This window comes from Hemicordylus capensis, chromosome 1 (assembly GCF_027244095.1).
Source record: "Hemicordylus capensis ecotype Gifberg chromosome 1, rHemCap1.1.pri, whole genome shotgun sequence".
NCBI classification, from domain to species: domain Eukaryota; kingdom Metazoa; phylum Chordata; class Lepidosauria; order Squamata; family Cordylidae; genus Hemicordylus; species Hemicordylus capensis.
Window position 1 is genome coordinate 446,603,272 of NC_069657.1, and position 72,089 is coordinate 446,675,360.

General features: G+C 46.2%; 1 long non-coding RNA gene across 1 annotated transcript; it reads left to right on the plus strand.

Annotated features, from left to right (window-relative positions):
• The first annotated feature begins 26,032 nt into the window (after nucleotides 1–26,032).
• LOC128326232 (uncharacterized) lies at nucleotides 26,033–39,624 on the plus strand. Its single transcript, XR_008307902.1, has 3 exons — nucleotides 26,033–26,155; nucleotides 38,378–38,436; nucleotides 39,519–39,624. It is a non-coding gene; the product is annotated as an uncharacterized LOC128326232 (long non-coding RNA).
• Nucleotides 39,625–72,089: the final 32,465 nt, after the last annotated feature.

The window sequence follows — 72,089 nt, forward strand, 5'->3', positions numbered from 1 at the left end:
CACCTGAGATGGAAGGGTCTTATCCTTTATGTTATGTTTCTAGCCTGTCTTCAAGGACATGATATGGTCACAATCTCTGTAGTCCTCAGGAGCATCCAGAAATTCCAGAGGCTTGGAAGGTGTCACAGAGGATGTTCCTTCATTGATCTCCAATCCAAGTGCAACAGAATATGACAGATTAGACTAAGGTTTATCTGGGAGAGACTCCAGCAAATGCATCAAGTCATCGCCCAATAGCCTACTCAGTGTGTTAGGACCTGTCAGTGCAAAGCAGAAACAGTCTGGAATGGAAGAGGGTCCACAAATGGAGGTCACTGGAATTCATGCAACCTTTTATATACATACACTTCTGATATGGTGGAAGCCACCACACATCCATTTCTGCTGCCCTGATTGCTCCAGTGTATCAAGACCACAATCCTGAATGATTTTAGGAACATGGGAGGCCACCTTATACCGAGTCCATCTAGCTGAGCATTATCTACACAGACTGGCAGCAGCATCTCCAAGGTTACAGGCAGAAGCCTCTCTCAGCCCTATCTGGAGATGCCAGGGAGGGGACTTGGAACCTTCTGCATGCACGCATGAAGATGTTCTTCCCAGAATGGCCACATCTCCTAAGGGAACATAGGAAGCTGCCATATACTGAGTCAGACCATTGGTCTAGCTAGCTCAGTATTGTCTTCACAGACTGGCAGCGGGATGCCGCCAGGGAGGGAACTTGGAACCTTCTGCTCTTCCCAGAGTGGCTCCATTCCCTGGAGCATTTTCCCCACAGTTGAAATGCATGGGACACCCTCTGTTGGGGCAGACATCTGTGTATGTAAGGGAACCACACACACCAACGTCAGGCTGCATGCCTGAGCCCAAAGGAGCTGGCAGGCTTTGAGAAAAGAAAAGAAAAACACCAATCCAAATAAATAAATGACAAAAGTAAATGCATATTGAATGTACTAATCTGTTGCTTGAGATTGTTGCTGAAATGTAGGTTTGCTTGTTTTAATTTCGCCCCTTCAGTTCTTTTGTTATGTATTATGGTGGGCCCTCATTAATTCACTCGGGGTTTTTTTGTGGTGAATTAGAGAACCTTATGAATTACTGCAGAAAATATTAAAGGATAGCGTCTTGCAGCCGCCGCCTTCCTTGTCTCTCCCATGTAGCTCATACAGCTTCAATGACAACAATATTTCGTCCTCTGCATTATAACCACCGTACCGTGTACATAATGTACATCATTTTTGTGATAAGTGCCATGTATAAAAAGGGGGGGAAATCACCCAGAGTCTAATTATAGTGTAACAACAGTGCAGCATTTCCCTCTATGAGGATGGCGAACCCCAGGGTGAATCGGAATTTCAGCCTATTTGAGTGGGTTCAAAATTAAGTAAAATGAGTTTAGCCATTGCTGTTTCTCTCATAATACTTGGCACTTAGCAGTTTTCATCTTCAAAGCACTTTACAAACATTAACTAATTAACTATTAATTGGCAAATTCGAAAAGGTCCGTAGGTGAGGGGAGAGCCAGAGAAGCCCCAGAAGTAAGGATGTTTCATTTATCTGCAAATTGCCTAATCATCAGAGAATCGTCGAAATTAGAAATGGAAGAGACCCAGAGGTCATCCTGTCCACCCTGTTTCCATGACAGGATTTTCCCCCTACAATATATTTTTCAAGTGCTTTGTGTAGTTTAATTATGCATCATCCACGTGGCTGGATTTTCATTGCCTCCCAAGGGAGACAAGACTAGACGCGCCTGAATGTAACGCGCAGGGCCTAACCAGACGTTTTAGAGGGATGTGTGGCTGTCAGTGACTCACCTTTCCCCATGCAACTCCTGGCAATGTCGACCAAACAAAATGTGTGGTGTGACCAGAGGAGGGCCAAGACATTGTGGCACCTGAAGTAAAAGGGGCGAAATGCTGCCTTGCTCCACACCCCAAGTGGAGACCAGCCCTAATTTTCAAGCTGACCCTTGGAAGCTCAGAAAGTGGAGAGGAGAGAAGGTTGCTGGCAGCCTCGTCTGGTGCTTCTTGCCAGCTTTGCAAAGAGCGTGAGGTGAGAAGGCAGTTCTCTGTCTTCTCCTCACATGGCTTGTGAAGCTTGTGATGGGTATGATTGGCCCTGAAGGGCTGATAGTGACATCAGGGGGCCTCTTTCCCGCCCTACTGACACCTCTATAATCTGCTGATAATTGGGCTGCTAGTATTCACCCCAATAATGTGTCCACCATAATGCCGAGTTAGGATGAAGTTTCCTTTCCCCCATGCTTCAGCTTCCTGGCTCAACACCAATTCTAAACAATTTGTCAGTTTGAAGTTGTGGGATTCTGTGACAGCAGAATTGTCAGTTTCACAACTGTCACAACTTATACCTATATTCCACCCTTTTACAAGGCAAAAAATATATATGGGATTGCACGACAAAACAGCAGCAAAATGGGTGAAACCGTGCAAAAATAATGGCAATAATAGCAAAAGGAATTGATAACACTCCCAAAACATACAGCACTATCAAACCACAGGGCTCTGTGGGCGCCAGGAGTCAAAATCGACTCAACGGCACACTTTACCTTCACCTTTCATCACAATATGGTTTTCCCTCTTGCTGCATTTATCCTCACAACAATTCAAAACAGTTAGTTAAGCTAGGGTCCAAGTTTATTTATTTATTTACTGATTTATACATTTATATCCTGTTCTTCTTCCAAGAGTGGTGTATATGGTTATTTTTATCCTCACAACAACCCTGAGAGGTAGGTTAGGCTAAGAGTTAAGTGACTGGCCCAGAGTCACCCAGCTAGTTTTATGGCTGAATGGGGATTTGAACTTAGGTCTCCCCGGTCCTAGTCCAGCACTCTAACCACTACTCTACACTGGCCCAGAAATCTCCTTTCCAGGCAGTGATCAGACCTGGACAACAACCCAACATCGTATCGGCATTGCATTGAACCAATCAGAGGATCGGGGGGCGTACCTTTCCTGAAGATGTGGCAGTCCCTAAAGGAAGTTGAAAGGCTGCAAATATGAATTACTGCCACTGCAGCTGCCTTTTGGCAGCCACTTCCTTCAGGGAACGACAGAAAGGTAAGCCCCCGCCCTGCCCTGATGCATCAATCCAATACCAATGCATTAATTTTCTGCAATCCTCAGTGCCCCCAATATACAATGCATAATTTGATCATTACCAGGATTGGGTCAAAACCGATACAGATCCTGAGCACTGTGCACAGTCCTAAAAACCAGCCCTGTGGCCTGCACACAGAAAGTGACTGGGAGCCAATTGCTTCTTTCCTTGGCCTAGCTTCCTTCCATGCATCGCTCCGAAGAGCATCAAAGCCATCGTGCTCTCACTTTGCATTGGCACCATCCCATTCTGTGGATTTGGTTCTCTGCTTGGAAAGCTCCCCTGTGGGATCCAGACAAAGCCAAATGGGAGGGCTGGGGTAAGGAAAGGCTCTCCGATTCCGATGGAATCTGTCTCGCAGTAGAGCACTTGGCCTCGTCCATCCCTGGATGTAGCCAAACTGTCAGACTGTTTATGTTTCAGCAGTGATTTAATAGTGCAGTGACAGGGGCAAGAGAACATGATAGGTTGTCCAGCCTCATCCAAACATGGAGAGGTAGGTTGGGGTTTTGGACAGTTCTCCACTCTAATCCAAGAGCTTTATAGCTTTGACGTTTAAATAAGCCCCAGCAACCTAATGTATAAAAGAACCCAGCTGGCAAAGACATGACCCAACGTGAATCTAAGATAACAGCTCACTTCTGGCCAGTTTTTATTGGGATGAGCAGACAGCTGAGTATTTAAAATCTTAAATTCACGTAGACAGAAGTAAATACACTTGACCCAAGGCACTCCTCAGAGAGGTCAGGTCAGGTCACTTTAATTACATTATGACCCAATAAAACCTAATGAAAGGTTTTACAAGATTCCATTAAAAGGTCTTGTCTATGATTGTGTCTGGTGCAGGCCGTGAGTCCGAAGAGCTGTTCAAAAATCTCAAGTCAAGGAAGTGGAAAATAAGATTAGTGAAAAGGTGCTGGGTTCTTGGTTCGAAACATTCCACTTCTAAATAGCTGTTATACTGAAAGGATCCCAAATGTCATTTCAATGGCTTTTAAGCCTCACTAGCTGACCTCCTTGAGTGTAAGTGATTCTTATTGCATGATTTATTTGACTTTGGAATGTTTTGGATTTTTGAAAAAAAAAGTTATTTAGTATCCTTAAAAGAAAGAACTTTTAGGCTGAAGCCTTCAGAATTTGTACTTGGAAGTAAGTCGCATTGGAATTAGGGGGGCCAATTAATTTTCAGGGCGGGCCAGAGATGTGCCTTGCACATCCTAGAAAAAGATCCCAAAGATCCCAAACCATTTGCTGTCTGAAACTGCACTTTGGAAACTTTTGAGGCGTTTTGTGGCATGATTAGCCAACTGGAAAGAACTGTGGTGAGGGTGTTGGACTAGGACCAGAAAGATCTGAGTTCAAATCCCCAATCAATCATGAAGCTCACTGGGTGGCTCTGGCTAGTCATTTATCTCTCAACCTAACCCACCTCGCAGGGTTGTTGTGGAGATAAACATAACCATGTAGCTGCTCAGGGCTCCTTGGAGCAAGAGAGGGTTATAAATTTGTTTATTACATTTCTATTCAGTAGGACCTCGTTATTCGCAGAACAGAACTGCTATTCATGGTTCTGCGTAGCCACTGGGTGTCTAATAGACACCTGTTTCCAGTATCTGTGGATACAGAAGGGTTAAAACCTATGTATCCATGGTTACTAAAGGGCTGGAACTGACCATGGAGGTCACTTCCAGCTGCCATTTGGTCTAAAATAACCCAAAAGGAGACAGGCAGAGCCATTTTGTGGCTCGTTTCTCCAGAAAAAAACCCCAGACTTTCCCCCATGATTTTTCACAGTGGGGGGGGGCATTTACTCATTTGAGGGGCATTCCTGGACACATGAGGGGGATTCCTGGACATAGGCATACCCCACGGAGCATGCCACAGTAGGTTTCGTAGCGGGTTTTTTGCCATTTTGTCGCCGTTCTCACAATTGTTTCACTGTTTTCCCTCTACCCTGGAACCTAACCCCACTTTTCCCATTGCTGTAATGCCTCGTTACTCACGGTTCTGTTCCTTGCGGTAGTAGGCGAGGAACAGAACCCGCATGAGGAACGAGGTTCCCCTGTACTGCCAAAAACAAATGTCTCCTGATAGTTGACTGGAAAAAATAAAACAATACGCCACAGGTTATAACCCAATAATAATAATAATAATTATTATTATTATTACATTTATATCCCACTCTTCCTCCAAGGAGCCCAGAGTACTACATACTTGAGTACTACATACTTGAGTTTCTCTTTCACAACAATCCTGTGAAGTAGGTTCGGCTGAGAGAGAAGTGACTGGCCCATAGAGTCACCCAGCTAGTTTCATGACTGAATAGGGATTTGAACTCGGGTCTCCCCAGTCCTAGTCCAGCAGTCTAACCACTACACCACACTGTTAAAATAATATAAAACAGCAGAAGCAGAAGCAGCAACAAAACCTACCCAAAGCTGATCAAAGGCTTGGTTAAACAAGTTTGAGGCTCTCCACACAAGCAGGCTTAGACAAGCAGGGAGCCGTCCCTGGGTGGCCGGATTGGCCAGAGAGAGTCAGTAGAGGTGGTGGGGATTGGGGGCCACCCGGCCCCCAAAAGTCCCAGCATGCCCTGCGTGAGTGCACGGGACATGCTCGGGAGACCCCTGTGCCGGGATGCTTGTTGTCGCCTCCCAGTCAGGGGTCTACTTGTGAGTTGCTGTGGTGACTCACGATCAACTAAACCAGGGGTTCTCAATGTTGGGTCCCCAGATGTTTTTGAACTTCAACTCCCATAATCCCCAGCCCCAGTGGTCTTTGGTTGGGGATTATGAGAGTTGAAGTCTAATAACATCTGGGGACCCAACGTTGAGAATCCCTGAACTAAACAGAGTTAACAGAGCGCTCGCTCCACTAACCTGTGGTTTGCTGCCAGGAGCCACGCAGCTCCCATTGCAGCACACAACCGCAGGAAAGCAGGATAGGCTTGCTTAGCCCACTTTCCTGCAGTCGTGAGAATCACCTCTGTGTCTTGGGAGCTCTTTTAAAGGCTGCCAAAGGTGGTGAGGCTCTCACAACAACAGGGAGTCCATTCCAGAGCCTCAGGGTGGCTCTGGAAAAGGCCCAGCCCCGAGTCTCCTCCGGATGAGCTGGTGGCAACCACAGGTGGACCTCTCCAGAAGATCTTAATAAGCACTGGAGATCTTGAAGCAGAAGGCACTCTCTTAAATACTCTGGTCCCAAGCCATTTAGGGTTTTATAGGTAATCACCAGCACTTTATATTTTGCCTGTAAATGTCCAGGCAGCCAGTGTAATGCTTTTAAAATAGGAATAATAATATGGTATCTTCAGTTTGCTCTGGAGACCAACCTGGCTGCTGCATTTTGTACCAACTGAAGTTTCCTGACAACATATAAAGGCAGTCCCACATAGAACACGTTGTAGTAGTCAACTCTGGAGATTACCAGCATATGTACCACTGTTTTTAGGTCATTATCCTCCAGAAATGGCTGTAGCTGGTGTATCGGTCAAAGCAGACACATGTTTTTCTAGTAAGAACTAATTTGCCTACTTTCCTTTCACTATCCCAACAACTGGACTAAATTTGGTCCAAATTGGTTAGGCAGTTCACAACTTAGCCCACTTGCGCCTCAAAGGTTCATGCATCCGCCATCTTGAATTGGGGTGGATGACATCCTCACAAACTATGCCATTGAGCCATCCCTATGTGTCCCTACAGCTGTAGCCAATTTGGTTCATATTGGTCCAGGCATTTCAAAGTTGATGGGGTTCACATGCACACATGCAGACACACAGACAGACACATGTGCAGAATACCGGGTGATCTCATAAGCCTACTGGAAAGTAGGCTAAAAAGGCACCTCTAGCCACTGCCTCAACCTGAGAAACTAGAAAGGGGCCTGGGTCAAGTAGTACTCCCAGAATACATACCTGATCCTTTTGGGGGAGTGTGACCCCTTCCAAAACAGGCAGCTCTAACCCATCTTCTGAGTTATGGCCCCCCACAATGAGTACCTCCATCTTGCTTGGATTCAACTTCAGTCTGTTCTCCTTCATCCAGCCTATTGCCACATGCATGCAGGCATTTCAGGGAAAGTTACTCCATTCCCTGGTGAAGATGACATGTTAAAAATAGATGTGGGTGTCATCAGCATCCTGATAAACACCCTGCACCAAATCTCCTCATGATCTCCTCCAGCAGTTTCACGTAGATGTCGAAAAGCATAGGAGACAGTATGGAGCCTTGTGGGATACCATACAAAAGCCCCCTTTAGAGGAGCAGTACTCTTCCAGTGATACCATCTAGAATCTGCCTGAGAGATAGGAGTAGAACCACTGCAAAAGAGTGCCTCCCACTCCCAACCACTGCAGAAGATCCTGAAGATCACCATGGGTGAAGGTACCGAAAGCTGCCAAGAGATCCAGAAGGAACAACAGAGTCACACTCCCTCTCTCGATTCCCAGTTGGAGATCATCCATCAGACCAACCAAGGCAGTCTCAACCCCATTGCCCGTAAAAAGTCAGGCAATCTGGTTCTGAATACATTCGAGCTGACGTTTGGCTTGAATCTGAACCGGATTCGAGATGCCCTGGCCATCTCAGGCACGGGCTCGATTAAGCCCAGGCCCAGTCCATTCTGGTCCAGCTGTCGAGCCAGCTCAATGGGTTTACTTGTAAAAGGGAATATGGCAAGTAAAAGGCTACATGTGGGGCAGGGAGGGAAAAGGTAGCCTTTTAGTAGTTTACCTTTAAAAACAAGCCATCATGGCAGGGATGGCAGCAGGGACAGTGGAGGTGGTGGTGGGAGCTTCTTCCACCACCTTCCCACCCCCCTGTTGGCTTCCCAAGTGACCAGGTGGCCATGCTGTGGCCTGTTTCAGGCCTCTAATTTCATGTGAAGAAGGTGAAACTGTTGATTTGTATAAATAATGGGACTAAGCGAGGACTAAAGCCTGTGAGTATAACTTTAGCACACATGGCAATTCACAGAGCACCCCTCCTGTCTGGTTTTCCAGGGGTTGGGACTAACTCCCCATGGTTTTCTTCTCCCCTCACCCAACCCCCAAATCAAAATAGTAGGTCACAAGCACGTCGGGAGCCAGCAAAAATGAATAATCATGAGCCAATTTCAACAGCAATCAGCTCATTACCATGCCAGCGGCTGATCAAACCAAATGCTCACAGTTCTCTCTCCAACAAGCGAGGTGCTGGAGGCTGGGTCCATCCGTCTGCCTACAGGAAATAACTCACAGTTTCAGAATGAGGAGAATCAAAATAAAAGTTTGGGTTGGCTCTCACACTGGCTCCCACGCTGCCTCCCCGTGCCATTTCCACCTGATGCGGAAAGCGCTCCGAGTAATTAAAATTTAAGCAGGGAAGGTGGCAGAGAATTGCAGCCTACCCATCATTGATTCCACAGGAGTGGAAAAGCAGTCCAATATGCCCAAAGAAGAGAGGGAGTTAGGAGCTTTGTGCATAGCTAGAACTGACGAACAGTGGTCCAAAAGTGGTCTCCTATTTTATTTATTTTATTTTATTTTATTTTATTTACAAAAGATGCAAAATAAGTTAGGGAGTTTCTTTTATACCACTTACCAGTGGACCGGTTTGGACGAAACAGCTGCTAGCCCACACAATAAGGAAGGGGTTGTGCCAACAATGCACCCACTGTAATGTGAGTGGAGGATGTTCCACCACGCTCAAAGCATCCCTTTATCACATGGGTGGGCTGTTCTTCTGAATTGCCCCTCTGCATGTGCTCCAAATACCATTGGGATGCATATAGAGGGGCCATTCACTGATGACCAGGCCCATCAAGACTGAGCTCATCAAGAACATGTCGGGATATCCTCCACCACAATCATGGTGGGTACACTCTAGATGTGACCCCTGATCATCCCAACCTGCCCTTTGTTAATGAACATAAATATTCTGCAGTACCATCCCGAAGAATGTGGATCGTAAGGAAATTTCAATCAGCGTTGGCCTGCAGCCAAGTTGAAGCAAGTTAGTTCAAGTCAAGCTAGAAATATCACCCACCCCCATTGCTTCTTCCCCCTTGCTGTCCTGTTGGCTCCCTTGACCAGAATCCCCCAGTCTTCCAACTTTCCTGCCCTATTAATGGGGAGCTCTAGCTCAAAAGAAAAATGCGGAGCACAAACTAAGCACAAAAAGGAAGGAACACTTTGAATAATGAAGAACTCTGTCCCCAACTACTTGCTTAGGTCTCCTTCAGAGCAGGAGATTAACCCTTAGGTTACCACATCTCTCTACCCAGGTTTTGTCAACAAAGCCAGACAACTAATGGAAACAAATTAACCCACAAGATGATTAACTGGTGATACAAGGTAGACTGCAGGTGTACTACTGGGAGGGTACAGTGCAAACATTATCTGTCTGTATGTAAATTTGAGAACCCCTGCACTGAGTAGGGGTCTGAACCAGAAGATTTCCCAGGTTCATTCCAACTCTCAAATTCTATGATTCTGTGATCCTATTGTTCTTTCTGTTGGTCCTGTGATTGGTACATAATCCAGGTATATAGCAACATGGCTTAGGCCAGCGAAAAACGTTCCATAACTCTTTGGAAAATGGCACAGGTGGATTAAACTTCCAAGGGAGATGAGTGTATGTGCATAGGTCACTGTAGGTGTTGATTGCAACTATAACATGTATCAATATTCATCACTGTTATGCACGGGACAGGTCTATTTTTGTGGAACGGATGCCTCCTGCTAGTTTTGCACACAGCTCTGCCAATCTGCATCTTAGATAGTGCGCCAGTCTCGTGGCTTGGTTTGCTGATTTCATTGCAAAGGCAGTCTCCAAAGCCATGGTTAAAGTCACATCTGGCACGGCTAAAAGCCGCCATTGAATAGCGAAGTCCCCAATGTCCCACACCAGCTGGTCTCACAGCAAGTCCTCTAGCATGGTCCCAAATGAACAACTGGATGCTTAAGCGTTGCGGCAAATGCAGTGATGGACTTGCCTTAAGCTCTGGCATGGAATTTAAATTTAAACCATTGTACAATTACAGAGGGCTTAGGTTCATAGCGACTCACCATTGTTTCTATAATTTCAGCATATGATGCCTCACTGAGGTCCTCTGGGGCCAGCAGCAGGCCCCTAATCAGCATGTAGGTGGAACAGGCACAGTCGCTCGGTAAAACAGAGTCTTTTTGCTCAGCATCAGTCTGTGTTGGCCTTGAAGAAGAAACCCAATCTTTTGACATATCTGCTCCAAGATGCCGGGCTTGGATCAGAGACATCCGTTTTCCCAAAATGTGCCTGGTTATGCAGCTTTTTCTTGGCTCTGCGCTTAATGCAGAATGCCGCTTCTGCTTGTTCTGTTGATGGGACACACTACTAGCCGTATTCACGCATGATCTTGAATGCCCATCTGATCTGTGTACACTTGAGGCACGTATCGGTTTGTAGACATTCACGTTACATTCCCTGCACATTATTCACATTACATTCACTGCACATGCATTGATATACTTCCTATCTGCATTTGAGGGCCCTGTTCCCAGGTTCACTTTTAAAATGAACTCATGTAGTGCAGTCATTTACACAAAAACACATGCATGTATACAGACACCTCTATGCCCCTCGTATTGCATACAGGTATCTGTACAGCAGGGCTCCCTGTAATGGGGGATTCCCAGATGTTGTTGACTACAATTCCCAACATCCCTAGCCAAAGGCCACTGTAGCAGGGGATGGTGGTAGTTGTATTCAACAACATCTGGGAATCCCCGTTACAGGGAGCCCTGCTGTACACATGTATGTGTTTTTCTGTTAATGATCACACATATGTCCCTTTTTTAAAGGGAATAGAACTGAACTGGGCTGAACTGGTCTCTAGATGTTAGCTAGGGATATTTGGAGCAAGCACTGTGTGGCTTGTACTGCTGCACAGAGCGAGCAAGCAAAAAAAGCAAAGTCTCTCTTTACTGGTGAATGTTTTCCCCTCTCTCTTCCTGGATAGCAACACCTGCAACATCCATCTACTCTAGAGGGTGTTAAGTGCCCAAAGCAGAATTAGTCTGGGGTTCCCCCAGGCTACCTACAGCACAACTTCACTAGAATGGGATTCCAGCAATGGCCATTCCATAGGATTTTCATGGGACTCTGACCGTAGTGCTCGGGGAGAATGTTTCTCCCCACTCTCTCCACCTCAGGCTGGTTTATATCTTACCAAATATTGATGAAAACAAACCTCAGCTAAGTTCAGGGGTGTAACTGTGCAAGGGGAGACAGTTGTCTGGGGCCCCACTGCCTTGGGGGAGGCCGCAGAGGCGTCATATGACTGACTCCCCCAGCCACATACCCCCCCCCCGGGCTTCCTTCAGTGGTATTCATCCTCCGAAATTGATGTGAGTGTTAAGACCTGGAGCTATCAGAACAGCACGTCTTTCTCTAGTACCATTAAATGACTTGCATCGTCCACAATTTGCAAAACCTTTTAAAAAATAATTTAGGATGATGTTCTATTGTGGCACATAGGATAGATAGATAGATAGATAGATAGATAGATAGATAGATAGATAGATAGATAGATAGATAGATAGATAGATAGATAGATAGATTTTACTATGCTTTCTGTTACCACTATTCAGCCTCATTTAAGATTTCTATACTTCATGAGCTGAGCTTCAGTGGGGGGTGCATTTTAAACTCTTTGTCTCTGAGCCCACTCCAACCTTGCTACGCCCCTGGCTAAGTTGTCTCCATCTTAGCTCATCACTGCCATTTTGCCTGTGTCGTTCCTCTTCCCCTCTCATGCATGTACAAGGGTACCATGGCTCTTTCAGGCTGACCTTCGGCAAGTCGGCTCCATTGACCAAGCGTCAGCTCACTCAGCTGTAAAATGGGGATAATCATACCTGCCTCCATCCCAGGAATGCTTAGCCGATTAAGGGCAATTAGAGTGGCCACCAGGAGGCCTGGGCATTGTTCAGTCACATAAGCATCTGTGCAGGCCTACCTTTACGCTGGTGCGCATATATGTGTGGAAAATGGCCTCTGGAATCTCTGACAGGATTAAGAGCTGATTAACACTAATAGAAAACAGACAGGGCACTTAAATTTCCCAAACAGCGTTGCTTAAGAAAGCTCAGTGGTTTCCACAGCATGCCTTTCGACTCTTCCAAATTGTTTCATATTAGGCTAATATATTCAGAAATAGAACTCAGATTCTTTACGCTGGAGCAACCTGGCTTTGAAAACCGGCCTCCATGGGAAATTATTCCAAACACAAAGCCTCTTGCTTCCAGGAGAGAAAGAAAGCAGGATGGGGGTGGGGGAAGGAAGAAATAGCAATTCTCTCTTGCAAATAAATAAATAAATAATCAATCAATCAATCAGCTTCCATTGCTAGTTTGGCCTCTCTCAGGTTTTTTCTCCACCCATCAGCCTAGATCTGAAACCCCTGTGTGTCAGTGTTGTATAGCACAAGCAGAGTTCACCCCGCTGCTGTAACATATATTCACAAACATTTGAAATGGGACCAATATTCCAATCTTGAAAGCAAAAGTGTAAATTTGAAATTGAAATCCAAATTATCAGTGTGAAATTTTAACTTGGAATCGAGAGCTTTAGACTCTTGATTCTTTTGATTTTGGCAGCTGTCAAATACTAACATTGCATGCCAACTGTTAAATACCATTAAATGTTAGAGCTGCTCCACACAGCAGCATGGGACAGCCGCCTTCATGTGGACAGAAGCTTCTTGCTGGCTATGGCAGCTATTGATTCTGACAGTTGCTGCAGGCACTTCAGTCCTATTAACACATTATGTTCAACACACATACAATCTGTGTACAGTGTACACACAGAGGGAGATCTGTACACATGTACAATTACTTACACATTAGCCCTATTCACATACTATGTTCAGTGCACATACAATCTGTGTAAAGCATACGCACATACAGATCTGTATGCACATGAAGGTATTCATATGTTATGCTCAACAAATGTACAAACATAAAGTCCATATCTGTACCCTGCATTTGAGGGTCAGATTCACTTTTAAAATGACACAGATACACAGTCATTCACGGATACAGTCATTCACACAAAAACATGTACATGTGCACAGAGACCTGAATGCACACAGATAAACAGATACAATCATTCACACAAAACACGTACATGTGCACAGAGACCTGAATGCACTTACAACATAATGGCCCCATTCACACGTAATGCAAAACCACAATTAAATGGGGCAGAGGTTGGAATTCCTGTACGTCCAAATGCAAGAAACCAAGGTTTGTCTGCAAAAGCAATCTGAGGTTTCGCTTGCCAGATTCCAATTCAAACCTTTGGTTTGTAGTGAGTTTTGCTGTTCTGACCTGAGGTTTGCAGGTGGCAGCGTTATGTCCAAATACAGACATTGCCATAATAGTGGTTTCATGCTGTTTCTGGAACCGAAATCATAGAGAGCGTGGCCCAGACATCCCCAGGAACGTGCCCGCTCCATGCCTGCTGTGATGGCCGCTTCTACGAGCACTTGTCCCACCCCCTGTCTCTGAGCTACTCAAGCCATTGCCCGGCAACAGGAACACAGCCACATCCCTTCCCAAGCTCCTAAGCTTGTCAAATGGAAAAGTGAAATGGGGGGATGCCCTCTGCCTACTGTGTTCCCCGCTCCTGGAAATCAGAAGAGAAAGGGGACCGGATGGAGAGACGAGCACCATGTGCTTTGGTTTCCAAAAATGAATGAATTGTATCTTTACAAGCACATGCAGTCATGGTGGCACCATAACCCTGGCAACCTGATTACATAACTGGGAAGATAACATATGGCAGGGCAGTGATACCTGGAGTCAGGTTTAATGGTCAGCCCCACCCAGGAATTCTTGAGTGGCTCCACTCTATTTTTTGTACAATGAAGTTGGGGAAAGGAGGGCAATCCCCTTCCCCTTGGGTTAACTGCATGGTACCTAGGTTTACTCATGAGAAGAACTGTCCAGCAGGAGCAACATTGCCTTGAGTAACAGGGGAGATTCCACCTCTCTGATGATGATGATGGATGCTGCTCTGGAGTGGACCACTCTCCCATGAGAGTGGAAGGCCATGGGAATACCCATTCACAACTCATGAGAAGAACCATCCAGGGGGACAAGGAGATCAGGCAGAGTTGCTAATAATGTGCGGTGATAGCCCTTCTCCCATGGACCGCTCTCTTGTGAAAGTGTTAGGCCATGGAGACACACTTGCAGGACAGGCAGCAGATGCCGTCCAGACTGGTTGCTCAGCACAAGCAAGCTGCAGTGACAGGTACCCCAGCAACACCTTTCCCTGACTTGGTGACTGCCACAAAGAAGCAGTCAAAGCATGCCCTCTGCCTGTCTGTCCACCATTTGAACATTCCATCTTTATTTTTGCCCGGCAAAGTGACCCTACTCTCCTGGGGCTCCCCTCTCCCACTATTCCCTGTGGTGGCTGATCTGCACATGCCACAGCATGGGTCTGAACCCAGGAAATTGCAAAGAAGGGAATCTATTCCCTGCCCTGGTATTTCCCTAATCTGCCCACCTGGGACCGCCTGGACACATGGAGCAGCAAATTCCCCTTTGGGTGCATGAAAGGGTTGCCTGTAAAGGAGGGGGGGTCACTAAGTAAAGATTATATTATTAACCAGAGAGAATTGGGGCCCCACACAAGAGGGTACCCCTTTATTTGGCTGGCCTACCTCATGAGAGCACAGTCCATTGAAGGACCAAAGCTCACTGAGCTTCTGGTCCTCCCCAGTGGACTGGTCCTCTCATGAGAGGGCTAATCCCTGGCCAGGAAGCCAACACAAGGTCAGGAGTGTGGTTTGGTGTCCTTGGATTACTTAGCCAGGGTTGGTCACCACAAGAGCATCCCTGGTCACAGTGGTCCAGCCCCCAGGATCCTTTGCCCTCCCTCATTACATATTATTGTTATTGTTAACCACCCAGAGATGAAAGTTTGGGGTGGTGTACAAATTTGATAAATAAAATGAATAAAATACTCCCTCCTAGGAAATCCTCATTATCCCTTCCCAGAGTAACAGAAAAATATTGGCCCTCAGCATCCTCCCATTGCCTGCAATCTTGCTTGTGAGAGACAGTTTTGGTGTGGGGATCTTATGGGGGTGGCGGTGCAATTGCTGTCCGAAGAAGGGCTTGCATAAAGGGATTTCAGTGTCCTTTTCCTGCTGAGGGCAGGCGGCACATTCATTCTGAAAAGGCACAATCACACTCAGCACGCCCCATTGAAGTTCGTGGCCAGTGCTACCACCCTGCTGATGTTCTGATGCCTTTCCCACAGTCTGGTGAAGCTAGTGCTACAGAGCTTGCTGGGAGGTGGTCTCAGTAGACAAGAAAAAGGGAGTGGCTACCCTATCCAAACCAGAGGTTGCCAGGCCACAGTTGACTGAATGTCCATGAATGCGATTCATGGTTATGCAGGTTCAGCAAATTCCAGTTCCATGTGCAAATAGGACCAATGTCTGAATAGGGCTACTACAGCAGATAGTAGGTAGTGAGCAGGGAACCCTCACAGATGATGAAGTCTGCCTGTAACTTGAAATTTGATCATTTATTTGTATTCAGAGGCCCCTCGTAATGTGAGACCCTAAGCTGTAGCTTACTTAGCTTGTGACTAAATCCAGCATTGGGTTCATCCTCACTGCCCCTCATTGATTGGTTGATTGAGTGATCGATTGAGTGATTGACTGAGTGATTGATTAAGTGCCATCAAGTCAGTGTCGACTCTTAGCGACCACATAGATAAATTCTCTCCAGGATTATCTGTCTTCAACTTGGCCTTTAAGGTCTTTTAGTGGTGCATTCATTGCTGTCATCATCGAGTCCATCCACCGTGCTGCTGGTCGTCCTCTTCTTCTCTTTCCTTCCACTTTTCCCAGTGTTATGGACTTCTCAAGGGAGCTGCGTCCTCACATAATGTGTCCAAAGTAGGATAGTTTGAGCCTGGTCATTTGTGCCTCAAGTGAAAATTCTGGATGGATTTGTTCTATGATTCACTGGTTTGTTTTCCTGGCTGTCCATGGTACCCTCAAAAGTCTTCTCCAGCACCAAAGTTCAAAAGCTTCAATACTTTTTTTATCCTGCTTCTTCAAAGCCCAGCTTTCACACCCATGGAGTGTCACAGGAAAAACCATGGTCCAAACGATTCTAATCTTTGTAGGTATAGAGACGTCATGGCATCTAAATATCCTTTCCATGGCCTTCATTACAACCCTACCAAGTGCTAGTCTGCGGCATATTTCTTGACTGCTGGATCCTTTACTGTTGATGGCTTGAACTAGTATTCCCAGCACATGTAGAGAAGCAGTTCCAAACTGCCATCTCACACATCCACAGTTAGAGAGGGTCCCTTGTGCACTGGGACTCGTGCACTTGTGGCACGTGCACAATATTATTGCATGTGGTGGGATGGGCAGAAAAAGAATTGTCCAAACTGGTGCTTTGTTATCAGTATCTGCCGTACTCCATCCTGATCCTTTAGGTTTTTAATAGTATGGAGGATCCTTTTATGTTATAGAATCTTATCTGGTTTTGGCTTCTGTTTTACTATGATTACCATTTTATTGTTTTGTTGCTTTCACTATGCGGCTTCATTTTATTTTTGTTGCTGATGTTTTTTATTATTTTATTTTTCAAAATAAATGTTATTAACTATTAAAGCACAAAATGCTATAGTGTAAACAATTTCCTTTGTAGTAGGACAGACATAAATAATTCGCATCCTTACAGAACAGATTCTTTCCTATTTTAAATAAATTTTATTGTAAGCCACCTTAGGGGCTTTTGAAAGGATCTGGGTGTAAATAGATTTTTTAAATAAATGAATTGATGCACGCCACCTTGAGATTCATATCTGGGAAACAGATATAGAGCCGGGTCTCACGATCAGTGAGACCCTGTTTTAGTGAGTGCGCGAGGAGAATGGGCTAAGCCCGCTCTCCCCGCACACGAGCAGGGAGGGAGCCCTGGGTGTCCAGATTGGCCGCCCACATGATTGCCAGCTCCGTTGACGGAGCCAGCGGGGGCTGGGGGGAGCGAGGCCCAATCGGCCACCGGAAACTCCAGCATGCCCTGCGCAAGCATGCAGGGCATGCTGGCAAGACCCCTGGAGCCAGGAGGCGGCTTTTCGCCTCCCCTCCGGGGGTCTCCTCGTGAATAGCTGCAGCGCAGAGCCATGCCGTGGCTACTCACGATTGGGAAGCCCGGGTTTGCAGAGCGCTCGCTCTGCAAATCCGGGCTAAGGGGAGGGCTACAAAAGCAGGCTAGCCGCTTGTAAGTTTACAACCCAGTGGTTTACATGATCAGCAAAAATCGGGCTAGACTCTCCTAGCCCGATTTTTGCTGATCGTGAGAATAGCCCCATTATATACATTTTAAATAGCCCTCAGTTTGATCTTGAAGTTTAGATGTATGTGGATAGATAGATAGATAGATAGATAGATAGATAGATAGATAGATAGATAGATCATTAGTCATATGGCTGAGCCCATCCAATCAGGGATCATACAGTGACACAGCTAATATTACAGAGCTGCATAGTCAATCAGATTTGCCTATGTGATGTTGTTATTGAGGGTATGTGTGTATGTAAACGGACAAGCAAATATTTTCACAAAGAATACCTAAAATCACTGAAAAGGGAGGCATTTTTCAGCAATACTAAAAACAGTTGTGAAATATATTGCGAGTCATTTTAGCTGAGCTCTAGATGAGACGGACATCTGTCAGCAAAACTGATCACAATCCCCTTGCCGGAGCTAAACAGTGGCCAATAAAGAACACTATTTTCACATGTTGGAGATAATTGCCTTGCAACTCTTCCACAAAGCCGAGCCCAGCCCTTTTTCACAGAAAGAAGAGTGCTGAGGGAAAGGGCGGGTCAACAGCCCATCCTCAAGGTCAGGAGCCTACAAACACCTGCTCACCTAACACCTGCTCAGAGGAACAACAAAACAGGTAGGGCTTTTTTGACCTGAGAAGAGTCACAACCTCATTCAACGCAATGAAAGGGAGATTTTCCTCTGACAGGCCCCCAAAGGTCAAGTTTCCTTCCCCCTCCCCAACATGGTACTTCAGAAAAGACTAACTGGGGCCTTCAAGAATCCCAGGTGTCCCTGCGTTGTTTGTGCTCCAGCACTAATTGAAAGCCAGCAAAATGACACTGAGAGAAAAGTTGGTCCTTTACAAAGAGTCCATCCCTTTTCTTCCTCTGACTCCTTTTTTACATCTTTCCATTGTTCCCCTTTCTGCCAGAGGATTGAAATAATGTATAGGCAAGTAGATTTTCCTTTTCCCTCTCTTAGACATGCATGCGCACACTCTTTAATTTTCATTGCAATATATGTGTATATGCCACACACAAGGAAAGTTTCCATTTTGCTTATACAGATTCGGTTTATCAATATCAGGGCCAATCTGTCCTTCTCAAAACAAGGTAGTGTCTTTGGGAGAGGAGCAGACTAGAACTTTAGAGACCCAGGTTCAGTCTCTCAGTTCTCCTTTGTCATGATCTCTGAGTCGAGCCTACCTCACAGGATTGGTGTGAGGGCAAAATAGGGGTGTGTGTGATGTATGCCTCCCTGAGCTCCATGAAGGGCAGGTGGAATGAATCCATGTCCAGCACAATCAAGTGCTCAAACCTTTTGCTGTACCTGGTTACCAGGTGGTAAGACACCTACAGGTCTTGCTAATCCTCACAACCCATCCCATCCTGTTTCCAGAACACACCAATGGGTTTCTGTTCCAATTCAGACGTCACTCTGCTTCTACCAGCACTCTGGCTGCAGGCCAACTACCAGATGAGGTGAATTTCGTCCTCTATATTACGATATTGTATGTAGCAAAATCAACAAAATACAGTTCCTCTTTAACCAAGGCCAAAGCAGCAGCTATATCTTTTAAAACAAACAAAAACAAAAAAACCCTCGGCTGCTCCAAATTTTGTCTGGTTCCATTTCCACTGAAATCCTTTAAATCAGATTTCAGTGGGTAATTATTTTTATTTTTATTGCTATCATCAGTAGTCATAGTAGTAGTAGTAGAAATATTTATATACCACTGTTCAACAAAAAAGTTCTCAAAGTGGTTAACACAGGAAAATAAATAAGAGGGTTCCTTGTCCAAAAATGTCTCACAATCTAAAAAGAAATATAAGGTAGACACCAGCACCAACCACTGGAGGGATGCTAAACATAAGAGAATCAACACTTTTAAAGGTTCTCCTTTGCTCAATTAGTAGTTCAAATATAGTTGGTTTTCTAGGCAATTTATACTGCCTTCACAATGACAGATTTGCAATATCAGGTACTTTTCATTGTCTCAAATAACAGTATCATTTGGCTCCTGACTCTGGTCTCTTGGAAGGTGACAGCAGCAAATGGGTACTCTGGGGCAAGTGTTTTTTCCAAAATCCTCTCCCCAGGACACCAGGTGTTCCTGCTGCCACTACTGCTGCCACAGTTGCTCTCTGTTGCAATTATTGTAATGTGATGTGTGCTCTCCACACATAACACCTGGAATGGAAAGAGACAATAGTTTCTAAGAGAGCTGAAAGTGTTTTGAGCAAGGTTTCGTTTCGGGAAAGACACATTTCTCCCCCCCGCCCACATGGCAGTCAAACAGGTTTGGCAGGTTTTTGAAACAATATAAAAACTTACAAAACCTGTTTGACCAAATTTCACAGTGCCATCTGCTGGCCAGCTCTTGCATTCTGAGGGGAATCCACCCTTCTGCATTACTACTTTTGTGGTGACTTGGGGAAAGTCGTGGATGGGTTCTTTTTGAACGCACTTGGAATGCAAGAGCTGGCTGGCAGGTAGCACTGTGAAAATTGTATGAAGCCCCTGCTTGGGCATGTGTACAGAGGGTGCAGAAGAGGGCAACCAAGATGATCAGGGGCCTAGAGCACCTTTCTTATGAGGCAAGACTACAACACCTGGGGCTTTTTAGTTTAGAAAAAAGGTGACTACTGGGAGACATGATAGAGGTCTATAAAATCATGCGTGGTGTGGAGAAAGTAGATAGAGAGGAATTCTTCTCCCTCTCCCATAACACTAGAACCAGGGGTCATCCCATGAAATTGATTGCCGGGAAATCTAGGACCAACAAAAGGAAGTACTTTTTCACACAATGCATAATCCACTTGTGGAATTCTCTGCCACGAGATGTGGTAACAGCCAACAACCTGGATGGCTTTAAGAGGGGTTTGGATAACTATCCACGGTTACTAGTTGGAGGGCTAAAGGCCACCTCCAGCCTCAAAGGCAGGATGCCTCTAAGTACCAGTTGCGGGGGAGTAACAGCAGGAGAGACGGCATGCCCTCAACTCCTGCCTGTGGCTTCCAGCGGCTTCTGGTGGGCCACTGTGCAAAACAGGATGCTGGACTAGATGGACGTTCTTGGGCCTGATCCATCAGGTCTGTTCTTATGTTCTTATGGTGTTGAAAAGGAGTATGAAAGCCTGCAGGGATTCTATAGGAAGATCCCGTTTGGAATGTGTACAAAAGCGTTGCAGATCCCACACTTTATTGCCATCTGGAAGACCCCCGAGTTAGCCGACCAATCACTTGGATGCCAAGCACTGGGCTAGCAAATAAATGGTTCTTCCAATGTGAAATATTTAAACTTTCTCCCTGAGCCATCATTCCAGTATTGGCAGGGGCAATCTTCTTTGTATGTGATTAAGTCTTGATTAAGTCGCATGGTAGGTCAGCATATTTCCAGAGATGCTTAATCTTAGAGGATGTCAGCAGTACCGATGCAAGGCTCTCTTGACCTCCGTGTTACCTGCTGAAACAGGAAAGTGTCACCTGCCACTCAGCCCTGTCCTGCCTGATTATGTTCGAGGCAGATCAACAGTTTGTGTAATGCGGTGCTAACTGCCACTTGGAGGAGGAGGGAGATTTAAAGCTGTTTAAAATTGGGAGCGACAGTCGGAGTCGAGCAGAACAAGTAGAGGCACAGCAACCTCATTCCACTTCTGCATTCAAAAAGGAAAATGTTCCTTACAAGTCATGGTGACTGGATGTTATCTGATTCTTACACCAATTCCAGCCAGGGCCACTTTGAGCTCCAGCTGCCGTCAGCTTCCTCCTAAAGCAAAATCCAAGGTGAGTTTAGAGGAGGGGTGACCAACTTGAGCTCTCCAGCTGTTGTTGGACTACAGTGCCCATCTCCCCTGCCACAGTAGATTGCAGCTGGGCTGATGGGAGTTGTAGTCCATCAGTAGCTGGAGAATCTCAGGTTGGTTACCCCAGTTTAAAAAATTCTACTCCACTGAAATAGCCGTAGGAATTTCAAGGGAAGGTTTCCATAGGAACGTCTCAGCATCTGGAGCGTTGTGGGCAAAGCATGGTGAGTACAAGAACAGGGTCAAACAGCCAAAAACTTTTGTTGGATCAGCCCTGAAATTTACTAGCTTCTCCGTCTCCAGTCCCAGCCCAGAATGCAGTTGGGGGGGCATAGCAGTAGAGCATCTGCTTGGTTAAAAGCAGAGCATCTGCTTTGCCGGCAGAAGGTCCCAGGTTCAATCCCTGGCATCTCCATTAGGGCTGGGGAAGACTCTTGCCTGAAACCTTGGAGAAGCCACTGCCGGGCAGTGTAGACAATTCTGTACTAGATGGACCAATAGTCTGACTCTGTATACAGCAGCTTCCTTTGTCCCTATACTCATATAAGTATTAGGGACAAACCAGGAGGATCCCTGGCCTTGAGGGTCAGGTACTAATCCCCTACTTACTCTGCGCCCATAGGCTGTGGTTTGGAGGCAGAACTTAGATCAGGGGCTGATGGTTGGAGAAAGAAACCTAGATCAGGAGTTCTCAAGTTTGGGTCCCCGGGAGGCTTTACACACAGGGCTTCGACCCCGAATCTCCTTCGGGAGAGAGTGTGTGCATTCACACACCAGCCAAACGTACCCTGAAGTCCCTTCCAGATCCTTGGACCCACTCCACACACACGTCAGGCTTGGTCTTGCGAATTCTAGCTTATCTCGAGGTATTTCCGAGTTTTTAAAATGCTGGCTTTAAGCTACTTTTTCTGAAAGCACCGGAGTAAATAGGGAGAGGTGCTGAAGTAGAATCATTAGCGTGATAAGAAGGATACTTTCTTTCTCTACAAATGCAGATGTAGCTCTTCAGTACTCTCCCCCAATCCCCACCCCACCCTTGGCTAGAAGGAAAACATGAAGGGAAACATCTGAACTTGCACCAAAAGCTCACCCGAGAGCAGAGGGGAGGGGCTGCTTCCCGCTATGCCGCGAGTGTACTTCGAAGTGGCTTCGCTCAACATTTACCCCTCAGCATGAAGCCATGTGCGGACAACTCCCAGGTGATGTGGGACTACAACTCCCATCATCCCCAGCCACAATGGGGATTTGGCCCTTGTGGCTGCAGACGACAGGAGTTGTAGCCCGACACCATCTGGGGACTCAAGGCTGGGAGCCCCTGCCATACCGAAGGGGCCACAAGGGAGAGTGGGTGGCATCATTTAAGGGAGCAAAAGACTTTCGGTCAGCTGAGGGTAGCAGAATCTTGGGGGTGCAGTGCTTGCCGAAAGCCAACCCTGTACCACTTCCTGGTAGACAGTCCCTGAGTCTCTGAACTGACTGAGGAGGAGAGCTGGTCTTGTGGTAGCAAGCAGGACTTGTCCCCTTAGCTAAGCAGGGTCTGCCCTGGTTGCATACGAATGGGAGACTTGATATGTCCTCAGGGGATGAGGGTAAGATATTGCCCTCAGGGGATGGAGCTGCTCTGGGAAGAGCAGAAGGTTCCAAGTTCCCTCCCTGGCAGCATCTCCAAGATAGGGCTGAGAGAGACTCCAGATTGCAACCTTGGAGAAGCCGCTGCCAGTCTGTGTAGACAATACTGAGCTAGATGGACCAATGGTCTGACTCAGTATATGGCAGCTCCCTATGTTCCTATGAACCGAAAGGGGGCGATCCTTGTCTGAGCACAAACCTCATGCAAGCAGCCGGTTTAGATTAACAATGGTGAGTTCAAGAGCAGGCAGCGGCCCGGTTGGGGGGAGGGAGTTGCCCTCTGGCCTACTCTCAGCCATCCCCCCCCCCGTCTTTGCCCTTTCACACTGGAAAGTATGCAGAGACTCTTTCTATAGACAGCACCAGAGCCTCTCCCAGGTGTCTCCATTTTACTCAGGCTTGCAGATCAAGTCTCCTCTGACATGTCTCAGCTGGCCCGCCTCGCCAGACATGCCGATCAATTAACAAAGGGATTTTTTTCCCCTCTCCCCTCTCTTCTTCCCAGCCGTGCCCAGGACCCTTTTTAGCCGGCTGTGGATTTTCTTTGTCCGAGCCTCTTCCAGTCTGATTGTGCAGCATTCTCCGGGGTGGCAGGGGGTGTGTGTGTCTTCTACAGCATAATACAACTTCTGCAATGCAATACATGACATGGCAAAACCATACCTGGATGTCAACAGTTCTGTAGTATCACATTGTTTATTATTACTGGAGTCCCATATCCAAATAAACATGAGTGATTAGTTCAAATCAACATAGAACCTTCTCCCCTCCCCTACACACACACACACACACACACACACACACACACACAGCAACCCACCCCATCCCTGGACCCGTTGGTTACTCAGGTCCTTGCTAGAGTCACCAGTTTGTGATATTGAAACATCACCAGTTCGTGAGTACAGCCACTGGCAGGTTTTGACTGGTGAGATTTTGGTGGACCAGGAAATAGAGCCTTGTGAGTTTGGATGAGATACTGGCGGGGGGTGGGGGGTGGTAGTTTTGGGTAGTTGGGGGGGTGCCGCCTGGCATTTTTGAGCAGATCAGAAGATGGCTGATTTTAAGAAAGTGAGGAGTGGGCAGGTTGGGGTGTGTCAGAGGGTAGATCCTGATGGATCTTGCTGTGTGAGGAGATGGAGTTTAGGAGATCAGAATGTGGGGTCAAGAGCAAAGAAATGTTTAAACCCACACTCCGAATACAAATACAGTACGGCAAATATTTGTTATTCATAAACCCACACTCCAGCTTAAAATGCCAAGTTAATAATCATTAATCATCATCATCATCACCATCATTATCATCATCCCATGGCAAAAATATGAAATGGGGCAGTAAAATACCGGAGAGCTGGCAAAATTACCCCCTGCCCCCTCAGATTCCTTGCCTATGCATTTCCTTCTTGCCTAGAGCACACAGCCCTTCCTGTCACTGAACCCAGAATGAGTCCCGTCCCCGTCCCTATTTTCTAGCCACTCTTCCCTTCCCTCCTTCTCCCAGGGATGTGCTCTTTCCTCCGGTTTCTACTTCTGCCATTTCTCTTTTCCAACTCTTTTATTCTATCCCTTCAAAAACTTTGTCTCGGAAGCCTCAGTCCCTTCTCTCACCTACCTTTTGGTCCAGGGGTTCCCAACCATGGTTCCTGGATGTTGCTGGACTACAGTTCCCCTCATCCCCAGCAACATCCCCGCACAGGCTGGGGATGATGGGAGTTGTAGTCCAACTACATCTGGGGATCCACCGTTGGGTACCCCTGCTCTGGTCCATCCTGTCCATTCAACTTTCCAGAGCTTTACCTCCCACTCTGTCCTCCTCCTTCACAAAACTTCCCATCCCCAGATTATGTGTTCAGGTTTCTCCCAGCAAACTGCTATATCAAAAGCCAGAAGCCTTTTGTGAAGCCTTCCTCTTTGTTTGAAAAAAAAATTCCTTTTTTCAGATTCCCCTTTTCAAGCCTGCCAAACAGGTCCATCATGAACATGAACCAGCCAGCCTTCTTGAAGGCTGGTTCTGTTCACAACTGATCCGGTCAAACCAGCCCGGTTCGTGGTGGACTGGTTCAGCCCGAACCAGTTCATGTACACCCCTATTGGCCACTGTGAGAAACAGGATTCTAGACAAGATGGACCTTTGGTCTGACCTAGCAGGAGTCTCCCTATGCACTTATGGTGCCTGAAGACCAGTAGGACGAGGCAAGGCAAAGTTTCTTAAGAAGGATATTCCATATTCTTGGGCCACCAGAGAGAAGGCCCTGCTCTGTATAACCACTAGCTGTGCCTCAGACCATGAGGAACATGAAGCAGGGCCTCTAAAGCTGACTTGATGGGTAAAGCTGACAATATAGGTAAGCCTATATGGGAGCAAGAGGTCCTTAATAGACTCTGGCCCTAGAGCATGTAGGGCTTCAGAGGTCCAAGCCAGCACTTCAAACTGGGCCTAGAAATTAAGGTCCAAAGAACACATGACATTATATGCTTCTTTAGAAGACACACTCAATGCAGAAGTCAATCTGAAGTGGTCCTCCTATCTTTAAAAATAAGCTCAGTGGGGGCCCCAACCAGGCTGGGAGTGCAGCACACCGTGATAGCTTAGAACTCCCCCCTCCTCACTGTTTTCACCCCCCAAATCACTTTTCACAGCAATCATTTTGCTCCCGAAGCAGCAATTTGTGCTGGAGATGCAGCTCCTGATGGCATCGACTCTGAGCACCAGCAACCCTCTTGACCACTAGGGTTAGAGATAGTGAGCAAGAGAATTCCCTCTCTGACCATGCTTTCTCTACTTCCCCTTTGTTAGACTGATATTCTCAGGTTTCATACTCTCACCTGGAGAGGGAGAGGGAGAGGGAGAGAGAGAGAATGTCCTTCTTCCCCCTTCCCCCTCTTCCTGTATGTAGCTAGCAGCAAGGCATGTAGGCCTTATCTATCTCCCTGATGGATTTCCTCAATAAAGTACTTTATTTAGGACTTAAACTCCAGGTCTCCAGACAATCTTAATTAGCAGTGCTCTCCTTACATGAGCACTTCTGCTGCAGCTGCAGCAGATAAAGAAATCTCCCCTCCAAGCTCTCTAGCTATTTGAACCAAAATCTGGCCACTTCTACATTAAGCACTTCTAAGCATCTCACATCTAATATGGTCCTAACTGGGAGGTGCCTGTGCAGGGAGCAGAGTATTAGGGTTATCTATCTGTAACTATTGCTGAAAGAGTTAGAAATAGTGTGGTCCTTAACTGGATCACCTGCAAGTGAGGAACCCGTCGACTCAAGGTAAGCCACATATGTGTTGGTTTCATAAATAACTGGGGGGAAAACCAAAAAATATTTCAAATGGTGCCAATGTAACTCAGTGGAGTGGGATGTTTGTGGACTCAGAGGGCAGTTAACAGACAAGCCGGCGAGTGGAGCTAATAGAATTCAGTGGCGAGAAGGGGGAAGGAGGTCTTGAACAAGAACAGCAGGAAATTTCTTAGCTTGAAGAATACTCCCTCGAACCTAAAACTTTCACCATGCGCGGGTAATACATGCATACTAAGGATCGACTGCAACATTTTGTTGCGGGTCTATACCTGTGTGCCGTAAGTGGCCACTGTTTAACAGCTGCATTATATGCAACAAGTGTCATTTCCAGCTTTTCAGTAACTGGAGTCCCAAAGGGAATATGGAGTTTATTTGGTTTCTTTGCTTTTTAAATGGCATTGTCCTTTCCTTATTTCGTGAGCGCTGTTTTCAGCAGAAATCCATGTAAGAAAATGTTGAAAACACCCCAATACAGATATAAATATATGCCTTCGCTAAACCAGTAGGCATTTTCCATATTTAATAATTTGATTTTGAAGGCTAGTCATCTCAAAGAGCAAAATATTCAATATTGTTAATTCAGTTTTGCAAAATATATTCTTAATTTAAAAATGATTTTGCTCCGAGTGGTAGTGTAGTAATAAAGCAGTTATTGAACAGCTCGTATTGATTGCACAGCCCCCGGGCAAAGTACACTGACCTTGCTCACTCTCTTATTGCTTACACTTTCCCTGGCCTTCTTCATCTATGCCCGCTCAATAATATTATTATGAACGTATATTTTTAGCAAAAACTCTCTGTTATGAGGTTAAGGCTTCATTGTGATGTTGTTTTTCTGTAGTCTACACAGCCAGGCTCCCAGAGAGGTTACTGGACCACAGAATCCAGCAGCATTGGCAGAAGCCTAAGGCCTACACGACTCATTTAAAACGAAAAACAAGTTTCTAGTCCTCCATAAAGTTGCAGAGAAGAAAACTTCCTATACTTGCTGGGTGACTCTGGGCCAGTCACTTCTCTCTCAGTCTAACCTACTTCACAGGGTTGTTGTGAGGAGAAATTCAAGTATGTAGTACACCGCTCTGGGCTCCTTGGAGGAAGAGCAGGATATAAAATTTAAGTAATAATATCGCTGCTGGTGAACTTCACTCACCTCATTCTAGCAGTAGAGTATGTGCACGGAACCGCGTTGGGGAGGTTCGAAGGCGGCAGGGGTCTCCCTTTAAGAGCAGGGGGAGGGTGCTCTTCTAGACCTCTTCTTGGAGGTCGGCTCTGTCCAGCTGCCTTCTCCCTGGAAATCTCTGCAGAATAATGCTGCATCGTGTCATGGCATTATTTCAGGAGCATTCCAGGAAAAAGGTAGCCTGATTCACACATTATGCTGCATGAGTGTACAGGTGTCTCTACATATGTACATTGTTTGTGTGAATGGCTGTACCTCTGTTCATTTTAAAAAGGAACCTGGATACCGGCCCTTCAAATGCATGGTATGGTACACATAGGAAGAGTACTGCTGTACCTGCATTCAACGTAACATGTGAATGACTATACCTGTGTTCAGATCTGTACTTGTGTACACTCATACGTGTGTTGAATGTAACGTGTGAATGGGCCTAATGGCAGCTAGATGGAGTTGCCCACCAAGAAGAAGCCTCACACTAGCAATGCTGCTCCTGCCGCTGTCTACAGACATACAGTAACAACTGAAAAGAAAAATTACACATGTTGTTGCCACCACTGAACATCAGAAGCCACTCCTCTTGGAATTAGAGAACAATGTCCCAAATTTCTCTCCCAACCCTGAAACTTCTCCTGTTTTGTTTCTCCTGCCTTGGACCTTCACGTTTCATCAAAATTACTTCTGGAAGTTTTTTGGTTCCGCTTTAGCACTGTCATGCCCTACCTGATCCAGAGTCATGCACAATGCTGCCCCCTATGACAGCCTGCTGCACTGCAGCAGGGGTTTTTTATTCTCTAAACTCCAGGTAAGCCCCGCCCCCTGGGATCACCTATTGGCCCTCCCTGCAGCAGGAAGTGTAAAAGGAGACAGGCCGAGTCAGGCCTTGCTTTGTTCTCAAGGTTTTCTTATGTTGGTGTGATCCCTGGCTTTTTTCCTGACTCCTGGCTCTTGTTCTGGTGCCTGGCTCTTGACAGCTAGTCAGCTTGACCTCCAGTGTGTTACTGGCTCTCAGCCCATCTTGATCCTCTGGTTCCTGACTGTTGACCTATCTTTGCCCTGGGTGTCATCTTTCCCCCCTGTCTAGATCCTCTGGCTACTGGCTACCCTGCTTGACCCCTGACATATTCCTGGGTCTCTCAGACCTAACTTTGGACTCATGCCCCTTGAGGACATCTGCCTGACTCTGCTTCCAGCCGGCACTAAGGAACAGGAATATGTTTTGTCCCAATAACTTCTCCCTGTGTGATCCCCACTGAAATAGCAGGGAGCAATGTTCTCTCTCATTTTTTTCCATTCCAGCTCCCATTCATCCCATCCCACTTTCATAGGGACTCTTCCTGGTGAGTTGTGCTGTTTGATTCTCAGATGCTACTGTTCATTCACACTGATCCAGCAATGAAAGAGGTTTCCATTCACCTGAGGCGAACGAGGATGCACTTTGGTTATACATCCCCATTCCCAGCGGCATCGTGATGCTCATCTGGGTCCCACTGAACTGGGTGGATATATTTGCGTGTACAATAAACCAGAAAGCAAATGTAGCACTGAGTCTAGCAGCCTGAGCTATGAATTGGCAGGGAATTGGTCCAAGACCTCAAGAAGGGAGAGATCGTTCCCCTCGCTGCTTCTTCGATCTTTTTGCAGAAGATTTGGGGGATTAAACCTGGAACTTTCTTTTTGTACAAAACATGTGCTCTGTCACTGAGCTAGGGCCCATTCCCTCATCTTCCTAATACCCATTTGGGCACTGTAATGTACAACAGGGGTTCTCCATCAATGGTAGCTGTAGTCCAACATCATCCAAGGACCAAAGGTTGGAAACCCCGATCTACAAGATGATGAATCACATTTCCATGATCACCTGTTAAAGGTTTCATCATTCGTCCCTCTCAACAGATCTGAACAACCCACTCCTGCTAGTTGGTTTGGGGGATGGGGTCATAACTTTAATTGATTTTAATGTTAATTATTTTAATGTTTATATGATTGTAATTGTAAACCGCCCAGAGATGCAAGTTTTGGGCGGCACAGAAATACGTTAAATAAATAATGACAAGTAAACTCAGTGGCAGAGCATCTGCTTTGCATGCAGAAGGTCCAAGGTTCAATCTCTGGCAGCATCTCTGCCTGAAACTTTGGAGAGCCACTGCCAGTCAGTGTAGACAGTACTGAGGTAGGTGGACCAATGGTCTGACTCAGTACAAGGCAGCTTCCGATGAAGGTGTATGTAATGTACCTCCAGGGTACGATGTATTGCAGCTCATAACCTCTGGTATGGGCAGACTGTAACAGGATGCCAAATGTTCTGTGGCGATTTTGCATGAATGACATGATGCAAATAATAATTAATAATTGTATTGCATTGTTATTACTGGCCATGGAAGGATCCTGGCTGATTATATTACATGTTTAATAAAACAGTGTCGAATTTTGATTGCATCTTTAGAGCGCAGACTTTTATCCCGTCGCCAGCTGGCTGATAACAAAAGCTTATTTTTGTTTAAAAGACATTTTAATTCCCAGTTGCTCGCTCTTTCTCTCTCCCCCCAAACAAAAAAGGGGCAGGGAGCGGCAACAGCAGCATGAAGTCCAATCCGTCTGGTCAGGCAACGTCAGTGGCTTTCAACCTGTGGGACCATTGGAAGCCTCTCGAGGGTTCTTTTGGAGACTGGTCCAGATTTCTTGAAAGGTTTACACACCATTCCCAGCCTTCCCTTGCAGTGTGGCAGCTGAGCTAGACCTACTGGTGTGTCCCAGAACCGATGTATGTGCATTGCTCAGAAGAAGGAAGAAGACTGATGGGGTAGAGTTTGGGACTTGACACTTCAAATTGCAAATATAAAATAATAGGCTGGTTCTCATGACCAGCAATAGGGTAAGGCAAGCATCCTCCTATCCAAGTTTGGGAGCTGTGTGCACTTCCGTTTTGTGATCATGTGCTTATACAAAGGAAGGTAGGAGGAAGTGGTCTTCTATGATACTCGCATTTGGTAAGAGGGACCCATTTTACCCAGCAACTGTACCCGACTATGGTGGGAGGAAAAGCTCTCCCACCCCGTGGGGGCCTCACACTCTATCTATCTATCTATCTATCATATTTTTATACCACCTGATATGTACATCTCTAGGCAGTATACAAAATTTAAAATATTTAAAAGTCAACACACTAAAATATGACACAAAAACAAAAGCATAGAACAGTTATTAAAACAATTAAAATTATTATAATCTATTCTAATTAAAATCTTGTGAGATCAATCAATTCTCCTGGATCCTATCTGGCTTTTTATGAGCACATGATGACAAAATGAGAGAACATACAGCTCCTGAACTTGGGTAGGACACTTGTCCTACCCAACTAATGATTGTGTGAACTAGCCTTTTAAAGGTAAAGTGTGCCGTCAAATCAATTTTGACTCCTGGTGAACACAGAGAGAGCGAGCCCTGGGGTTTTCTTTGGTAGAATACAGAAGGGGTTTACCATTACCATCTCCCACACAATATGAGATGATGCCTTTCAGCACCTTCCTATATCGCTGCTGCCCAATATAGGTGTTTCCCATAATCTAGGAAACTATGTTTCCCTTAGTCTGGGGAACATACCAGTGGGGATTCGAACCGGCCACCTTCTGCTTGTTAGTCAAGCATTTCCCCACTACGCCACTTAAGGTGGCCTTTTACAGTCTTTTAATTCTCCCTCATGTGAAAAGCGCCTTGTGTGCAGTGATCTAGCACATGGTTGAAAACGGAGAAACATATGTATTTAGTACACCGCTCTGGGCTCCTTGTAAAAAATAAATAATAAGCTAGTGAACTACATGCAGGGAGATTTTCTTTGGGGGATCTCTCAAAAATACAGTGCTGTCCATGAAGTCTCCAGTGTGCAGAATTCTATCACCTTGGTCAACCACTTTACTCTGCATAATGAGAAGATCAGTTCTCAGTGCTCATGAGTCCTAACAGGCCTGGCCATCATTCTGCATGAATTGACTATCCACTCTAGAATGTGCCCCACAATGTTCTACAAGCCAGCAACCTGGATGGCTTTAAGTGGGATTTGGATAACTTCAAGAAGGAGAGGTCTATTGATGGCTACTAGTCGGAGGGCTGTAGGCCACCTCCAGCCTCGGGGGTGGGGTGCCTCTGAGTACCAGTTGTGGGGGAGTAACAACAGGAGAGACGGCATGCCCTCAACTCCTGCCTGTGGCTTCCAGCAGCATCTGGTGGGCCACTGTGCAAAACGGGATGCTGGACTAGATGGGCTGCCTTGGGCGTGATCCAGCAGGGCTGTTCTTATGTTCTTTTGTTCTTAAGACTCAGAAAGACAGGATTTCGGGAAGGCAAGTATTACAATGCCCAACAAGGAGGTAAGTATTACAGTGCCCAAATTCTTCATCTAGCTCAGGACTGCTTAACTTCGGCCCTCTTGCAGATTTTGGCCTAAAACTCTCATAATCCCTGGCTATCGGCCACTGTGGATGGGGATTATGGGAGCTGTAGTCCAAAAACAGCTGAGGGGGGGCTAAGCTGAGCAGTCCTGTACTAGCTCAAATGTGAGTTCCCTTCCACCCATCCACTCATGGATCCCTCAAATGCCCTCCACCTTTCCCTTCAGCTCTGCTTTCCATGCTTGCCTGGCTGGCAGCAAATCATGGGGAGATTAAAAGAGGGAGGTTTCTCTGTCCTTCCCTCGGGGCACCTGACTCAAAGGGGAAATGAATGCGGTTGAGGGATTTGTGAGCCGGGTTGAGTTCAAGCCGGCCTGGTTTGGAGGCTCACGCTCAAACCAAACCACGGGGTCTGGCCTTAGACCTGGTCTGAGTTTGAGTAGAGAAACCCACCCACTCCCAGCCCCAACCCATGAGCTGACTTAAGGGGCTCAAGGGGCATACCTGTACAGGGGAATATGGAGATTTGTGTGGTACACCAATGGCCTCTGCACATACACAGACCTCACTGTAATGGGACCATGCCTGCACAGAGGCCCTAAACAGGCTGCAGCATGGCCAGGCCTGTGAAAGATTTGAGAAGCCAGCAGTGGAGCTGGAAGAGCCCACTGCACCATCCCTGCTGGCACCGCCATTGACTTGTTTTTAAAGGTAAATACGACATTTTTTCTCACCCCCTGGCTGCCACTGCCATCCCTGCCGCACCATCCCCACTGCCATGGGCCTGTCTTTATTTATTTATTTAACACATTTTTATACCGCCCTAACCCAAGGTCTCAGGGCGGTTCACAACAAACAAATACTAAAAACAGTTTAAAACAAATCATAAACAATCCAAAATTTAAGAAGCTAAAAAGTTAAAAAAGCTAAAAGGCCTGGGTAAAAAGATAAGTCTTTAGACGCTTTTTAAAAGCCGCTAGAGATGGGGAGACTCTGATTCCCACGGGAAGCACATTCCAAAGTATCGGGGCGGCAACAGAGAAGGCCCGTCCCTGGGGGGCCACCAGACGACATGAAGGTAGCCACAGACGAGCCTCCCCTGATGAACGTAGTGGACGATGGGGATCATGCAAATGAAGACGCTCTCTTAAGTACCGTGGGCCTAAGCTGTTTAGGGCTTTATAGGTTATAACCAGCACTTTGTATTTTGCCCGGAAACTTATCAGCAGCCAGTGCAACTCCTGTAATATAGGAGTAATATGGTCTCTTCGAGATGAACCTTCTTTAAAGGCACAGACTACATTTTTCCTTGCCCCCTCCCCCAATTACTATTGGCAAAGCTCTTTACTTTTAAAGGGGAATCCTTGCCAGAGTCCCCTTTACAAATATACCCCTCAAGCTGACTCGCAAGCCAGCTCGGTGGGGTTGAGGTTGGACCAGGCCCGGCCCAAGCCACCTGATTCTGTTCGAATTCAGCTTGAATCCGAACTGAATGGGGAAAACCGGGTCCGTGCACCTCTCTAATGTGGTTTGTACAGAAGGCAAATGGGATGTATTTCCTGAAGAGGAACATCTGAAAACCCCTGGTTTATAAGACTTAAAATTCATGCAAATTTATACAAATCCATGCAAATGCATAAACATTCATGTAAATGCATTGGAGTTTCTAGTGCTGAATGATGCCAATCATGCTCCCAAATTAAAAGTAGCAAAATTTCTTGTTGGTGCTATCCATACAAGGAGTTGGTTTCACAAATTTCAAGCTAACAATTATGTTTAGTCTAATCCTTTTTTGTTTAGTCTAATTTTTTAAAACTTTCTTTTTGGTTCTTTTCTGAATTGTTATTTTAGATTGTGTGTTTTTTTAAAAAAATCAGATTATTATCTTGTTCATTAGCATGGTTACCCTCCTGATTTTGTAAAGGTCTTACTCCACGCTGAATGAGCTGAAATAAAGATCCTACAACTACTCACCTTTTGAGGTCATTAGAACACATTAGTACACATGCATACGAGAAGACTCCTCAAGGATTTATTTCAGGGAATGAGCAGTTGCACAGACAACAAAGCAGCACAGAAAAGGGAACGAATGACTATTACTGCTACATACAGGAAGTAATAAAAAAACTAGGGATGTACAGAACCGGTTCGATCGCGAACTGGACTACCACGAATTTGGCAGGTTCAAGCTGTTCGATCACCAACTGCTTCGAGCCGGTTGGAACTGATTCATCAAACCAACTGACCCAGCCAATCAGTTCAACCGAACTGGTTCACATATCTGCAGTTTGGTCAGAATTCAGTTTGAATTTGGACTGAATCATGCCAAACAGTCCACGCACACCCCTAATAAAAACAGGAAAAGGCTTTTCCTTTTAAAGTTAACTAGCTTATCCTGTGCAGAGCATCTTCCGGCTAGCACTTGATTGCTCCCCTCACCCTGCCCCACCACAGCCCCCTCACCTCAGAGACCTCTCCACCCTCACCTGAGCCACGCTCCTGCTCCTCTTCCGCCATCCTGCTCCTCTTCCGCCATGCTTCCATCCCCCTCACCCCTCTTGGCTGCTCCTCCATCCCATTGCTCCATCCCACTCACCCCTCATGGCCACGGCTGCAGCGTTGCCAGTGCCGATTGGCCAAGCCACAGCCCCCTAACCCCAGAGACCCCCGCACCCTCACTTCCTGCAGGAGCAGCAGCAGAGGTTGACTGGGCCCTTCCTCGCTGCCACCACCATGGCCACTCGCCCTCGGGATGCTGACAGGCCCAGGCCCATCCCTCGCCTGCTTGCCTCCCTCTGCCAATGGCCTCCGTAGCCCCAAGCAGCAGCAGTTCACCCGGCCCTTCCTTGCTGCTGCTGCCACCATAACCACTCATTCCCCTCAGGCCACTGACAGGCCCGGGCCCTCACCCTTCCTTCTTCCTCTCTTGCCCATCCTTTTTCTTTTCTCTCCTCTGCTTGCTCTTCCCCTCTGACTTTCTTCCCCTCCCTGCCCCGCCCTCTCCCTTCCTGAGTTAACAAATCTTGTTTCCTCATCTAATTCACAAAATGGCAGCCTCCTTCTCCTGAAGGGGCTCTTTCCTCCCTCACAACCCTTCTCTTCGCAGACCCCTGCCCACTGTCCGATAGATAGATAGATAGATAGATAGATAGATAGATAGATAGATAGATAGAATCCGACCAGTAACAATTGCATTCCAACTGACCGTAACCGCCACAGGCTCCTCCTCCCTATCTGCATATGGAATCCCCACTGCCCAATCACCATGGTGCTTCTGCTGTGTTGCCTCTGATTAGTAAAGCACTGTGTGGGCGGGTCTTGCCACATACATCCTTCGCCTTTTATACATATAGATTATATCAGAGTTTCAATGTGGTTCTCAAACATGGGTCCCCAGATGTTGTTTGACTACAACTCCCATCAGCCCATGCCTTGAACCTGGAGCCAGCCCTTGAACACATCCTCTGGAGGCAGATGATTCTCAGACCCACCAATATCTTACAGATGAAATGCAGACATGCTTGTAACATTGCGATACTCATCCCGAGCTGCCTTTTACTGAGTCAGGCTCTTATCAGTTTAACTCAACTTTGTCTACCCTGACTGGCAGCAGCTCTTCAGGTTTTCAGGCAGGAGTCATTCCCAGTCATGCCTGGAGATGCTGCCAGGGATTGCATGATTTGGGACTTTCTGCATGCAAAGCAAGTGTTCTTTCCCTGAGCTATGACCAGCTTCTCCCACAGCCCTCCCCGCTCCACCACTATATATTGTTGAAAAGTCTTCACCACCAGGCTGACTGTGTATTCGTGGGCATGGATTCACATGCATGTGCATACAAAGACGAGCTCCATCCTCTCCGCGCTCTAAGATATAACTTCTAGAGATGCTGAGAAAGGAGCTGAACCCTGAGACTGGACAATTCAAGTAATTCACATTAACACATTTTCAACTCCCTGAAGGTGAAAATAGGTAAAAAATAGGGTTAAGGATATACCAGAAAACAGGGAACGTCCTTGTCAAATAGGGGCTGCTGAAACAAAGGCATTGTGCTGCATCAGGAGAGACAAAGGGCCCAACTGCACATTGAGTTAAGGACGGGCTTAATCCTGACTATATTGTTTCTTTTAAACTAAATAATGGAATCTGGCCACCACACAGTTTGAGACCCCCCCCCCGCCCCCCCTTCCCCCCTCCAGCTTATTTATTTATTGTATTTATTGCCAAATTTATATAACGCCTTTCATTAAAACAATCCCAAGGCGTTTTACAGCAAAATTTAAAAACAAGATTGTAAAAAAGACACAATTAAAATACTAAGCTAAAATATTAATAATATTAAGTTAAGACGGACAGCAACAACTACTACTAACTGAGCAAAGCGGCACCTTTTGGAAGTGGTGATTCTCTTTATTTAGCAGGCAGAGAGAAATTGGTCATATCCACGCCCAGCACAGCATCGCTCCAGTAGCTGTTGCTGGTGTCTGTCTTATGTTTTAGATTGTGAGCCTTTTAGGGTCAGGGAATCATATCTAGCTGCTGTGGAAACGTTGTTGAAAAGTGGCATATAAATAGTAGTAGTCAGGTTGCCCACTGCTCAACTAAGCGGCGTGGCCCGTATGCCCCACACTCTTTCCAAAAGGCACGAGACCTTAATGGAGCTGATTGGCTCCTGGGCACGAGGCGGGTGGGGTTTGCCACACACCACGGTCATTTGCATCCCTCTCCCTCAGTCCGTCTTCAGCAGGCACCCACTCTCCCTCCCTCCCTCCCTCCCTGGGTACGGTCTGGGCTTGCTGGACGCCTTTTGGGGCCAGGCAGGAATTTGGGGGGCATTTACCTGACTGACCTGGGTATGTGTCCTTTTTTGCCTGCCCCGACTGTACCTTTTAGTTAAGCTATTTTAGGTTTCTTGGTCACAATGTCCAACAGGAACAGTGCAGTGGGAACATAGAAACATAGGAAGCTGCCATATACTGAGTCAGACCATTGGTCTATCTAGCTCAGTATTGTCTTCATAGACTGGCAGCGGCTTCTCCAAGGTTGCAGGCAGGAATCTCTCTCAGCCCTATCTTGGAGGAGCCAGGGAGGGAACTTGGAACCTTCTGCTCTTCCCAGAACAGCTCCATCCCCTGAGGGGAATATCTTACAGTGCTCACACTTCTAGTCTCCCTTTCATATGCAGCCAGGGTGGACCCTGCTTAGCTAAGGGGACAGGTCATGCTTGCTACCCACAAGACCAGCTCTCCTCTCTGGGAAGAACCAGCTGAGTTGCGGTGAGCACCTTCAGGTAAGCGTTTGGCTATTGGATGAGCAGGTCTGTTCTCTAGAGACTTGGCAGCTTGAGGAATCCAGACCTTGCACGCTCTACTCTATCGGGTGGCACCCTGCAGAAAGCTTGGCGGCTTGGCAGAGACCTGGCCTTAGATTGGCTAAGAAGGGCAGCCTCTGCTTTAGAGCAATGGGGGCTGTCTGGAGCCAAGGTGCATCGCCAGTTCTGATTAGGACAGGCATGCCCTGATAGGGCCTGTCTTTAGTGCCGCACTGTAGTAGGTGGAGTGCCAGTTCCATCTAACATCCACCTCTGTTCTGATCAATAAATTGTGGCTCTTTATTACCATACACTCTTGTCTCGTGTCTTATTGGGGTGTGGGAGCAATAGTATGTTTCCCAAACTATCGGAAATACGTATATCGGGCAGCGGAAATATAGGAGGCTGCTGAAAGGCATCATCTCACACTGCGTGGGAGATGGCAATGGTAAACCCCTCCTGTATTCTACCAAAGACAACCACAGGGCTCTGTGGTCGCCAAGAATCGACACTGACTCGACGACACACTTTACCTTAACTTTAGTAGTAGTCATCCATATTTTAAAAGCATTTAGTCAAATGAAAAAGAGAAAAGAGAAGGAAATTTTTAAAAGAAAACTAAAAACTAAAAGCCTTAATCATTCACATAGTATGTAAGCAATGCTAATGTTAGTAACAAGGAGAAAAGAAAAAAGCTTTCAAGGATATTTATATTGATTGATTGATTGATTGATTGATTGATTTGATTTATATACCGCCCTTCCAAAATGGCTTAAACCGCAAACAGTTATTAAGATTAGACCAGGTTGCTAAAAGGTCATCCTCTTTGCCATACAACTGGAAGAAAAGCAATTCAAATGCCAGGTTCAGACCCTGTTGGACGGAAAGGAGACCCCTCACCACCAACCATGGTTTTGATTTGGAATCCCACAGCTGTTATTTGCAAACAGTGGGAAGACTCCAACTGCACCAATTTGAGCTTTTCTCCCCTTGACAAGTAGCAACTGCAGTGGAGAAAATCCAGACTGGGGCCATGGTATGGGGCAGGGACCTTCACCTCTTGCCATAATCTTAGTCTGCAGAGAGGAGCTCCAATTTCTATTTTGTTTAAAACAGGGGTTCCCAACCAGCGGTACTCCAGATGCTGCTGAACTACAACTCCCATCATCCCCAGTCACAATACATTGTAGCTGGGGGTGATGGGAGTTGTAGTTCAGCAACATCTGGCGTGTTAGAAAGAATCAAGCAGGTAAGCATTCTGCACATGCTTAGCTTAACATAAAGTTTGACCCTAAATGAAGTCATTACTCCCAATGCAGAGACACCAGCCCAGACTGACTGGAGGGAAACAGGACCACAGCAGCGAATCATCCAAGAGGTATGTCCACAACCTCTTCTGTGGGTAGTGGTTACTTTGGGCAAAAGGCAACCTTCAACTATCTCATTAGTTGATTGCTCGTGGTGCACCAGCAGTCCTTCTGCGGCCCAGTGGCATGTCTCAGCCCATGGTTTGGGAATTACGGCTTCATCTCAGCAATAAAGAGCGACCGTGCTGGCATGATTTCCCTAGTAATATGCTCCAAATCCTGCATGTGGAAATCTGCATCTCAATGCATTTGGAAACATTTGCCTCTCTAATTCCCATTTTGCCTCTAATGTGCGTTGAGCTTTATCCCTTCTCCGTTGAGTTGCTTTGCTCCTTTCAAACACTCGCAAGGACTTCTAAGGTGATGGGAAACGCAGAAATACTCACCGGGAAGAGATCTGTTCGGAGTTGTGGGTGTGCTCGTCTGCTGTTTTTGTTGATATACTCTTTTAAAACCCTGATCTGTTTTCTGCTTTCAGTTAGAGAGGATAGAGGTAGCCTTTAGTAGCTGTGTCAGTTTAGTCCATATTATTATGTCCAGATGTGCCAGCTGCAGCTAAGCATTATCTCTTTGATAGTGCTAAGCACTTTACAGTGGGTCACGGAGGTGCAGCGCTCAACCAATAGATCTAATTGCAATCCTTTTATGTTCTCCATGATTGCAGGTTTCTCCAGCATCGCAAACAAATAGTAATCAGCTAAACCTGCTACCTCTAGGAAGCGGCATTAGGATATGAAATATTAACTATATCGTAACGATGGTTTTTAATTTTTTATTTATTTTTGGTAAGGTTCCTTCTTTTTTAATAAAATGCAGGGGGGGGGGTTAAGCAAGATTGCGTGCCAGTGAAGGGGGACCCTCCGTCTCTCTTGTGTAATGAAAAATTGTGTTTGTGGGTGACATAGTTTATGTGGTCAAATACAGTGTAAATATTGTGTGCCTTTTCTGCTATAGCAATGCTGTATTAGCTATGTCACCAATAATTTCCACCTCCAAATCTACATTTTTATGACACCGTTATGCTAATACAAACCAAACTTATATTGTGCCCTGTGTCTAATCCACCCTACAAATTAACCCATTTGTATTCCAGGGAATCCAACAGGCTCTCACACCTCATCCACCCAACCCTCACTGCAAGAAATATTGGGGGGGAAGAATCCGATATATTCTGCTGAAAAGATGTAGCAGATCTGGAAGCAAATAAAGGGAAACGATTTAAAGACAGGAGCAGCCCTATCATTAGGTAAAACGAAGCAGGCCACAACAGATTCTGGGCACCATTACAAGATAGCAAATTGTCTAACTAAACATTGCAGGCACAATCCGGTATGCAGCCTGCATACGGCAATGCAGAAGTGTAACCAGGAGCGACTTGTTCTAATAAGCCAGGGTGGGGGCGCCAAAAGAGATACAGCTGGCTCACCTTCCAAGAGCGTTATTTGCTCCTCTCTCTCCCATCACACCCCACCCAGTGTTAAAGAGAGCCATTCTGCCTGCAGGCTGGCCATTTGTCAGCTAGAGTTGCACAGACTTGTGCAGCTCTACCTGATGAATGACCAGCCTGCAAGCAGTGGATCTCTCAATAACACTGAGGTGGGGTGGGGCGAGATGGGGAGAGAGTGGGTTGTCTCTCAAACAGAGCTCCTGGAAGGAGAGGCAGCTGTGCCTCTTTTGGTGCTCCCCCCTCCCCAGTTCATTGGGACAAGTCCCTCCTGAGCTTGTGTGGTCCTGGGAGTTAAAAATGGGAGAGGGAAAGACTACCCTGGGGTTACATGTGCTTAGTGTGGCTTGTCTTTGTCTTATGGCTTCCTGATTTCACTTTTGCATACATGGACAGTGGAGCTGCACACTTGAGAGGCAATCTAGAAGAAAAAAACAACAACCCCCAAAACCCAAGAATGATCTCGTCTCGTATGAGGATTGTTTTGAACCATAACAGCTTGGATTGGTTAAGAAAAAGAGAAGCGGGGGAAGGGAAAGCTATTAACTAATTGGAGTTAGAATAATTGTACCTGTTTGAATGGGCACACACTGTAAAATATGCTTCTTCATTGTGGTAAGCTTTTTCCTGTCTTCTGCTTTGAAAGAGATGGCAGAGACTGAAGCCCTATTCAGACATTAAGCTGTACGAGTGTACAGATGTCTGTACAAAGATACATGGGATTGTATGAGTGACTGTGCCTGCAATCATATTCAAAGTGAACCTGAGTGAACCCTGAAATGCAGGATACAGATAGGAACTGTACTGCCATACCTGCATGCAACATAACATGTGAATAACTCTGTACAGATTGGTACCTCTGTACACAGTACACTGGTTGTACAAGTGTTGAACATTGTGTGTGAATAAGGCTATAACCTTCACATTGTGAATTATAAGGTGCAGAGGCGCTCTTAGCCCTGAACTTTGGGGCTGAAGTCTAGGGCCTCCACACCCCCTGGGGGCCTCCAAATCCTCTTTAGTCTGTCCTAAGTAGTGTAGGTTGTGCCCTCAAGAACCCACATGTTAAAAAATGATGCTTAACTTGCAGCGGTGGGGGTGGGGGCTAAAAAGGCCTTTAGGTCCAGGCTCCAAAATTACCTAGGTGCACCTCTGTTCAGAGTCATCTGAACTAATATCTGAACTTGAATTGCAAGTACAGCTGCTGATTGCGAACATTTGTAGGAGAAAATGTAAAAAGCAAGGAAAGGAAAGCCTATCATCATTGCTTGCATAAATCTGACTACAGATCATTTGTAAAAACCTTGCCTCTGACGGTCAAATACTCATGGGGCAAAAAATTGTATTTCTGAGTCCTCTTCCCTCCATTAAAACAGCAGCCACAGGAGTGCAGTCAAGACTAGAAACATGGACCATTATGGAGAAGGGACATTGAACCTTTTCCCTTAGTGCCACAGTATTGTCTACACAGACTAGCAGCAAGATTGCAGGCAGGCGTCTCTCTCAGCCTGTCTTGGAGATGCCAGGGAGGGAACTTGGGACTTTCTGCATGCAGGTGCTCTTCCCAGAGCAGCCCCATCCCTAAGGGGAATATCTTACAGTGCTCACACATGTAGTCTCCCATTCAAATGCAAATGAAGACCCTGCTTACCAAAGGGAACACTTCAGGCTTGCGACTACAAGACCAGACCACCTCTCCTCTGCTATAAGCTCAGGAAAGAAGCTTCTTTTGGCACCACTAGATGCTTCCCTCCTGGGTTTTGCAGCACCTTCGGGTTGACCATTGTCATTGAGACCATGTTCCCTCCCCATGTCCCTCAGCTACAGTCCTGGCCAATAACCCAGCTGCTGCTGCTGCTGCTGCTGCTTTAATTGTGGGGAGGGGGGCTGGAAGCACCAATGGATAGTGCCAGGTGTATCTGGCCCTACATTTATTTTAGTCCCTAACTTAATCCTGACAGTGTAGGAAGCAAAGGTAGAAGGTTCCCCAAGCACAGCTCTTAAATGAGCAGAGCTCTCTTTGAGCAAGAGTAGGGTCAATAGTGGAGGGGTGTCAGCAGCTCTGGAAAGGAAGGAATCAGCAAAGAACTGGTTTCTCCCCTACAGTTTTATTGTGGTCAGGAAGTCCATTTGGGGTTTTCTTCATGCAATGACAATTAACCCCCAGTGGTCATTCATATCCCCATCCCTATCAAAAGATCCATCCAGCCAGTTCATGGAGCCCAGATGAGTATCACAATGTGGCTGCATGTGTTGAAGTCCACTTGCACACATGGATCTCTGTTGATCGTTTAACCGCCTTTCACCCTGTGAATCAGAAAAGAATGAGAAACAGATTGTGAAGGGATCCTTCCCCTCACCACACTGGACTGTCATCCCTGTTGAAAAGCCAATGTTAGGATGAGCTATACTTTCATTCACCCACAAAAATTTCCTCCTTCTCCTCTGAAGTTTTACTCTTTCACCTCTCTTTTCCCCTGTCTGCCACCTCTCTTGATTCCATTGGCCGATTTATTCTGATGTCACAGAAGCTTTGTCAGCAAAGGAGTCAGGGCCTTACTGGCTTCCATTTGGTTAGTTGCTCTGATGTCACAGCAGAGCCAGGCAGGTGATTACTAAAGGAAATGTGAATGACCATAAAATCAGACAGTTACAGCCCCTTTTAAAGCCAACTAAACTAGTGGCCATCATCACCACATTCCATGCAGTGTTCTCTCTAAGGTGTGTGCATGCATGCACGCTCACAAGTTTTTTGATGTAAAAATCAGTAAAAATTAGATCCCGCTCAGGATGAATCAGGAAGACCCCTCTCTGAATGCCTATGTGCACACACTACCTTGATACTGCCGCCCAGAACGAAACTCATTCCACACACAGATGGGAAAAAAATTAGAGAGAACACTGATCCCATGGCAAAGAATTCCATAGATTAATTATGCACTGTGTGAAAAAATACTTCCTCTTGTTGGTCCTAAATTTCCCGTATCTGGAGAGGTAGATGGATGATGGCAAAAACAAGACACCCATCGCCTGCCACCCATGTGCAACCTGAAGTGACCGCCCTACTTGGCCTTATGAGTGGGCCGCCCATGATAATCACCTCTACTAATCAAAAGTTAGTCCACTAAAAGATTCATTCATTCATTCATTCATTCATAGTAGAATTTATATGATTCCTTCCTCCAAGCATTCAAGAGATCACCATACCTCAGTGGTGCAACAACGTTGGCAGTGAACCCTGTCCAAATTTGGCAGCTGCCACCACAGCCACCACACCAATGTCCTCGGTTCACCTGCTGCCTTCCTGCCCACCCCCATCGGGCTCTGCAGCTGCCTTCTGCCTCCATAGCAGCTCAACTCCATTTCCACCTCCGCAGCAACTCCTAAGTCTCCTGAGGTTGTGATGGCTTGCTCAGGTTTGCCTGGTCACTGTGCAGCAGAAAGATGTCATGGCCCAGCACTTGTCAGTGTGACCTCGAGCAAACCTTAGGAAACCACTGCAGATCCTGGAGCTTAGGAGACACCATAGAAGTGGTAGCCCAGGAGAGGAGGGGAGGGGAGGGGAAGGGGCAGGTGAGCAGGGCCCTGGGGGAAGAGGCAGCCGACAAGTGAGCCCTGGTGGTGAGTGACTCATGTCCAAGAAACACATCAGTTATAGTTCTACCACTGATGCGACTTCTGTATTCCTTACAACAGGGGTTCTCAATCAGGGGTGTAGCAAGGTTGGAGTGGGCCCAAGGACAAGATTTTAAAAGGCCTCCCGCCCGCCCCACTGAAGCTCTGTTCATAAGGTAAAGAAATCTTAAATGAGGCTGAATAGTGGTAACAAAAAGCATAGTGTTATACACACACACACACACACACACACACACACCTACCTATGTGCCACAATAGAGCATCATCCTAAATTATTTTTTAAAAGGTTTTGTAAATTGTGGATGATGCAAGTCATTTAATGGTACTGGAGAAAGACATGCTGTTCTGGTAGCTCCGGGTCTGAACACTCACATCAATTTTGGTGGATGAATACAACTGAAGGAAGCCCAGGCGGGTGGTGGCTGGGGGAGTCAGTCGTGTGACTTGCTTCTGCCCCCCCCCACAAGGCAGTGGGCCCTCAGACAACTGTCTCCCCATCCTCTATTATAGTTATGCCCCTGCTCTCAATCTTGGGTGCCCAGGTCGTTTTGGACTACACCTCCCATCATCCCCAGTTACAATGGCCTTAAGGGAGGTGTTGTCCAGCAACATCTGGGCACCCAAGATTGGGAACCCCTGTCTTTCAATGATTAATTCAAGGGAAGATCACGGTGTGGAGGAGATTCTTTGTGTGCAAACAATTCAGGAAAGACCTATATTGTTAGCAGAAAAGGCGGAGACCGCAATGCATGGGGCAGGTCTCGTTAGCACCATTAAGTTCTATCACACAACTGGGCTTCTAGCTAATATCAGCAATTTAAACAGATTTCATGGAGATGACTGTGAAATGGCAAATAAATCAAGAGCAAGGCACGAAAGGAAAATAAGGGAGAGACGGGGGATCAGGTACATCTTTGCAATTAGGAGTGATGGATGAGCACTGGGGAAATCTTACCGCTGATTTGAATTACACACTTTTCCTGGGCCTCATAGCTTCAGCAGGCAGCCTAGTGGTTGCAGCATCCCTGATTCCCATTACAAAATCCCCACATCTAAACATACCCACCAACGTTGCACAGAGAAAAACAGGAAATGTTCATCTTGTAACATCTTGCAGTTCTTATACCAAGTATTGCTATCGGGTGAAGGCTGTTTGCCTGCTATATTATGCAACAGCCTCTCCTATATTATTATGCAACAGCCTCTCCTATAATATTTATTCATTTTATGTGTATTTTTTAGATGTTTATCCTATCCTTCCTTCAAGCAGCACAGGAAGGCATGTTCTACCCTCAAATGTTCAGTTTTGTTCTCACAACAACCCTGCAGGTTATGTTGGGATGAAAGCTAGTGGCTGCATTAGCACATAACATAGAACCACATGGTTCCGATGGACTTGTGGTTCCGCCCCCTCTGCTTGCCCCGCCCCGATTACCTGTTCACATTCAGAGGTAACTGGCAGGACCCCTATTGCAGTCAGGGAGACTGCAGAAGGGAAGGGGAAGTGGGTGTGTAGGCTTCTTTCTGGAATGAAGGACAGCCCTAGCAGCCAGTAACCACCAAAGTGAGGGAGGAGCTTGCTGCCTTAGGAGCAGCGAAAACCACTTCCAACCAAAGGTTTGAACTGGAGTTTCAGGGGGGAAACCTCAGGTCCCCTTCAACTCTGGTTTCCTGTTACGTAAAAATGAGGCCAGTGGCTGGCCCAAAGACACCAAGGCCAAGTTCAGACGAAATAGGAAAGTGGAGGTCCCTTCACCTCCAGTTTCCTAACCTGAACTTCCAAACTCAGGGAAATAGAGTTTGTGGGCAAAAGCGACCTGTGGTTTCCATCGCCAAACTCCATTCTGAACCTGCAGTCAACGAAAGCCAGGGCCTTCTCAGTGGTGGTCCCGGCTCTCTGGAAGGGTCTCCTGGATAATATTGGAGCTCTCCATGATCTGTTGGCTTTCCATAAGGCATGTAAGATTGAAATGTTCCACCAGGTGTTTGGTCGCTGAGATAGTTGGTCGTAGAGTGATTGTGTAATCCATGGTTATTATGTCATTTGGAATGAGTACTATATGGGGTTGTGGTTTATGAGGTTATGTAAGATATATCTTATGGAATTGTGTTGTTGTTATGTTTTTGCTTATAAGCCGCCCTGAGTCCTATAGGAGTAGGGCAGCATATAAATCTATTTTTTTAAATAAAAAAAAAACCACCTTCAGTGAGAGTGGCGTTTTGGTGCCGCAAACTCCATTTCTGCAGTGTCCACACTACATTTGAAGACTGGCCCCACAGTTTGGGCCCGATGGGGCCAGAACTGAAAGTAGAAGCTCTTCCCTCACTCCAGCCCGATTGGCTGTGCAGAATGTCCTTCTGTTAAGAAGGAAACCCGCACAGCTCCACCGCCTCTCTGCAGTCTCGCTGACTGCAGAGGCCCTTCTCCCCACCGTCCAAACACAGATGGGAGAGCGAGGGGAGGGGGCATAGAACTGCAGGTCCATTGGACCCGCGGTGCTGTGCTATGTCTGAACCCAGCCGAAGTTAGCTTTGTGGTGGAGCAGGGATTTGAGCCATATATACTATCTAACAGTAGGCCATTTGACTGGAATTCCTATTATAGAATGCTTGTGGCCATGTGGATTCTATGCACATTATTTATTATACTAGAAAAATTGCCAGATTTTTAGCTTCTGCCATCATAGGAACATAAGAAGCTGCCATGAACAGAGTCAGACCATTGGTCTATCTAGCTCAGTATTGCCTACACAGACTGGCAGTGGCTTCTCCAAGGTTGCAGACAGGAGTCTCTCTCAGCCCCATCTGGAGAGACCAGGGAGGGAACTTGGAACCTTCTGCAGGCAAGCTCTCAGGTGCTCTTCCATCTGCTAAGCAGAATATCTTGCAGTGCTCACACATGTAGTATCCTATTCAGATGCAACAAGGCTTGGCCCTGCTTAGCAAAGGGGACAATTTGTACTTTCTGCCACAAGACCAGATCCCCAGCAACCGTGCCAAAGTCTGTGGCAAGCTCATACAACCTACCCAATTGCTCTGAATTATTCTTAGTCAATATTTGCAATTTTTTTTGGTGTCTCACAATATTTTATGTCATTATTTTAACTATCGGGTTTTGAGTTAAATATCTTTGTTATGGATCTGGCTAAATAAATAAATTTGGTTGGATTGATTGGATTGATTGATTGATTGATTGATTGATTGCTACCTAACAGTTCAGAATGAACCTCCCCAACTTTGGAATGTGAAGTGTATGTACATATATGTGCATTATAGCTAAGGAAGCTCTACCTTGCTTTGAGATATCTTAGTTCCAGAGACTCTGAGGAGAAGCCTGAAGCCTAATGAACAGCAACTCTGACAATCGTGCTGACAGTTTTTTAAAAGAGTATTTGCTTGTTTGCATGCTAAGAATATTTTGTCCCACCTCTCCAGTTTAGAAAAATAACGAGGAATGTCACAAACAGAAATTTAAAACCCTCATTTTTTAAAAAAAGTTTAAAAACATGTGTGCCGTGCAGCAGATAAAAGATCAACAATCATAAAACCTATGAAGTAGAGAACAGGCCAAAAGGGAAAAGAGAATCAACCAACATACAGACTGAGGGCCTGCCTGAACAAAAATGTCTTCAGGAGGTGGTGGAATGCCACCAATGGTTACATGGATGTCCCAAGGCAATGAGTTCTAGGGAGCAGGTGCCACAACAGAGACAACTCCCTTACACTTTCACACCAACCACACCTTGGAAGGGGTGGTACATGTAAGAAGGCATCTCCCAATCACCTTAGTGGCAAAGGGAGTAGAGCTGGTCTTGTGGTAGCAAGCATGAATGTGTCCCCATTTCCTAAGCAGGGTCTGCCCTGGTTTGTGTTTGAATGGGAGACTACATGTGTGAGCACTGTAAGATATTCCCCTTAGGGGATGGGGGCACTCCGGAAAGAGCACCTGCATGCTTGCATGCAGAAGGTCCCAAGTTCCCTCCCTGGCATCTCCAAGATAGCGGTGAGAGATTCCTGCTTGCAACCTTAGAGATGCCACTGCCAGTCTGTATAGACCAGGGGTGCACAACTCAAATGTCCCAGTGGGTCAGAAACAACCATGACAACGTATACAGGGCCAAAGTCAATTTTCAGTGCCTTCATTATTGCAGTAAAATTAATTATAAAAGATAAATATTAAAGTAATTGCTAGTTGTGGGCCCTCCCAGCATGGGCCCACAATTTTAACCAAGGATAGTGGCCAGAAATTAAGCCCTGATCTTGCTCAGTCAGTGGGCACACCCAGGAGACCAGAGGCGGCGGTGGCCATGGCCGGGGAGGTATGCGGCAGGCAGGCCTGGCCACGGAGACGGCACTTGGAGGCAGCACTCGGCCCACTGGCGGGCCCAGTCGCAGAGGCAGCGCTCGGCCCGCCGGCAGAGACGGCCGCAGAGACAAGCGGCGGTGGCGGGAGGCTGGCCGCAGAGGCAAGTGGTGGCGGCAAGCCCGGCCGCAGATGCAGCACTCGGCCAGGCGGCGGGCCCATCCACAGAGGCAGCACTGGGGAGGAGAGGTAACTGCCTGCCCCAAAGAGCTCACAGATGCTCTGTGCGGGGTCAGCTAGTTATTTATTATTTCTCTGTGTAAACCACCCTGAGCCATTTTTGGAAGGGCGGTATAGAAATTGAATGAATGAATGAAATTTTGGGGCTTCTGCTGTTGCTGGCTACCGGGGCCGTCAAAAATGTCCCCGCGGGCCAGATCTGGTCCCTGGGCCTTATATTGTTCAGGGCTGGTGTAGCCAGTACTGAGCTAGATGGACCAAGGGTCTGACTCGGTATAAGGCAGCTTCCTATGTTCCTGTGTTCCTAAGTACTATCATGTGGAAGGAAGAGGCCCTTTAGATTTGTTTGTTTGTTTCTTCATTATTAAAATTTTCTTCTATACCGCCTCCTCCAAAGACTCTAGGCAGTGAACAACAATACCAATACCAATTAATTTTAATGATGATGATGATGATGATGATGATGATGATGATGATGATAGGGTCATTGTTGTTGAGAGCGCTGATGGGAGTTGTATTCCAGTAACATCTGGGGACTCCGAATTGGAAACCCTTGCTTTAGATTCTGAAATCTCTTCCAAAGAAACAACCATGACCATTTCCCATTAAAAATCGCAGTGCCAGGTTTAGGCACAGACTAAGTAAGCTACAGCGAATGCCTCACATTATGAGGGGCCTCTGAATATTAAAAAAGAAGAAGACTAAATTTCAGTTATATAATTGGTTGAAAAATAAAGGAGAAACGCAAAAAATGCTTTAAAACAGGCATCATTCTGAGGAGACAAAAGTATACTTATATGGCTATGCAATTATTTATCATATTGAGCTTATAAAGCGGTGCAGAAAGAACTGTAAATTATATTAACATTTTCTTGTGGTTTAAACCAGGGATTCTCAACATTGGGTCCCCAGATGTTATTGGACTTCAACTCCCATAAATCTCTAACCAAAGGCCACTGGGGCTTGGGATTATGGGAGTTGAAGTCCACTAACATCTGGGGACTCAACGTTGAGAATCCCTGGTTTAGACCAATGCCCGCCATCATGGTTACATGCAGCATTCGCCTCTTCAGATGAACTTTGCTGTAACTGTGAGGGGCACAGTAGTGGGGAGGGGTGAGTGCCAGTGTGGGACTTCTGACCCATTTTGTAATGCTTGGGGGCCTTTTAAGCTTGACATAGCTTATGCCAGGGCTGCTCAACTTCGACCCTCCTGCAGATATTGGCCTACAACTACCATAATCCTGGGCCAGTATGATGGCCTTCTCTATGGCTGCCCCTCTTCTTTGGAACACTCTTCCCTCCCCAGATTCATTCAGCCCCCTCTCTGGCTGCTTTTAAGGTCCTTCTCAAGACCCACCTGTTTCGCCAGGCATTTGACCTTTAATTATTATTATTATTTTAATTAATTGGTATTGTTGTTCACTGCCTAGAGTCTTTGGAGGAGGCGGTATATAAGAAAACTTAAACAAACAAACAATCAATCCCTGGCTATGGGCCACTGTGCATGGGGATTATGGGAGTTGTAGTACAAGAAAGGCTGGAGGACCTTCGCCATGGTTTTTAAGGGACATCTGAAGACCCACCTTTTTAGAGTGGCTTTTCAGAGGTGATTTGCTGTTTCTTCCTCGTGAGTTTTTAATTCTTCTGTGTCCATCTGGTTTTAATTGGGTCATTTTAATCTGGAGTTCTATCAATTTAAATAATATCTCTATTTTATTGTTTTACTTGCTTTTCCTTCTTATTAAAAATCTGTGAGCCGCCCCAAGCACTATTATACCGGGGGGGCAGGACGCAAATATTTTAAATAAAGAAATGACTTCATGGAAATGATATGTGATAAGGTTGTCATCATGAAGCTGATCGGAGTGAGGGTAGGAAGCACTGCCCACACTCTAGGGCTTTCTGTGAGGGAGGAACAGTCCCTCAGTAACTGGGAGTACTAGGATCGCCGCTGATAAGTGGCAGAATGGTGCCCTGGTGCACTGTGAAGGGGGAAAACTGTACTCACATCCTTATCACAGGGGGCGGGCCCAGCACATGAAATTTCAACCATACTGGCCCAGAGAAACTTAGACAGCTCAAAGTTGGCTAGATCAGGGATTCTAAATGTTGGGTCCTCAGATGTTATTAGACTTCAAATCCCATAATCCCCAACCAAAGGCCACTGGGGCTGGGGGTTATGGGAGTTGAAGTCCAATAACATCTGGGCACCCAACGCTGAGAATCCCTGGGCTAGATGGACTCTCACTAGGGACTCAAACTTGGGTCCAGTGTTCCCTCTAACAGGGATTCCTAGATGTTGTTACTACAGCTCCAATAATCTCCAAGCAAAAGCCATTGCAGCTGCAGATGTTGGGAGTTGTAGTCAAGAACATCTGGGAATCCCTGTTGAAGGGAGCACTGCTTGGGTCCTCAGATGTTGGACTACAGCTCCCATGATCCCAAGTCAAAATTGCCAATGTCCATTGGAGCTGTAGTTCAGCATCATCTGGAGACCCAATATTGTGAGCCTGCATGATACAGGAATAGTGGCAGGGCTACCTGCTTACGTAGGACTGTAATTGCCTCCTTTCCCGTATGCTCTGTTTATATATTTGTAAATTGAACAAATATTGCAAAAATATCATATGTCTTCAGTGTTCTCTCATCAAAAACAAAAACAAAAAAAAACACCTTGTACTGTCCCTGGAACTTCTCACTGCTCAAAGGTCGGCAGCATGTGACAATGTGAAGTATAAATTTCTGAATTCATTGAGAATCAATCCTGTATCTGATTGACAGTTAGGCAGACTTTGCCACACAGGAATTTATTTCAGCAGTTATCAGAGAGCTAAGAACTTAGTTTTGCTTTTAGTTTCTTTTCTGGCTAACTCAATTTTTTTTTAAGATGATGGAAGATAGTCATTTGAATCAAAGAGAAACCTTGGCTTTCTTTTTTTCCCTCTTCTTCTTCTTCTTTTGGCAAGCTGGACCGTGTGTTCCTTGCAACCGAGCATTTTTAGAAGGGTCTGACTGTCTGGGTTAATTGTTTAATGCTTTTAGTTAGAATTAAACTTTGCACCTGCTCTGACAGTGATAAATTAAATGTGCTCTTTTTCCAATACCGCTGCCCTCTTTAAGTAGAGACCAAAGACTGTATCTTTCGCTTTCTTTCCCAGCGTTTAAATCTGTGCTATACTTGAGTGTAAACCGGCATAATCTGTCACCGGAGCTAGCGCCAATTAAATTGATTGCGTTGGACTGAACTTCAAGACCCCTAATGTAAGCGCTAAGGGGAGAAATGGGCTGTTTTCAGCCCATTTCCCCATGTGGCACTTAGACATAGCTCGACAGTGGAAGGCTTTCAAGGTTCAAAAGGGTTTTATTTTCAAAAGAAAATGGGCATTGATCAGTCGCATTTAAAGGCAAATATAATTCCCCAGCTTGAAGGGTTGGTTTTGTGTTTAAGGTCTAAATCTCTTTCTTTAACCTTGGGGGGGCCAGTGTAACATAAAAGCAACAAAGAGATTAAGATTACAAAGGAGTTGCAAGCATCAAAGATCCTATGGCATCCTTCAAACACGATGCAGCTTGGTCCACAACCCACCAGGGCCCTGATCAGTCTCTGACATGTTGGTTTCCCCACCTGCGACAACAACCACTGTGTTTATTTGTCACTTTGGTGTGATCTCCGCAAATGTTTAAGGTGAAAATATCGGGTGGACTGGGTCAGCGTGCTTACACTGGGTGAGACTCAGACGTGCTGACTAGAAAGTAAACACTTGAAGGGTCAAGGTGGCAGAGGAAATGGAGACAGTTCTCTTTCTCTGTTCACAAAACACATGAATAGAATCCTATGCCACAGACAGTCTGAAGTCAGGAGCTGCTGAGGACTGCAACGTTCCTTATGCAGGTGCCGTACTTCAGTTTGTTCTGCAACTCATCACTGTTTAGTTTTGAAGTATCCTTGAAATAATTACTCCTTGGCACGCCTTACTTTTAGTGAGGTACCTTTCTTTAAAACTTAATTTCAAATGAAAACACGCCAAGACCCCTTACTATGAAATATCATCATTTGGACAAGGTTACATGTATAACTTGAATTCATGTAGCCTGAGAATAGACATTAAGGCAGATGTGTGGTTACCACTGTAAAAAGCAGGCTGTGGGCAGCTTCTTATATAATGCAGAACCTAAGGTTTCTCCATCCCAACCTGAAGCTGGCACTGCAAACAATCACATACTGTAACTTGGTTTGTTGGAAGTAGCCAAGTTGAGTCAGAGGTATGCCCTCTGCCCAGGCTTCCCAACAAGGCCTTGGATGCTTTCCCGGCCTGCCTTGTGCCACCTAAGAACAAAAGAACAGCCCTGCTGGATCAGGCCCAAGGCCCATCTAGTCCAGCATCCTGCTTCACACAGTGGCCCACCAGATGCCTCTGGGAGGCCCACAGGCAAGAGGTGAGGGCCACTGTTGCTCCCTGCAACTGGTATTTAGAGGCATCATGCCTTTGGAGGTGGCCTATAGCCCTTAGACTAGTAGCCATTGATAGACCTGTCCTCCATGGATTTGTCCAAGCCCCTCTTAAAAGCATCCAAGCTAGTGGCCATCACCACATTCCATGGCAGAAAATCCCATACATTAATTATGCTCTGTGTGAAAAGGTACTTCCTTTGGTTGGTCCTAAATTTCCTGGCCATTAGTTTCATGGGATGATCTCTGGTTCTAGTGTTGTGAGAGAGGAAGAAATGTTTCTTTCTGTCCACTATTTATTTATTTATTTATTTATTTATTTATTTATTTATTTATTATTAAAACATTTTTATACTGCCCAAAACTTACATCTCTGGGCGGTTTAAAACAGAATAAAAACAAACAAAAACATTCGTTAAAACACTATCTCTACACCATGCATAGTTTTACACATCTCTATCATGTAGAGGCCTCTTTTCAACTAAAAAGCTGTAGACACCTCTTTTCAAACTAAAAAGCCCCAGATGCTGTAGCCTTGCCTCATAAGGAAGGTGCTCCAGGCCTCTGATCATCTTGGTTGCCCTCTTCTGCACCTTCTCCAGTTCTACAATGTCCTTCTTAAGATATGGTGACCATAACTGTACACAATACTCCTAATGTGGCCGCACCATAGTTTTGTATAAGGACATTATCATATTAGCATTTTTATTTTCAATCCCCTTCCTAATGATCCCTAGCATGGAATTGGCCTCCCCCCCCCACCCCCACCCCACAGCTGCCATGCACTGACTCTTTCATCAAGCTGTCCACCAACCCCCAAGATCTCTCTCCTGGCCAGCCACTGACTCCTCAGACCCCATCACTGTATATTTGAAGTTGGGAGTTTTTTGCCCCAATATGCATCACTTTACAAATGCTTACATTGAACCACATTTGCCATTTTGTCGTCCACTCACCCAGTTTGGAGAGATGCTTTTGGAGCTCCTCACAATCTGTTTTGGATTTCACTACCCTAAATAGTTTAGTGTCATTTGCAAATTTGGCCATTTCGCTACTTACCTCAACTTCTAGATCATTTATGAATAAGTTAAAAAGCACTGGTCCCAGTACTGAGCCCTGGGGGACCCCACTTTTTACTTCCCTACATTGTGAAAACTGTCCATTTATCCCTACCCTCTGTGTCCTGTCCTTCAACAAGTGACCAATCCACAATTGGACCTGTCTTATTATCCCATGACTGCTAAGTTTATTCAAGAGCCTTTGCTGGTGAACTTTGTCAAAAGCTTTTTGGAAGTCCAATAAGATGTCAACCAGTTCACCTTTATCAACATGCCTGTTTACACTCTCAAAGGTTACTGAGGCAAGGCTTGTCCTTGCAGAAGCCATGCTAGTTCTCCTTCAGCAAGGCCTGTTCTTCTGTGTGTTTAACAATTTTGTCCTTAAGTATGCTTTTTCATCAATTTAACCAGCACTGAAGTTAAGCTAACCAGCCTGTAATTTCCTGGATCCCTTCTTGAAAATTGGAGTTACATTGGCTACTTTCCAGTCATCTGGTACAGAGCCTGGCATAGGGACAAGTTAAATATTTTTGCTAAGAGGTCAGCAATTTCACATTTGAGTTCAGAACTCTTGGGTGGATAACATCTGGCCCTGGCAATTTGTTAATTTAATTTTTTAGTTTTTCAAGGCAGTTTCTAACGTCTTATCTCATCACCTAAAATTGGCCCAGTTCTACAGACTCCAAGCCTGAGAAGCTCAGTTCCAGAGTGGGAATATGGTCAGTATCCTCCACCATGAAGACAGATGCAAAGAACTCATTCAGCTTCTCTGCAGTCTCCTTATCCTCTTTAATAATCCCTCTCAAGTCCTCATCATCTAAGAGTCCAACCACTTCCCTGGCAGGTTTTCTGCTTCTGATATATTTAAAGAAGTTTTTGTTATTCCCTTTAACACGTCTAGCTCTTTTTTCTTTTTTCTTTCTTTTTTCTTTTTTGCATCCCTTATTGTCTCCTTGCATTTATTTGTCAGAGTTTATGTTGGAGCCATTGGTCCCAAAGACAAAGGGGCAGGCTTGCCTAGAATGAACCAGACATTTGTGAAGAGCGTGCATTCAAACATAATGCACACCTCACAGCAAAGAGCATTTGGTTGGGCACATCATCTTCAAATCTTGGTTATGCATCTCAGTTTGAGGCCCCAAGTGAACCTCAGATTCCTGCCTTGGCGTGGGTTCATGCAGTCACAGAGAAATCAGTTACCAACTTTGCAAGTAGGTTCCATGTTATGTGTGAACCCACTCTGTGTCTTCTTTTTCTTCACTCCCTGGTAATGGCTAATAATTTAAAATGTTTGTGGCTAATAATTTTAATAATCAGTGACTATTAATAATAATTTGGATCTGACAATTTTTATTACTTATTTGTCAATATGACCTAGAACTTTCTCTCTCATCACCTCTGTTTTCCTCTGTTCTTCAGACTCCCTTCCTGAAAAGGCTATTTCAGACACAGCAGGGTTGTGGCTAGGGGAGAGGGGGCTCGTGTATTCCCCTCTCCTTGGCAGCCCCTCGTAGGAGGGAGATAATGAAAAAAATTGGGAGGGGTGGAGCTGGGGGACCCTCAGGAGCTGGAGGGCTGGGTTCTTTGAACCTATCCACTCAATTATAGCTACACCCCTGAGACACAAGTATTTACTCTACATCTTCAGTAGTGAAGACAGATGCAAAGAATTCTTTCCGCTTCTCTGCAGTCTCCATATCCTCCTTTAGCACACCTTTAACTCCCTTGTCATGCAGTGAACCAACCACATCTCTGGCTGGTTCTTGCTTCTGTTTTTAAATAACTGTTTATAGTTGGTAATGTTTTTAGCCATATGCTCCTCAAAGTCCTTTCCTTTCCTTTTCTTGGTTTTTCTTTTCCTTTCTTTTCTTGGTTTTTTGTCTCCCCATCCCACCGCCATGCATCTCTTATTGTCTGCTTGCATTACTGGGCAAAGAGGCACATTTTACCGTGGTGATTCTCTTTATTTAGCAGGGGGAGAGTAACAGGTCCTATCCACCCCCAGCACAGTACTTCCAGTGACTGTTGCTGGTGTCTATCTTATGTTTCTTTTTAGAATGTGAGCCCTTTAGGGACAGGGATCCATCTTATTTGTTTGTTATTTCTCTGTGTAAACCGCCCTGAGCCATTTTTGGAAGGGCCATATAGAAATTGAAATTATTATTATTATTATTTGCTGGAGTTTGTGTTCCTTTTTGTTCTCTTCATTTGGGCAAGACATATTTTCTGAAGGAAGCCTTTTTTGAATAGTTTCTTTGATCTTGCTAGTTAACCACACTGGCATCCTCTTCAACTTGATTTTTTCTGTAACACTTCAAATTTCCCTGTCCCCTCCCCACTACATCCTGTCCTGCAATCCCAATCACACAGAGAGAGCCTCTGCAATCACAACAAGTACATGGATAGGTTCTTCACAGGACAGACATGAAGACCGGAGGCAGAACTTCCTGTCACAATCTCTCTTTCTCCCACCTCATGCATTCAGTATCTCCAGTTTGGTTGTATGAACAGAACTAAGATGCAGGAGAGAACGTAACTTCATTTTCTCCTAGGGCAGCAAAATAGCTTGAGCCAACCCCAAGTGGCCAGCACCAATTTCTGAAAGGATTTTGGCACGGTATGGCTTTTACATTTACCAGAATCTTCCCAGTTCAAGCCAAGAAATGCTTCCAATGCTCTGTCAAGTCCATTTGGCGATAGAAAATGTCTTTTTCCCCTAGAAAAGATGTTTTAAAAACCAATGATAGGTAGTATTTAAGGGCTCACTTCACATAAATCAATGATTCTTCCTTTAAAAAAATAACCTTATCTAAAATGAAGTAAAATCCAACATTGATTTTAAAAAACACGCTAGAAGTACAATCTTGCATCTCCTCCTTTTTCTGATATATACATTCAAAACAAATGTCTTTGCTGTATGTCCAAGAAAATCATTTTGCTCCACATGGCTGTTGATTTTCAATGAAAGCCAAATTCATTTGCAAGGTATAGCTCGGCTCTGGCGTGGCAGCTGTGTGGACAGAGGACAGATTTATGCCGGGTAATATTAATAGGCACAGGGAAGATGTCCAGTTTTTAATTAGAAAAGGGCACTGCACAGACATTGGCTGGGGATGAAATATACAGGGAGAGAGGTATGCCAAACTATGCCTTATTGATTCATGTAGCAAAAAAGAATCCAACCTGCTAACAGGCTTGTGAGAGGAAGCCAAGGGCCAAGATGGTTTTTAAAAACCTCATACTGTTTTTCTCATGTGTGTGTTTGTGGGGCAAGATTAAGGGACTTAGGGATTTATGTTGAAGCACATTGGAATACTGTACACACTTCTGGTTGTCCCATCTCAAAAAAGGAGATCTGAGAGCTGGAAAAGGTGCAGAGAAAGAGAAGCAAAATGAGCATCTTCCCTATGAGGAGTGCCGACAAAATCTGAGGATTTTGTTGTTATTATTGCCTCCGATACAATCCTGCGAAGCATGGGCGTTTCAGTACCACCCACGCTACTCCATGTGTCTAAACCACCCCCCACACTGTTGCAGAATACGGCTGTTCTCTGCAACTTAACATTGTGCTAGCAATTTGATTTTTGACTTGAGGCAGTCTCCTCCAATGGAGTTAGTGTTGCACAACTGTGCTTGCGCAATTTTGAGCCACAGCGAAACAGCCCTTTCCCACAACAGAATGGGTGGTGGTTTAGACACATGCAGTAGCACAGGTGGTGCTGAACCTTTCACATTTTACATTGCTTTTGAGTTTGCAAGTGGTTTACCTAGGAAAAAGAATGAGAAATTTTTTCACCATCCCAAAAGGGCTCATAGTCTAAAAAGAAAGCACCAAGGAGACACCAGAAAGTAGACAGAGAAGTCTCCCCCTTCTTCATACAACAGCTGGATGGCTCTAACAAGGGCTTAGACAAATTCATGGAAGACAGAGAGGCGATTCTCATGATCAGCAAAAAGCAAGCCCACTTTTCGATGATCGTGTGCTGCAACAAGAGCCGTGCGGCTCCCGGCAGCAAACCTCAGTAATTCCCCCTCCCCTTAGCCAAGGTTAACAGAGTGAGCGCTCCATTATCCTCAGCGTTTTGATCGTGTATTGCTGTGATGTGGCTCCATGCCGTGGCAACACATGAGGAAACCCCCACCCAGGAGGCTGCAAGCAGCCACCCGGGCTCGGGGATCTCTCCAGGATGCTCACATGGGACATCCTGGAACTTCTGGGGGCCACGAGGCCCCCGATCCCCACAGCCCCCGCCGGCTCAGTGACAGAGCTGGCAGTCGTGTGGGCAGCTGACCTGGCCACCCAGGGCTGTCTGGGGATTGTCTGTGGGGAGAGCGGGCTAGGCCCACTCTGCCCACAAACCCTCTTAAGGCGGGTCTCACTAATCGTGAGAATCGCCTCAGAGGCTACTAGTCTGATGGCCATCACCTCACCCTGCCTCATGGGGGAGCCAACTCAGTACAGACCACGCTTGATTATATGTCTACAGACTTGGGCCTCAGACAACATGTCCAGAACTCATTGGCTTTGCTACTAGCAATGTGGACACCTTTTTTAAAAAAGGAATTGCCAGATGATTAAGTCCACTTAATGTTGCCTTATATGGAGTCAGACCATTGGTCCATCGAGTTCAGTGCTGTCTGCAGCAACTGTCAGATGTGCTACAGGGTTTCAGATGAGTCTTGCCCAGCTCTGGTACCTGAGACTCTGTTGCATTCTATCTAGTAATCTTTTATGTTGCATTGTTGAGAAATTTGTCCCAGTGGGGATCCTGTAGAGAGGGGGGGGTAGAGTCAGGGGGGAAAGGGGAGGAAAAAGAGAAAGAGAAAATGGCCCCTCCCTGTCAGTAGCCATAACAGCTAAGAAATAGATCATCCATGCATTTCTCTGAGAACCAGGTACAGGAGGCAAGCAATTGCCTGTGTCTCTGGCATCATGCTCTGCTTGCAAGCACAAGGGCATCTGACCGACCACTGTTGAAAACAGCTTAGTAGATCAGGTAGAGTTTGGGTCCAATTTAGTCTGGCAATTTCCCCCTTATCCCGTGGGTCACAGTCTTGAAAACTGAGATATTTGCCATTTCCCTGAGCTCACACCAAACTGAAGGGCTAGTCTGGTCATATTTCTGTTGCCTTCTGCCCAGCAAGACGAGAAAGCGATTCCAAAGACTTTCTGCTGCCTGTCTTTTTGTGAAACCAGCTTTTCACAGAGTACAAAAGGAAGCAAATGATGAACAGAGATAACCCAGCTTTCGCAGCCCACGCACAAGGCTACCCGGCAAAGTCACTCAGCGTTGCAAACCTACAGTGGAGATCAAGAGGATACAAAGAGGGGAAAACTCAAGCTGCTACCTGATAACACCAGCCTAGTTTACTAACGGAAAGGTCCTGTGTTGTGGCTGAGCAGAAGAGACGGTGGCTTCTTTGGGAGACATTTGCCCACAGAAGGCCAGAGCGGCAGCTGTGGCAAAAACTTTAGGTACAAGCAAAAGCCAACAGCTGTTTTGAAAATGTGCACATTGTAGCAACACCTAATCTGGGTATGGCTGGAATAGAAAAGAGCAGATTAGCCACTGAAGATCAGGGGGAAAAGTCATTGACCCAAGGAGATTCTGTACGGAGCAATGAATTTCTTCTTATTCAAGATGTTTTCCTGGGTGCGAGAAATAGTGGCCGTTCCCTAACATAGCAGCAGCACACGCAGGAGACACATCTGAACTGTGAAGAGCTTTCTCAGCTGCACAGATTTGGGTGTGCAATTTTGCCCATCTCTGCTTCCACCAGAAGTGCCCCCCCAATCTCCCAAAACTATGTCTCTTAGGGTCACACGGACATATTTTCACATAGTTCACGGCACTTCCAAGGGAAGCAGGGATCATCAAAATCCCCTCCTCACTGTGTCCTCGAAGCTGCAGTACTCTGGTGGCTGTCTGCAGCCTGGATGTGAATTTCAGCCACGCTGCTGCTGCTGTTTTTTGTTTATTTTTATTTATTGTTAAATTTATACCCTGCCTTTTATTAAGACAATTCCAAGGCGGCCTTTTAGTTAGGATGTCAGCCCACATTTCCAAATGTATGTCACTGGCATTATATGGAGTCCGTTGATAGGTCCTTCTAGAACAGTATTTTCTTCTCTGACTGGTAGCAGCAATTGTGCCACCGCCATTGCCACATCTGGTGGCAACGATCGGATTCCAGAGCCAGTGAGAGGCACCCTTTGCTGAGGTTCCTAACATGTGCATCACTTTGAACACTTGGGCAAGTAGCCAAAACTCATTTGAAATTCAATAAATAAATACAGGGGTAATATTGTTCAGGGTTGGCTGTTTATTGAACGTTTTGCGTTTTACCGACTAGATTTTCCGGCAGTGTGGACGGAAGGATAGAATTTGTCACAATCTTGATGGCATCACCATGTAGAGTCAGAAGCCCTCTGTAGGTGCTTAAGCATGACTCCCCGGAGAAGCATTCTAGTTAGCCATGTCCCTTGCACTGCCACACTGGCAGTTTAACCTTTTAAATTGTAAATTGTTGTAGTGTTTTAACCTTTTTATTTGTTGTTTTTGTTGTTTTGTTGTAAAATGCCCTGAGACTTGTGTTTTCGGCAGTATACAAATAGGTTAAAATAAATAAATAAATGATCGCCACAGCGCTCTCGCATATACCGCCAAAAGTGGGGAGGAAGTCCCGCCCCGGTGCTGCTGCTCACCCCTTCCAGCAGACTGCTTGCAGTTAGGGCTCCATTTGTTTGAAGGGGGAAATGATGGCCAGCGCTTTTGTGCGCAGTAACCTAGTTTGCCACTTTTGTCAGTGTAAGCAGGAGCACCACTGCCAGGGATAACGTCTGAAGAGGGCTAGTCTCTGAGGAGATTCTCATGCTCGGGCAAAAGCGGGTTAAGGGAGCCTAGCCCGCTTTTGCCCGGCCGTGTGCTGCCATGGGAGCCACACAGCTTCTGGCAGGAAACCCTCCTAATTCCCCCTCCCCTTAGACGAGGTTAGTGGGGCGAGCGCTCCGCTAACCCCGTCTATTTGGTCGTGTGTTGCCGTGGCACGGCTCCGCACCGTGGCAACACACAAGGAGACCTCTGCCGGTTGGCTAGGACAAGCATCCCAGCCCTGGGGGTCTCTCCAGGTTGCCCCACACACTCACGTGGGGCATCCTGGAATTTCCGGGGCTGCACAGCCACCGATCCCCGCAGCCCCCGTCGGCTCCATGGCGGAGCCGGCAGTTGCGTGGGCGGCCAATTCGGCCGCCCAGGGCTGCAGCCTGGATTGTCTGCGGGAAGAGCAGTCTAAGCCTGCTCTCCCCGCAAACCCCATTTCGGCAAGTCACACCAATCGCGAGACTCGCCTCACTGAGTCAATCCCCTCCTCACTCTCTCACATTCTATCTCGATTCATACTGGACAGCTGAAAACTATTTTGAAGGCTGAGAGAAAAGCAGAGAGGAATAAGGAAAACTGAGATTAAAAATGCTAATTTTAACCAAAAAAAGATGCACATATAGAAAATGCCTCCTGAATATGGGTGGTAGAAAGGGTCAATTCCACCTGAGTCAGCAGCCAGATTTGTTAAGATGGTACCTTCACCTCCCGCTTGAGACTTCATCACCAGGGGGTTGGTATTCACCATGGCAAGGGAGGCCTTGCTCCCAGATGAACCATCAGCAGGCATCAAGATGGTGTCCTCGCCCACCTACCTCAACCATTGTGTGAAGTAGCATTTACTTTTGTTTGCACTCAGCTCTGTGAATGACCCTGAGCCTTTGTGTTTCAAGAGAGTGAATAATCTTTCTCTGATCGTGCTCTTCACCAGCACTTTTTATAAACCAACAAATGTCGCAGAGATGTTTGATGCTTCCTCTGAAGACTCTCTTATTCCTCCGGCCCACCAGGAGGGAGGCAGAAAACAGTGGCTCATCAGGTGCTCCAAAGAAAGTAGTAGAACTTCTGAGCTGCCCACCATCTGGGGGAGAGGAATTCAGGCTTGAAACCAAAGACCTGGATTTGAGACCCAGTTAGAGTTGTCAACTCATAGAATGAAAAATGTTCACTTTGGGGTGGGGTTTGGGGAAAGCCCACCAAGCCAGGGGGGTGGAGCCCAGAGCAGGCCTAGGTCCTGTGTGTGTCTCTGTGTGTGAGAGAGAGAACATTGCCCAGCGGACTTGTGGGTATCTAAGGTTAGGGTTAGGGTCAAGCACAGACAAACACAACAGAGCTATTCTGACGATCAGTGGAATGCAGGCTAAGGGTGCTTAGCCCGCTTTCCACCAATTGTGAGACTCACTGGGCTCACAGCTGAGCCCGGTTGAGTCAAAGCAGGTCACCCGCTTTTGTAGCCCTCCCCTAAGCCCGGGTTAGCAAAGCGAGTGCTCCCCTAACCCGGGACTCTCGATCGTGAGTTGCCGCAGCACGGCTCTGTGGTGCGGCTACTCACGGGTAGGCCCCCAAAGGGGAGGCAAAAAGCCGCCTCCCAGCTCCGGGGGTCTTTCCAGTATGCCCTGCGCACTCACGCAGGGCATACAGGAGCTTCTGGGGGCTGCATGGCCCCTAAGTTCCCCAGCCCCTGCCGGTTCCATCATGGATCCAGCAGTCAAGTGGGCGGTCGATGCTTCACAAACTGGGTCTCACTGATCATGAGACCCAACTCAACAGCTGTATGTTTTGTTGCTTTTGTCTGCTTCTTTCTTTCTTCCCTTCTTCCTTCCTTCCTTTCTTCCTTGGACTGTATTTTTAATTTTGAATGTCTTAGCTGCCCTGGAAAAAGCTGCTTTTGAAGGGCAGGATTATAGATCCTTTAAGTAAGGATCCTTTAAGTAAGTGGCTGACTTTCTGACCAATGAAGCACCAGTGCCACAGGAGAAGCACCAGTGTTTCTGGAATGTTCAACTGACTCAGCTCCACTGCTGGCTCAGTGATGGGGACAAATTTTGACAACATTCCTTACCCCAGGATACACTCTTTGCCATCTGAAAATATGTCCCTGAGAGTCATTGGAATTCGGCCCCCTTACACTAGCACTGATGCAGTGTTAGTCTGGAAGTCTTTAGAAGTACTGGGGCTGTACTGGTGCTTCTCCCATTGCACTAGTGCATGAGTCAGCATATCAGCCAGTAGATTGATCTCAGATGTACGGGGGGGGGGGTTGTATACTGGCTTGCCCCCTGCTTTCCTTGCAACAGGCCTGAAAGCAAAACTCCTCAGCCAGGACAGTGTTTTTTCCTTGTTGGGTGGCCACCCTCAATCCAGTAGTATATCTAGGGTGGGGGTGATAGGGTTACCTGCCCTACACACCACATAAACCAGGGCACCTAACTGGATATCAAAGGAATCAATACTATTGAAATGGAATGGCAGGATAGCATCCAGAATTTGTTTACAGAAAGGCTTCTAAGCTGAGTTCTTGTAGAATATCAGGTGCAGTCTATCTGTGCAGGAAGAACTTTGAATTTCAGTAGGAGTGTCTGTAAAGAGCCACAACCATTCTGACAGTCAGGATGATGATGATGATGATCATGATGATGATGATCATCATCATCATGATGGTTTTCATTTATGTGTTGTGAGGACTGTAGACTAGAGAGCCAGAAATAATTAGTTACACTGCTGCTGGGATCCAAAGAAGGGTGCATGCAGAAAATAACCATATGCACAACGAGAGCTTTAGTCATGGATGAACAGGGGAAAGGGCTGGTCTCTTTAGCAGTGGGAAAGGGCTGGTCTCTAGTAGCAGTTTTGCTACTAGAGCAAAAGCAGTACACAAAGTACTGTTTGCATGCGTCACTTTTTCCTCCCTTCTCCAGAAATACTGGCCGCCTTCAGATATAACACGGAACCACGAGTCCCATGTCCCCCCTCCCCCCGCTCTCCCATCTGCATTGGGATGAGCTGGAGAGTGATCGAATGGCAGTCATGCTGGCTGCAGGGAGGAGGGGGAAGTGGCTGCTGGGGCTTCCGTCTTGAATGAAGGACAGCCCGGGCAGCCAATGGCAGCTGGAGCGAGGTAGAAGCTTCCTCCCTCAAGCCTGGTTGCATGATGGGGAAACTGTGATGCCAGCATTCGGATGTAATGCTGGCACTGCATAACCAGAGTTAAAGGCAGCGAAACTCCACTCCGAACTGAAGGAACAGGTTGGAGTTTGGGGAGGGAAACCACTGGCCCATTTCCTCACTTAACTCCGATGTATGGCTTATGTGTGAATGCTCCCTAATCCCAAAACATCGAGCCAATACTGATTCCAGTACTGGAATCAATGCAATCCCAGGAATCCTCTGCATTGCTAGCATGATGCAAGAATCATTAGAATCAGAGACAGGAGTGGAGCCAGGCTGGCAGCAGCCCATGTGTGGCCACTGCCGCACCCCCCTGGCCCCGCCTCCTGCATCTGACATCAGATGCGCCTGGCTAGCCATGCCCCCACGTCTGACCTCAGATGCGGGGGTATGGTCTCCCTTCCAAATGGGGCTGCGTGCCAACGCAGCGCGGGCCGATCTCTTTCCTAAACGGGGCCACGGAGCCCTGTTTGGGAAGGAGAACGACCAGCCCTGCTGCATTGGCAGCGGGACCAGGAGCGGCTCTCCCTGCCTTTAAGGCTCTCCCTGCCTTTAAGGCTCTCCCTGCCTTTAAGGCAGGGAGAGTCACTCTGGCCGCACTGCCAACACAGTGTGGGCCGATTTGGGCTCCAAACAGGCCATGCAGCCTCGTTTGGGACCGAAATAACACCCCTACATCTGATGTCATATACGGGGGCGTGTCTGGGGCCACACTCACCACCCCTGATTGGGTGCAGCCCGGATTCTTTGAACCCGTTTGCCCAATGGTGGCTCTGCCCCTGATCAGGGATCTACCGGATAATCTGGGTCATGCACAGCCTAGATAGATAGATAGATAGATAGATAGATAGATAGATAGATAGATAGATAGATGTAAAATTTCAAATGAAAATGAAATTCACCAGATGCCTTTCAACCAGTCTTATTCATCTGTGGCTTTATGCTAATGACTCCCCTAGTTCTTCTACTTACCTTAGTCCACAAAAACAAAGCAGATGGAGATTGTCAGGTCCTAATATAGCTGATGGGCTGCGTTCAGATACGCAGCTATGGTTTAACCCATTCTGTTCCTTTCTGCACTGGCCAGGTTTTCTATATTTCGTACTGTTAGGCTTTTTTTCTTTTTCAAATTTATTCCTGCTCCTCGTCAGAAAATGAGAGGTTATTATTTTTAAACTCAATTGCCTGAATTCTTCCTGTTCTCTCTCTATCTGTTAAGACATCCACTAGACAGTAGGACTAATAGTGTCCAACTTCTTTGAGGACAGCAATGCCATACTAGCAATAAATTACAGTGTTCACAAGTTTGAAGGACTGAAAAAAATGCAGAACGTGTAACACCAAATTTGGCTGTCATTTTCTCTCTCTCTCTCTCTCTCTTATTACTGCTTATTCTGTTTTTGTTTTTATTCTTAAAACTGATGGGGTCTCCCCCCACCCCAACCCTCTGCTTCCCAGGTCTTTGCCTTCTTATTGGAAATTCCAGATCAGAGATCATCGCATTATAAGCTCAGTCATCCAGTGACAAATAGAAGCAAGAGCTGATCCATAACAGGTATTTCTAATTGTCATAAGTCACAACATATCACCCTAAGGTGAAGCATTTCACCCCCTGGAAACGATGTTCTCTGATTGTACGATATTCTTTGAAAACACCCAAAGACAGCTTGATACTCTGCATGTAAAAGCACAAGGCATAGGCATCTTCAGGGAAATGGATCTCAGTCTGCTGACTTGGACACAAGCAACCTAGCTGAGCGGCCAGCATCTTCTTGCAGGATTTCTGTGCCCTGCAAGTAGGGTGAAGTGGGTGGCAAAAATAAATTCAACAGGTGCAGGTTTGCACAGCTTGGAGGACAAGCAGGGGATGGGGAAAGCTACATGCATCTAGTCGTCATGTCTCTGGGCTGGATTAGACGATACTTCCCTGATCTTGTTCCTAGCACAGAGGAGAGCATGAGTACATGTTCCCTCCCCACCTCTCCAGCATCCCAGCTCTGTCTTTGACATCCTCAGCCATCCACATAGGGATGTTGCTTTTGACTATGGCCTACGTGTGTATATCATAATTACTTAATTTTGGTCTACCTTACAAGGCTGTTGTGAGGATTACTGAAATAATCAAACCACTGTGATCACTTTAAAGACACTGAGGCTATTCTCACAATCGCCCAAAAGCGGGCTAAGGGAGCCTAGCCCGCTTTTTGGCGATCGTGTGCTGCAATGCAAGCCGTGTGGCTCCCGGTAGCAAACCTCGGTAATCCCCCCTCCCCTTAGCCAAGGTTAAATGAGCGAGCGCTCCGTTAGCCTCATCTTTTTGCTTGTGTGTTAGCGCGGCACACGGCAACACACGAGTAGACCCCTGACCGGGAGCAGCCTCCCACGCTTAGGGGTCTCTCCAGGATGCCCCACACACTTGCATGGAGCATCCTGGAACTTCCGGGGCCACGGGGCCCCCGATCCACACAGCCCCCACCGGCTCCATGGTGGAACCCGCAGTCATGTGAGCAAACAATCCAGCCACCCAGGACTACTGGAACATCGGCAAAGCCCGCTCTCCCCGCAGACATGGAAGAAGCTCTTCTCCCTGATCGTGAGAAGAGCTTCACTATAAGACATGATGCTGATGCTCATTGTTTTTAATAATAAATGAATGAATAGATAGATAGATAGATAGATAGATAGATAGATAGATAGATAGATAGATAGTTTATTTATTTGTTGGCCACCCCATAAAAACCATTATCTGGGCAACCCACAAAGTAAAACCATAAAAAATTTGACTAAAACAAACAATTAAAACACATTAAAACAAACAAACAAAAGAAATGAAAATCCAAAAGCATTTTTAAAACTTTTTTAAAAAAACTTTTTGAGAGGCCTAAGTGAACTGAAAGGTCTTCACCTGGTGTCCAAAAGAGCATAGAAATTATTTGTTTGTTTGTTTGTTTGTTTGTTTGTTTAACTCATTTGTATACTGCCCAAAACGCAAGTCTCTGGGCAGTTTACAACAAAACAACAAAAACAACAAATAAAAAGGTTAAAACATTACAACAATTTAAAATTTAAAACATTAAAACTATTAAAACACAATTAAAACAATATCTAATTAAAAGCCTGGGTGAACAAATGCGTCTTGACTGCCCTTTTAAAAGTTGTCAGAAATGGGGAGGCTCTTATTTCTCTAGGGAGCGCATTCCAAAGCCTCGGGGCAGCAACGGAGAAGGCCCGTCCCCGAGTAGCCACCAGATGAGCCGGTGGCAACTGCAGACAAACCTCGCCTGATGATCTGAATGGTCGGTGTGGTTCATAGCGAAGAAGGTGTTCTCTTAAATACCCAAGTTCCAAGCTGTTCAGGGTTTTAGAGGTTATAACCAAAACCTTGAATTTTGCCCGGAAACTTATCAGCAACCAGTGTAGATCTTTTAAGATAGGAGTGATATGGTCTTTCTGAGATGACCCAAAGACCAACCTGGCTGCCCCATTCTGGACCAACTGCAGTTTCTTGACTACATACAAAGGCAGTCCCATATACAGCGCATTGCAGTAGTCAAGTCTGGTTACCCAGCAGATGTACTGCTGTTCTGAGGTCATTTATCTCAAGAAACGGACGCAGCTGGCATATCAGCTGAAGCTGATAAAAGGTACCTCTGGCCACCGCCTCACCCTGGGACACCCAGGAGAGGTTTGCGTCCAGAAGCACCCCTAGACTGAGTACCTGTTCCTTCTGGGGAAGTGTGACCCCATCCAGAACTGGCAGATCAAAATCGTCTCCCAAGTTCTGACCCAGCACAATAAGTACCTCCGTCTTATCTGGATTCAGCCTCAGTGTGTTATGCCTCATCCAGCCCATTACTGCCTCTAGGCAGTCATTTAGGGAGGTTATAACTTCTCCTGATGATGTTGGCATGGAGAAATAGATTGGAGTGTCATCAGCATACTGACAGCCCCCTGCACCAAATCTCCTGATGATCTCTCCCAGCAGTTATATGTTAAACAACATCAAAGACAATATGGAGCCCTGAGGGACACTTCAGGGCTTTTTACTATTAAAAGTAAAACTTCTAATAGTAAATTTTACTATTAAAAGTAAAATAATGCCACATGAGCCTTTTTATTATTGCTATTTCACCGATATAGAAGAGGTCAAGCAAAATTAACAGAGGGGTAAAGCACTTTACCTACAAAATAAGGCTGCAACATTTGGGGCTTCTCAGTTTGGGGGGGGGGAAGTGACTAAAGGGAGACGTGACAGAGTTTTATAAAATTATGCATAGGGTGGAGAGAATGGATAGAGAGGAGCTTTTCTCTCTCACACACAACACTAGAACCAGGGGGCCATCCAGTGAAATTGATTGCCAGGAAATCTAGGATTGACAAAAGGAAGTACTTTTTCACAGAGAACATAATTAACCTATGAAATGCTCTGTCATGGGATGTGGAGATGTCAAAGTCTGGAAGGCTTTAAGAAAGGCCTAAACAAATATGTGGAGTTCAGGTCTATCAATAGCTCCTGGTCTTGATGGCTATAGGCTAACTCCAGGCTCAAAGGCAGGATGTCTCTGAATCCCAGTTGCAAGCCTTCATCTCCTGTTTGTGGACTTCCCAGAGGCATCTGGTGAGCTACAGCAGGAACCAGGATGCTGGACTAGAATGGCCTGGGGCCTGATCCAGCAGGACTCATATTATTATTTGTTTTTAATATTTGGGTATTGTCAATATGTTTTCTCCTCAAATTTGCATGCATATAGGCGTGTTCATTTTAGTTGCCTCCTCTTATAACAGAAGCAGCTTTATCTGCAACATCTGTACAGCCCATGTGGTGCAGATTACGGGAGGAGTTGGATTACCATCGTATTGCCAAATCCAGCTTTATTAATAAGTCCCAGAACTTATTTTACAACACATTATGTTCGAACCATCTCTTGTTTCCTTCTCAAGTTTTCAGGGAGCAAAGAGGGATTGCAGGCTTGCACAGTTGTCTCAGAAAATAGAATATGCTCGTGTGAGAGGGAAATGTGTGGGGAGTGATGGATCGGAGAGTGGAGGAACCTCCAGATGGCAGGGATTCTCAGACTTGGGTCTCTAGATGATGTGGGGCTGCAGTTCTCATCATCCCCAGTGTGGCCAGGGATGATGAGAGTTGTAGTCCAACAACATCAGCGGATCCACATTGAGAACCACTGCTGTGTAGTGTTAGCCACCAAGAGCAAGGCTGGCTTCATGGTCTGTGGGCAAAAATCCTTCAGGGGGCCATTCACTGGGGGAAAGACTTTTTCTTTCCCAATAATCTGCTCACTCATCGCCATGCCATGGTTTAGGTTCGAGTTATCTTAGAGAGCGCTGCCTTCTGCACGATCCCTACCGCATGTTAAGGTCATCTGAAGAGGTCCATCTTCAGTCACCACCAACGTGTCTAGTGGCGACTCAGAGGCAGGCCTTCTCCGTGGCGGCTCCTGGGCTGTGGAATGCACTCCTGGCAGAAATCCATAATCTGACTTCATTACTGGCCTCCAGGAGAGTCCTTAACCTATCTGTTTGGCCTAGCCTTCCAGGGTTTTTAAACTGTTTCTAAACCGTAACGGTGTGGCCTTTTTTCAAGGTTTTAAAAACTGTTTTAATTTTTTAAATAATGGTTTTATGTTGTTTTTAAGGTTTTTGATTTTAATAGTTAATTGAGTTTAGTTTTGTTTTAATGTAAACTGCCCTGTGCCATTTTTGGAACGGAGGTATAGAAATCAATCAATCAAACAAACATATAAATAAATAAACGATCCCCAATCCAAACAGTCTCCAGAGCACCAGAAAGGCAGTGGGCGGGGGTGGATTATGAATCATACTGGAAGGTAATATGGAGGGTCTGTGCCTCAGTAAAGCATATTATTTGCGTACTGAAAGCCCCACCTTCATCTTCTAGGAATTGCAGTTAAATGCATTCTGGGTGCAAGGGCAGGAAAAATCCCTTGCCTAAAGTCCTAGAGAGATATTGGCCGCATTTGCACATCCGAATGCGCCAACTGCAGTTAAACAAAGAAATAGACCCATGGTTTCCTTCCCCAAACTGAGAATTGTACCTTCGGTTATCTCAATGTTTCACTGCTTCTACTCCAGTTTAGCGGTGCCAGCGTTATGTCTAAATGCTGGCACCAATGTTAGCCTTGCCCCCAACTGGAGCTGAGGGAGGGAGCTCCTCCCTCACGCCAGCTGCTATTGGCTGTGAAGGCTGTCCTTCATGAAAGAAGGAAGCCCACACAGCCAGCTCCCCTGGCTCTCTGCTGCTCTCCAGCACATCCAAATGCAGAAGGGAGAGTGGTGGGAGGGGTGCAGGAGAGGGCTCCATGTTATGTCCGAACTTGGCCATTGCCACTACATGTTTAAACTCCCTTCTTGCCGATGAGATTCCATATGTTCATTACCAAGTTGCTACCTTTGCTTTATTGTCTTTTAAACTTAGAAAGAGATTTAGATCTATTAAGCCTTTCTCTAAATTGTAGAGGTCTAGTCTTATTCTATATGCTTTCTTTATTGATGTGATTGCAGGTAGGTTTTTTAAGGTTACTGTTTTAAACTATATTTTATTAAGATTTCTCCCCCTCCCCTTCTTTTTCGATGCTATGTTTACAGAGGTGCACCTAGGTAATTTTGTAGCTAGAGGTCCACCCCCTGGCTGCAAGTTAAGCTTTATACACACATGCACACACACACGCATGCGCGCGCACACATACACACAGTGACACATGTAGTATTTTTAACATGTGGATTCTTGAGGGCACAAACAGCAACTCAACTGCTATATGTTCTCTTCTTTTATAAGAATATAAAACAGGTATATTTTTGCAAATATACGCAACTTAACATATCCCCACCCCCCATATTTATTTCCCCACTCCCCGCTCTGTCTCTAAAGGGGAGGTCACGCTCGGCCGCCCAGCCCAGATCACAGTCACACCGGGAGCACAGCGCAGCAACCACACCATCTGGGGCAGACAAAAGAGGGTTGGGGGGAGGGGGCAGGGTATGTGGAGGCCCTGGATTTCAGCCTGGAAGTCCAGGGGTAAGTGTGCCTCTGTACATTTATGTTATATATTTCATGTCTTTTGCGCTGTTTTAATGTGATGGTAGGTTTTAGGTTTTGTTATGTTAAGGCCCATGTTTTCAACAATAAATAAATTTACTGATTTACTCTTGCAACTCTCTGCCTTAAGTTTTTACTCAATTAGCAGAGCTAGCTGCTAACTGAGTATAAAGTGAGTTAGCTAACGGTTATCTTCTCACTGCAACCACCAGCACCACCACATGAAGGAAGCAAGCTGCACCGGTTGGGCCAACCTATCCATGCTCCTGCCCCATGTGGCTCTGCAACCTGCCCCTGAAGCAGAAGCTCCCCTCTGGCTTCCCCACTGAGTGGACGGTCAATAGGAAAGGCGAGGAGGCAGTGAGGCTCTTCTCACAATCCGTGAGGAGAGCCATGACGGAGTTAGTGGGGAGAGCGGGCTTAGCCGTGGCTCTTCTCCGCCGTGCCCACCCTCCCCGCACACAAGCAGGGCATCAGCCCTGGGCGGCCGGATCAACCACCCACATGACTGCCGGCTCCGTTACAGAGCCGGCGGGGGCTGGGAGGATCGGGGGCCACGCGGCCCCCCGGAAGCTCCAGCATGCCCTGCGCGAGACCATGCTGGTGAGACCCCCAAGCTGGGAGGCTAATTTTGGAGGAGCCTCTGACACCACCCCCCATCACCTCTGATGTCTCCACTGCCTCCTTGCCTCCTCCACTAAAGGTATGGAGGCCCCTTTCTCTTGCCGCTGCCACCACCGCCACCCCCCGGCACCTTTAGGATAGGGATTATTGATGCTGCCTTTACTTGAAAAGGGGGTCCTCAAACCAGTTTGGCCCAGTTCAATGGTTCAACTGAAGCCAGGCCAGTTTGGTTCGAATCTGGTGCAGATTCGAACCAAACCAGCCAAATCGCCAGCTCGCACATCCCTAGATCCAATTGCTTCCCAAAACTTTGGACACCACAACACATGCAAAAAAATCAGTCATTTAGTCCACAAAATAGTTGCATATCCTCTATAAATGTCCTAGTTGGCAACCCTAAGATTAAGGCGTGCCACCTCTCCTTCTGCTGTTCTCCTGCAACTGGTTTTCAGAGGCATCTTTCCTCTGAGCCTGGAAGGAGCCTCTCGCTATCAAGACTAGTAGCCATTGATAGACCTGTCCTCCATGACATCAGACTTTTGACTCTCTCTTTTTGTTAACTACCTTAAAAAGCAAAATTTGAAGATTCAGAAAGTCAGCTCTAAATCTCAAATTTTGCTTAGACTGTCCTCTTATCTTTAGAATTTACTACTAAATATTACACTAAATACTTATATTTAGTATTTAGGGAGAAGAGCTGATCTTGCGGTAGCAAAGATGCATTGTACCCTTTGCTAAGCAGGGTCTGCCCTGGTTTGCATTTAATCTCCCACATAATGGGA